This window comes from Podarcis liolepis (genome assembly GCF_965112155.1).
Source record: "Podarcis liolepis genome assembly, chromosome: 15".
NCBI classification, from domain to species: domain Eukaryota; kingdom Metazoa; phylum Chordata; class Lepidosauria; order Squamata; family Lacertidae; genus Podarcis; species Podarcis liolepis.
Window position 1 is genome coordinate 26,083,576 of NC_139566.1, and position 71,929 is coordinate 26,155,504.

The window sequence follows — 71,929 nt, forward strand, 5'->3', positions numbered from 1 at the left end:
TGTTTTATTATGCTTTTACAGTGGTACCTCGGGTTAAGTACTTAATTCATTCCGGAGGTCCATTCTTAACCTGAAACTATTCTTAACCTGAAGCACCATTTTAGCTAATGGGGCCTCCTGCTGCCACTGTGCCGCCAGAGCCTGATTTCTGTTCTTATCCTGAAGCAAAGTTCTTAACCTGAAGCACTATTTCTGGGTTAGTGGTGTCTGTAACCTGAAGCGTATGCAACCTGAAGCGTATGTAACCCGAGGTACCACTGTATATTTGTTGGAAACTGCCCAGAGTGGCTTGGGCAACCCAGTCAGATGGGCGGGGTACAAATAATAAAATTATTACCATTATTTATTAAGAAGAGGCTGTTAACCGAACAGAGGGTGTTTCTTTGACTTGGACTCTGTAGGTTTGATTCATCCAAGAGTTGGTCCATCTGCAGTGTGGGGTCCCATTACCTTTTCACACACAGAGAAAAAAATGGGGGGGGGATATATTGAGCAGGGAAAGTGCTGCAAAAGAAAGACACTTGGATCCTTTCCTACCATTGGCCCCTGTTCCTGATTTAATCTTCCCACAACTGCCTGAATCGCAGAACCACCCATTGTGAGTCATGTGGCCTCAGTCAAGGTTTGGAGAGAGCATTCTGAAATAGTGCATGAAAAGATCAAGAGCTGTCCTGGGTACTCTCGCCTCATTTTTTCATTTGTAATGCTGGTGTCATGCCTTTGCCTCCTCCCTTTTCCAGCTGTGTCCCTGGCATCCTATGGAGATCAAATGGCTCTTGGTCCTTGTGGTGTTTGCCCTCCCATGTGACATCATGCTGGGTCATAAGGAAAGGGTTAAATGAGTGTGAAGTGATTGGCCAGTGGGAACCCAAGGGGAGGAGTTAGAGTTGGAGTTGTTAAGGAATCAGTTGGCAGTTGGAGAAGGAAGAGGGAGGATAAGTCTGTGGGTTGGTCTAGTTTTAATGTGAGAGAGTGAGAGGAACTGTTAGGTGGAGTCAGATAGATAGTAATAATAATAATAATAATAATTTTTTCTTTATGCCCCACCCTCCCCAGCCAAGGCCGGGCTCAGGGCGGCTAACAAACAATAATAAAAACAAGTTGAATGATTACAACTTAAAACAAAATTAAAATACAACATTAAAATATTGAAACATTAAAATATTAAAATGCCTCATTAAAATGCCTCGTCGTAGGAGGAGAAGGAAAAGAAAAAAGAAAGAGAGGGATACAGTGGTGCCTCGCAAGACGAAAAGAATCCGTTCTGTGATTCTCTTCGTCTAGCGGTTTTTTTGTCTTGCGAAGCAAGCCCATTGCCGGATTAGAGGATTAGCGCTATTAGCACTATTAGCGGCTTTTAGCGGCTTTTAGCGGCTTTTAGCGGCTTTTAGCGGCTTTTAGCGGCTTTTAGCGGCTTTTAGCGGCTTATCAGCTTATCGGATCAGCTGATAAGCGGCTTAGCGGCTTAGAAAAGGGGGGGGGGAGGGAAAAAAACCCACAGGAACTCGCAAGACATTTTCGTCTTGCGAAGCAAGCCCATAGGAGATTCGTTTTGCGAAGCACCTCCAAAACGGAAAACTCTTTCGTCTAGCGAGTTTTCCGTCTTGTGAGGCATTCGTCTTGCGGGGCACCACTGTAATCAGTTTGAAGTTGTTAGGAGCGTATAGGTCAGTAAAGAAACTAAGATTAAGAAACTGCCAAGGAAAATTAACTGAAACCATAAACTTGTTCATGCTTATAAAAGAAACTTGATTATTTGTTAATGTTAGCAACTGTCTGGACTCCGTGTGTACCCGAGAGAAACGGGTTGGGGGCAGCGAGGAGGCAATCACAGTGGTGGCACAGGGATCAATAGACCGTCAAACATCCGGGGACCCTGTGTGATTGCCACAGTCCTGACCTCTAGAATGTGGGGCCGTTAGCCAGCCAACCAGCTGCTTAAGGGACTACTGTGGCTTCTTCTGAAATGACAGGGGCCAGCTCCTTCTCCAAGGGACTTACGTCGCTGTGTGTTTTTGGCACACTAGATCAGCCTCCTCTCAAGCTGGCACCCTCCAGAGGTTTGAAACTGTGATTCCCCCATCAGCCCCACTTGGCAAGATCAGCAGGGGCAGCAAGGGACAGCTGGATGAAAATGCCGACCTGGTGTGTGGCAGCTGTGGAAAAGGCAAACGGGATCATCAGGAAAGGAACTGAAACTGCCGATCGTAACTCCAGTGAATCTGAATGTTGGAAGGCGCGGGGCAGAGCAAAGGAAGGACATCTTCACAAAGTGCATAGTTAACCTGTGGAACTCACTCCCACAAGAAGGCAGTGCTGGGTGGATTTCAAAGAGGATTGGACAAATTCAGGGAGGAGAGGGCTATCAAAAGCTGCTAGCCACAATGGCTACGCTCTGCCTCCATGGTCAGAGGCAGTAATGCATTTAAATACCGGTTGCTGGAAGCTACAGGAGGGGAGAATGCTCTTACGATCACGTCCTGCTTGTGGCATCTGTTTGGCCACTGTGAGAACACGATTCTGGAGATGGAGCCGTATAGGAGGTGGCAGAATGCTTTTCATGTGCAAACTCTTGACGCCAGAGAACCAGGGATTGCTCCTGTCTCCAGATTGCCTCTAGAGGGCAGGCTAATCCACTCTCAAAGTTAACAGAATTCAATTCTGGCTTTGAGCTTGCCCCAGACACCTGATTATTACAAGAATCAGAAAGGCTTCTTCCTGGGCCAGGTTATTTTGTTCCCTCCACTCTTGGGTTGCCCTCTTGAAACCCGGACAAATTCTTTTGATTCCCCTGATGTCACACGAAGAGAGGAAGCTTCCACCTAGCTAGTCAGAGCATCACCCTATATTGTTCAGCTATATCTCCTTTGATGGGCAGTCAAGTCTCCAGGGTCTCAAGAGAGAAAGAGAGAGGTGCTTTTCTAGCCCTGTTTGCAAATGGCAACTTACCGTATTGGCCTGAATATAAGCCTCACTTTCCCCCAAATTCTGACCGTGAAAAGTTAAAGTGCGACTGCTGTTTTGCTCCAAAATTGCTTGGCTGGAATTTCCTTCTTTTACAGACCGCATGGACCCACGGGGGACTTGCACCCCAACGAGATAGGCTGTTGAGTAGTCTCTCAACCCAGGATTTTCCTTAACAGATGGCACCCAATGTGGGCCTAGCGGTTCTGTCACCCATGCGATGCCACACGCACCTGACGAGTCGCCCCCCCCCCCCAGTGTCGGGTAGAACTCGGCGCCTCTGGTATGGTGGAATTCTGGGAATGGCTAGGAACATCCATAGGCAATGCTTTCCTAAAGAACACACAAAAAGGGCAGGCTTCTTCCCCCGAGGAAGCCATCAATCTCTTCTCCACACCGGCAGTTCCCTGTGAGGTCAGCTTGCAAGCTTTTTATTTTTAGATGTCCATTAAGGTTTTTTTATTAAAGATTTTCTTGATTTACAGAAGTATGTGCAATGTCTCTCTCTCTCGTATTCCCCCCCCATGTAATATTTTTTACAAATCGGTTTCATTTGTTGAGACATTAGGAAGAAAAGGAGGAGAGAGGTGGAGGCGGGGAGAGATGGGTGGGGGTGGGGTCGGGGGCCAAGGTTTCTATTTTACTTAATATATGTAGGGTTTGGTGTCAGCGTTGCTTGTGCAGGTTCTCTGCTGTTCGCTTGTGTTCCTTTGGTGGTGAGAGAGGTTGGGGTTGGCCTAGGGTGGGGTTGTTCATTTGTGGTTGGCTGTGGTGGTCTTTGTTTTCATGTGTGAGTGGGGTGGGTGGGTGATTGATTTGTATGCCAGATTGATTTGTATGCTGTTGGTGGTGGATTATTGCCATTGTCTTGTTGGGATGTGTATGTGATAAAGGGGAGCCATACTGGGGTAAAGGCGTCTTCTTTTGTTTGTCCCTGTGTCAGTTTCAGTTTATTGGTTAATTTTTCTAGTAAGGCTGTTTCCCATACTCTTTGGTACCATTGGTTCATGCTTACTCCTGACAGGTCTCTCCAGTGTCTGGTTATGATGTTTCTGGCTGCTGAGAGTAGGTGGGTTATGAGTTCTTTGTGGTGTAAGTGGGCATTCTTGTCTTGGAAGATGTTTAGTAGGGCCAATTCTGGGGTGATTTCTAATACTTGCTTGGTTATTTTACATATTTCTCGTATGCCTGTTGTCCAGATGCAAGCTTTTTGTTAACATTCCTCTATCTTATTCCTGAACGAACCACCTGTTGTTGCAACAGCTCTGATCCTAATAGAAGAGAGCTAGAGAGCTGCAAAAAATTAAAATTTCAGCATTATAGGCAAGGAAGAGGGTTTTTTTTTTTTTGCATGGTCAGCACTAAAACATCTCTCTCTCTCTCTGATTTCATTGTCCTATTAGCCATCGGCACATCCAGCTGATTGCAGCTCTCAGTGACTCAGAAAAAAGAGTGGAAAGAATAAAGAAGGCAGCCCTGGTAATGCCGGTCCCCTGATATTCTTTCATGTGAAGATCTTACAGTCTGTTTCATGTCGTAGGGCATGATTCCTACAATGCTCCGAGGCGCCATCATTAAAATGGTGTGTGGGGGTGGGACTCCACAATGGGTTTTGCCTGACAAAAGGCAATTCCATCTCTCTTCTCCACCTGATATTTCAGACCCCTGTCAGAGAGCGATTGACATTTGGAGGAGGAAGAGAAAGCGACCTGCTCTCCTCAGCCGGCATGGTGTTGGTGTGGGTCAGGGAACAGCCTGCTGTTCTGCAGAGCCACCACAGCTGATAGCACAGCTCTTTAAAAGGGAGGGTCATGGCTCAGGGGCAAAGCATATGCTTGGCATGCAGAAGGTCCCATTGTCAATCCCTGCCACCTCCTCATAAAGGTAAAGGGACCCCTGACCATTAGGTCCAGTCATGGCCGACTCTGGGGTTGCAGCACTCATCTCGCTTTATTGGCCGAGGGAGCCGGCGTATAGTTTCCGGGTCATGTGGCCAGCATGACTAAGCTGCTTCTGGCGAACCAGAGCAGCGCACGGAAACGCCGTTTACCTTCCCGCTGGAGCGGTACCTATTTATGTACTTGCACTTTGACGTGCTTTCGAACTGCTAGGTAGGCAGGAGCAGGGACCGAGCAACGGGAGCTCACCCCGTCGTGGGGATTCGAACTGCGGACCTTCTGATCAGCAAGTCCTAGGCTCTGTGGTTTAACCCACAGCGCCACCCATGTCTGTAATAGGTACCTTTAAAAGGGCCGTAGCAATGTGGGAGAGGATCTGCTTGACATGCAGAAGGTTCCATCACCAATCTATGCCACCTCCTCATAGGACTGGGAAAACCCCCCTGCCTGAAACCATAGATAGCTGCTGCTGGTCAGTGAAGACAGCACTGAGCTAGATGGACTAATTGTTCTGACTCTTTATAAGGCAGTTTCCTACATTCCTGGGGATGGGATTAAAATATGGGAGAGCAGGGACCCAAATGTGGTGGTCCTTCAAGCCTGGATAGCTCAGCTGGTTAGAGCATGGTGCTGATAACACCAAGGCTGCAGGTTCGATCCCCGTATGGGACAGCTGCATATTCCTGCCTTGCAATGGGTTGGACTAGATGATCCTCAGGGTCCCATCTATGATTGACACTTCTCCAAAGGCAGGGGAAAGGAAAGCACCGAAGGCCAGAAATAAGAATGAGGAGGGATGGGAATCTCAACGTTTCACTGGAATCGAGCTTTACTGGCTCAACAGATTTCTATAGATTATTCTACAGCAGCACTACAAAAAGGGATGAATATTTTATACGCTGCGCGAATGAACCACCGACTTATGCCAAATATATAAATGTCCAATTATATGTCGTTCCAAATCAAAATGATTTCTTCCAGCCCTGGTGTTTCTGCTGTCCCTGGTTCTAACCAGAAGTGAGTCCTGCGCTGGTCAGGAATTCCAGAGAGCAGCCAAGTTGGAATTAAATAGACTGACTGTGTCTCACCTGCCTCCCAGATCGACGAGGCTTTGGGATCTCAGCTGAGTCATCCCAAGTATGTTTCAGATGCTTTGATAGATTGATTTCCTGACCTTTTGTGGTTCCCTCCTCTAACCTTTTGATGTAGCACGAGCAGGAACATCACCACGGCAGACTTTTATGGATGCTGAATATCCAATTGTTCCCCTTCCTATTTTTCTGGGTTGGCTGTAAGATTTTGCTGGCAATCTTAAACTCTGCAATGAATGTGGGTTAATTCCAGTTGCTGGAGGCCACTGGAGGGGAGAGAGGCTGTTGCTTTCAGGTCTCTAGCAAACTATTGCCTGCTCTGCAGTTCTCCAATTTTCAGACAGGTGTCTCTCTCTTTCCCAGCCATACCTGGAGATGCTAGGAATGGGATCTGGGACCTTCTGTACGCAAAGCAGATGCTCTGCCACTGACCTATGACCCTTCCCTTGTCTCTCTAGCGCCACCTGCAGTTGGGCTCCCTGCCTTCTGCCTCACCAGTGCCATTGGGCACCAACCACCACTGGCCAGAGGAGGAAACCCATAACGCCATCCCATTTCTCAGGCCCACCCTGTTCTTGTCTCTCCCTCCTCGCCTCTTCGATTTCCTCACCCAGATTTCTTTTTTTCAGCACCCTTCTTCTCCCCCTCCCTGAAACCAATCAATCTGCAGAGCCTCTTCATTTCTCTGCGATCTTTATCTCTTGTCAAGTGGAAAGAGGGAGAATGGTTTGAGATTTGCACATCAAAAGGAAGCCACGTTTGCTATTGGGGGAAATTAATAAGCATTAAGGGCCCTTTCACAAAGTGTCCAGGCCCAGCGTCAAAAGAGATCCAATTAGAAATGTTCTTGACTAGGAATTGCCCCTCTTCGCTTTGGGGCCTGGATTGAATGGGCTTTCTTGCAAGAAAGCTCTCCTCCTCCTCCTTGTCCTTTCTATGCAGAACAGCAGAGAAAAAGAGACCATCAAAATGCAGAGCGCAGAAGCACAGAAAACTTCCACCTCCCAAGTGGTGCAAAAGTATCTGGTGAGAAGAACAAAAAAACAGCTGGAGATTGTCAGCATGGGAATGTGGCTGGCAAATTAGGAAAACCATGGACATAATTACCATAGAAGCAGGAAAGGCACGTAAAGAAATACAGTGGTACCTCGGGTTAAGTACTTAATTCGTTCCGGGGGTCTGTTCTTAACCTGAAACTGTTCTTAACCTGAAGCACCACTTTAGCTAATGGGGCCTCCTGCTGCTGCTGCGCCGCCAGAGCCCGATTTCTGTTCTCATCCTGAAGCAAAGTTCTTAACCTGAAGCACTATTTCTGGGTTAGTGGAGTCTATAACCTGAAGCGTATGTATCCTGAAGCGTATGTAACCTGAGGTACCACTGTATTTAAAAATAAAAACCAATGGCTACTAGCCACGATGGCTAGGCTCTGCCTTGCTGGCCAGAGGCAGTAATACTTCTGAATACCAGTTTCTAGAAACTGCAGGAAAGGAGAGTTACTCTTATATTCAATTCTTGCTTGCAGGCTTTGCATTGGGGCATCTTTTTATGTTCATATCATCTTAACCTGCATCAGGAAAATATGTCAATTTATCCCCCACACCCAGAAAGAAAACAGGGCTTTGTTTAAATAAAACGAAAATGTGTTTGTGTCTGTTTGACAACCCTGTGGAGGAAATCTAGTGCTTATATATATTTTTTCACCCCTTCCCTCTCCCATTAGTGGATTATTCTCTCACGCTCTCTCTCCTTCCCCCCATTCCTTGCAGCAAGGAAGCGGAGCTGGTTATTAAAGTTGTATTTCGTGGGCTCTCTCTGCTCTGAGCATCTGGGGGAAACCTTTGACAACAGGCAGCTCTGCCAACCATCACAGGGTGAAAAGGGATGGAAGATAAAGTAATTAGAAGCCAGAAGAGTCTTGCAGCAGCTGGGATGTCGACTGAGTTCCATGCCCATTGTGCTGCAGGATCTTAAACCTGTCATGTTGGAGGGGAGGCAGGTGTCCTGTGTGTGCAGAGGACAGTCCTCTGCTTAGAGGCCTTCCTTGGTGTACCTGCAGAGTCCCATCCCCCAGCTGAAATCAGACTTGAAAGAGGCATTCTGTTGGGTCCTGATATATATCGTGCTCTAGGAGGCTTAGTTAGAGGGACGCGGGTGGCACTGTGGGTTAAACCCATAGCTGCCAAGTGTCCCTTATTTGAAGGGACAGTCCCTTATTCCAGCGCCATGTCCCGCTGCTGTCCCTTATTGATGGATGTCCCTTAAATGTCCCTTAAATGATGTCCCTTAAATTTCAAAGGAAGCAGCTCCTCTCCCTCCCTCCCTCCCTGCCGGCCAGGGAGGAGGGAGGCTCCAACTGTGTTGCTCACCCAATAAGAAGTCTAAGAATGACTGGGGGGGTGGAGCTTGCATGCCTTGTGTGTGGCTAGTTAATGCAAGCTGAGGAGGTTTTTGAATGCTGGACGCCATTTTGTTGCACGTGCTGCTGCAAACTTTGCAGTGCAAAGCCAGGCCGGGAGCCATCTTAGGTTGAGGCTGCATAGGCCTTGTGGTGCATGTGATTCAGATTCTATTCACTTGAACCTCTGGTTACAAAGTTGGTTGGACAGTGTTCTCGAAGCTACCAGCATGAGTTTGACCAGACTGCAGGGGGACAGGAAGACTGGAGTGCCTGGAACAGGTGAGGCTGCAGGTCCCTTATTTTGGCTGCTGGTCCCTTATTTTCAAGGCTGCTGGTCCCTTATTTTCAAATCTGTAAGTTGACAGCTATGGTTACACCACAAAGCCTAGGACTTGCCGATCAGAAGGTTGGCGGTTCAAATTCCCGAAATGGGGTGAGCTCCCATTGTCCGGTCCCTGCTCCTGTCAACCTAGCAGTTTGAAAGCACGTCAGAGTGCAAGTAGATAAATAGGTACCACTCCAGCAGGATGGTAAACGGCGTTTCCGTGTGCTGCTCTGGTTCGCCACATGACCCGGAAGCTGTACACCGGCTCCCACGACCAATAAAGCGAGATGAGCGCCGCAACCCCAGAGCTGGCCATGACTGGACCTAATGGTCAGGGGGCCCTTTACCTTTACCTTTAGGAGGCTTAGTTTGGTCAGAATCGAGTACAGTGGTACCTCGGGTTACATACGCTTCAGGTTACAGACTCCGCTAACCCAGAAATAGTGCTTCAGGTTAAGAACTTTGCTTCAGGATGAGAACAGAAACCATGCTCTGGCAGTGCGGCAGCAGCAGGAGGCCCCATTAGCTAAAGTGGTGCTTCAGGTTAAGAACAGTTTCAGGTTAAGTACGGACCTCCGGAACGAATTAAGTACTTAACCCAAGGTAACATGAAATTCATTACTTCTAGCAAATGAGCCACCATAGCCTCCTCTAAACTGAACTTGGTTCTCTGAGGAGGGAAGAGATTCCTCATAACTCTAGTATGCAAAAGGCAGGAACATTAATAGTGCACTCCTATGTCTGTTTTCTCAGGCCCAGTATGTTCAATGGAGCTTACTCGAGGGTAAGTGTAATGCTATATTTCTATGCATTGTTTATTCAGAAGCTAACCCGGGTAGGTTCAATTTAACCAAGGCTTCCCAGGCTCAGCTCTCTAGTTGTTTTTGGACTGCAGTTCCCATCATCCCGGACCACTGGTCCTGCTAGCTAGGGATGATGGGAGTTGTGGTTTAGGGGCAGCTGGAGACCTGTTTGGGAAACCCTGAATTGGTCTTACCCCAGGTTAGGTTTATACTGTATAGAAGGGGTGTTCAACTTCCAAGAGACTGCGATCTACTCTCACTATAAATAAACTGGCAGTGATCCCAGTGGATTGACCAGAGTTGTTGAACTTCTTTTGGGAAGGTTTAGGGTTGTTGTTTTTTTTTGGGGGGGGTGTCGATGAATCATACAGTACAGTAGGCCATATACCTACTGTATACACCATTGACAACGTTCATAGAACTGTTGTAAACTTCTGGAGAAGTCCTCTTTTCATACTCATCACAGCAGCTTAGACATGTGAAATGTTGGAAAATCTGTACCCTTTCAGTGCAGATTTCAGTTTTGAAAAAGAAACAAAATCCAGTGGGGCTAGATCGGGAGAATATGGAGGGTGGGACTACTCAGTAACCTCAGTAATGATTTCATGTGGAATATGCAATTCTTCCGCCATCATTCGGACGGACAAACGTCGATCCTGCATCAATAACTCACGAACTCGGTCGACATTTGCCGCTGTTCTGCTCGTTGACTGTCTGCCAGACGGAGGGTCATCTTCGATGGTTTGCCACCCTTCATGGAAACGCTTAAAGCACTCATACACTGTCTTACCTTGGGCCAGTCACACTTCTTTGAAGTCTCTCAGCCCCACTCACCTCACAGAGTGTTTGTTGTGGGGAAGGAAGGGAAAGGAGAATGTTAGCCGCTTTGAGACTCCTTCGGGTAGTGATAAAGCCGGATATCAAATCCAAACTCTTCTTCTTCTCTTCTTCTTTCGAGTTATAGCTTCATCTCCATACACAATTGTGAGCATTTTGTGGTTTCCAATGCCGATTGTATGTTCAAATATTTCTCGCTGTCCGATTTCTGTGACTGTTCACCCTACTTTCCGGTCACACCTTGTATAAAGGATTCCTCATAAGGCTTGGTTTTCAGGCTCCTTAATCATCTTGGTCAGCTTCCTCTGCATCCGTTCCAGCTTGGCAAGATCTTCCTTAAACTGTGGTTCAGCGGAGAAGGCCAGGTGCAGGCTGCATACAGTCTGCTTTCACCGGCTGCCCTGCCATGAGCCACAAAGGGGTCATAACTCAGGGGCAAGAGCACATGCTTTGCATGAAGAAGGCCCAAGATTTCATCCCAGGCATCTGCTGTTAAAAGGTTTGCACAACTGGGAGAGACCCAGGAGGGTTGGCGCCAAGGAGATTGATCGCGCTTGGCTCCGAGAGCCAGTTGTCCTGGGACTGCGGAGCTCGTCGGTGCAGCACATGATCTGCAACAGAAGATGGGGTAGCGAGTGATGTCAAAGACCTCTGCCAGAAACCCAGGAGAGTGTGATGGCCTGGGAATCTGATTCAGAGGCTGAACCGGAGGAATCCCAGCCTGCACAGGAGTCCCCGCCTCCAGGGCCGGTTGAGCCGGGGCTGGGGCTTGAACCTGAAGGGCCCTCACCTGTGCTGGATCCTCAGGAGCAGACACCAGCTGAATCCGCTCTGGCTCCGGAGGTGATCGAGGACCCATTGCCTGCAGGTGCGCCTCTCTCAGCCCTGTCAGGGGAGGCTGAGGTTGCCTCTGGGTCCGGTAACCCTCCAGCATCTCCTGAGCTGCAGAGGCTCAGGGCAGAGAGGCGGAGGGAACTAGGTTCCCACAGGAGGAGTGCTCGCCTTCAGGCCAGGAGAGGCGAGTCACCTGTGGACCGGGGCCGCCCGATGCCCCAGAGGAGATAAAGGCCAGCCAGCCCAGTCCCAGGTTGCGGGAGCAACATTGTTGGTAACCTGTTCCTGCTGGTACCCTGACCTGCTCTCCTGCCAGAGTTCCTGACCATGCCCAACTCCTCACTTTGGACCTCACTTCGCCCCTGACGGACAGCCTCCATACCCTCGACCTAGGACTGGACTTAGACCATGCCGCACGGTAACTCCCCCCCCCCGGGACAAGCACAGAGAGACACGTCTAGGCAGCAGAGCCGTCTTTCCCATAGGGCTTAGTGATCCGTTGTGCCAGGGCGCCGGCCTCTCAGGGGCGCCCCAGCGAGTGGGGGAGCTGCACAGCTTTGCTGCCGGCTTCCGCTTTCCCTGCACGCCCACCAGCTGTGCCCTATTAACATATGGCTGGCGGACATGCAGTTTGCCTCCCAAGCCTCCGCGGGAGGAGAGCGATCCCCGCAGTGGAATGGGGGAGAGTTGCACGTCCCACCCCATGGCTGGAAGTGTGCAGCTTTGCCCCCGCTATCCATAGTAATTTGGGGGCGCTGGGTGGATATTTGCACCCCGGTGCTGCATCTTTCCGCAGGGCCTGCAAGACAGAGCTGTTCTGCCCGGCCTTTGGTTTGGACTCAGCCTGACCCTTATGTTTCCCTCCCCTTATGGTTTTGATCTATGGGCTACTTTTAAAATGAGGCTGCATTTTAAGCTGTATTTTAAATTGTCCCCCCCCATTATGTTTTTATTGTAATTTTACTAGTGTTAGCTGCCCTGAGCCCGGCTCTGGCCAGGGAGGGCAGGGTATAAATAATAATAATAATTAATAATAATAATAATAATAATAATAATAATAATAATAATAATAATAATAAATTCTTATTATTATTATCTGCTAAAGACGGCCCTGCTAGGCCGAATAGGCAATAGTGGAGGAAGTGCCAGGTCACCCCTCAACCACAATGATCAAGGGAATGGAGCAACTCCCCTGCCAAGGAAAGTTTTGGCATATGGGGCTTTTTTTCCTTAGAGAAAAGGCGAGTAAGAGGTGACATAGTGGAAGTTTGTAAAATTACACATGGCCTGGAGAAAGCGGATAGAGGAAAGCTGCTCTCCCTCTCGCGTAACACCAGGCAACCAATGAAGCTGAATGTTGGATGATTCAGGACAGATAAAAGAAATGACTTTTTCCATGCAGTGCAAAGTTACCCTATTTTCCCGTGTATAACACGCCCCCATGTATAAGACACCCCCTGTTTTGGGGGACTCCAATATAGGAAAATGGGGGGGAGATTGCTCAGAGTTGTAACAGCAAATCAACACCAGCCCTTGCCGCAGCCACAAGTAACACGCAAAATACCGTATTTTTTGCACCATAACACTCACTTTTTTCCTCCTAAAAAGTAAGGGGAAATGTCTGTGCGTGTTATGGAGAGAATGCCTACGGGTGGCATGCCTACGGCTTTTCCTCCTCTAAAAACTATGTGCGTGTTATGGTCGGGTGCGTGTTATAGAGCGAAAAATACGGTAGTTGCTGACAATATTTGGATCACGGCAGCAACCAATCCCATGTTCCCTCCCCGATGCACTAACTGTGTATAAGATGAACCCCCCCCCTTTTGTCATAATTTTCGAAGAATAAAACCTTGTCTTATACACGGTAAAGTAGAGTAAATTACAGAACTCATTGCCACAGGAGTCAATGATGTCCACCAACTTGGATGGCTTTAATAATAATAATAATAATAATAATAATAATAATAATAATAATAATAATTTATTTTTTATACCCTGCCCATCTGGCTGGGTTTCCCCAACCACTCTGGGTAGTTTCCAACACAATATTAAGCACACAATAAAACATCAAACATTAGAAGCTTCCCTAAACAGGGCTGCCTTCAGATGTCTTCTAAAAACCAGATAGTTGTTTATTTCCTTGACATCTGATGGGAGGGCGTTCCACAGGGCGGGCGCCACCACTTAGAAGGCTCTTTGCCTGGTTCCCTGTAATCTCACTTCTTGCAGGAAGGGAACCCCCAGAAGGTCCTCGGCGCTGGACCTCAGTGTCCAGGCATAATGATGGGGGTGGAGACGCTCCTTCAGGTATACTGGGCCGAGGCCGTTTAGGGCTTTACAGGTCAGCACCAGCACACAGGGAAAATTCGTGGAGGATAAAGATATCAATGGCTACTAGCCACAATGGATATGCTCTGCCTCCACGGTTGGAGGCAGTAATGCTTCTGAACACCAGTTTCTGGAAATGCCAGCAGGGAGCGTTTTCTTGTGCTTGCGGGTTTCTCATTGGGGCATCCTGGTTGGCCCCTGTGAGACCAGGATGCTGGACTAGATGGACCACTGGCCTGATCCAGGAATGGCTCCTCTTATAAGGACCAACATTCTGATTCAAATACCAGCTTGGTCCCTATTAGTAAATTTGGGTGGTGTAAAAGTTTTGGAAATAAATACAGTGGTACCTCGTGTTAAGAACTTAATTCATTCCGGAGATCCGTTCTTAACCTGAAACTGTTCTTAACCTGAGGTACCATTTTAGCTAATGGGGCCTCCTGCTGCCGCCCTGCCTCCAGAGCACGATTTCTGTTCTCATCCTGAACCCGAGGTACTATTTCTGGTTGTAGATAGGTAGCCGTGTTGGTCTGCCATAGTCCAAATAAAAAAATTCCTTCCAGTAGCACCTTAAAGACCAACTAAGTTAGTTCTTGGTATGAGCTTTCGTGTGCATGCACACTTCTTCAGATATGTATCTGAAGATATGTATCTGAAGAAGTGTGCATGCACACGAAAGCTCATACCAAGAACTAACTTAGTTGGTCTTTAAGGTGCTACTGGAAGGTACTATTTCTGGGTTAGTGGAGTCTGTAACCTGAAGCGTATGTAACCCGAGGCGTATGTAACCCGAGGTACCACTGTACATAGAATAAATTGTTCTACGCTTGCCGTAGGAGGGCAGATGAGTGCCAGGAGCTCTCCAGCTCTCTTGGACGATTCCCAGGTGGACTCCTGTAGATAATGCTTCCTTCGGTGTAGCAATAGCTCCCTTCATTCATTAATATTTGTTGAAGTGTGTGCAGATCCACCCACAGAGGCATCAAAGCCGCTCAATTATTATTTTATTATCAGCAGCCTGTGAAGCACATTGGGAGGCTTTTGAGATGAAAGGCACCCTATAAACGCAGGCTATTTCCCATAATGGAGAGGAATGCGCCGGGAATGAATGAGTGATGGCTTTAACACGCTATTGACAGCCAGCCTTTTAAAATGGAATATTCCCACAGGGGGGCAGTGGCGGGGAACCATTTTGCTCTGCAATTGAGATGCTATAGCGTTTCTTAAATTTTACAGAGCATACCTGGTGGGGAGAAACTCACACCCGGAGAGGAACAAAGCCATTTGCTCCATGTCTGGCGAGAGGTGTGTGTATAAATGGAAATCCAGCTAAGCCGTTTGCTGCCACGGTGGAGAAGCTGGGAGAGACATGGGAGGGCTCCACTGGAAAAATCCTGCCTGGTTGGTATTCTAATCACATAGCCCTGCTCATAAATGTCAAGTCCCCCAGTCAAGGGAAGCTCCTCAGCTCCAAGCCAAAAGTGTGCCTAAGTTTTGAAGTGTCTGGGAGATGGTCTCAGGAAATATACAGAAGAACAGAAGTACATGAGAAGACCAGTGGCCCATCTAGTCCAGTGTCCTGTTCTCACAGTGGCCAACCAGAGAGCCAGTGTGGTGTAGTGGTTAAGAGCGGTAGTCTCGTAATCTGGTGAACCGGGTTCGCGTCTCTGCTCTTCCACATGCAGCTGCTGGGTGACCTTGGGCTAGTCACACTTATCTGAAGTCTCTCAGCCCCACTCACCTCACAGAGTGTTTGTTGTGGGGGAGGAAGGGAAAGGAGAATGTTAGCCACTTTGAGACTCCTTAGGGTAGTGATAAAGCGGGATATCAAATCCAAACTCTTCTTCTTCTTGTAGGAAACATACAAAAGTCATGAGCACAGGAGTCCTCTTCCTTCCTGCGGTTTCTAGCAACTGGCATTTCTGCCCCCCCAAGCCCACACTGGGTGCCCCGCTCCCAGGACGCGCGCCAGCCCCACCCCACCTGCTCACCCCCCCCCGGTGCCGGAGCATGAAGCTCAGCCACTGCCTCAGATGATAAGCTCAGGGTCCAGGTCAGTTCATATGGAGAGAGGCGATCCTTAAAGTACAGTGGTACCTCGGGTTAAGTACTTAATTCGTTCCGGAGGTCCGTACTTAACCTGAACCTGTTCTTAACCTGAAGCACCACTTTAGCTAATGGGGCCTCCCGCTGCCGCTACGCCACCGGAGCACAATTTCTGTTCTCATCCTGAAGCAAAGTTCTTAACCTGAAGCACTATTTCTGGGTTAGCGGAGTCTGTAACCTGAAGCGTGTGTAACCTGAGCCGTATGTAACCTGAGGTACCACTGCATTGAGATCCTGAGCGGTGTAAGGTTTTACAGGTCAACACCAGCACTTTCAGTTCAAGAACTACAACTACAACTTCAGTCTCCAGGAAAGAAAATGGACTTCTCTGCTTTCAGGCTTAACTGTTGACCATCTCCAGATGAGAGTTTGTGTGTCTTTGCTGTCGCACATTGATCAGACGACTTGGTGTGAAATCCCCTCCAAAAGTACAAACCTTGAAGCGTCAAGGGCTTTCAACACTCTCCCTGGGCAGATACCTCTGGGGGCTAATAACAGGCACTGCCAGCCAAGGTACGGGGGGGGGGGGAATGCTTTGTGGCTTTCTTCTAAGCATGAAGTTTTCTCTAATGACCCACTCCAAGGAAACATCTCTCTGTCTCTCCAGAAGCCAGCATTTGGAGGAATTTTGAAAGAAAATTGGTTGGTTGCCCAATTAGGTTTGATTGGATCCTTATCGTGTAATCGGAGCTCTCTCCACCTGCCGTTGAGTGAACAAGAGCGTCTCTCCTTCGATGGGGGGCAAATTCTTTCAACTTTGCGGCACTCCAGGGTTGCTTGCTGCTTTGAGATAAAGATTTCCTTCGCTTGCCGAGGAAAAGGATGACGCACCTCCATTCATGAATATAATGGAAGCGAGTTCAGTCAGTTTTCGGGCTGGGAGGCGAAAGAGACGCAGTCCTCAAATCCCCCTCCCCCCCGGCCCTGTTCCTCTGAAGTGCTCTGGAAATCTGCTGAGATGAGGCAACATTCGTTGATTTATTTGTGCTTTCTTTATCCACACCCTGCAATCTTCTAAAGCGGGGGCGAAAAAAGTTGCTTTAATCACTGCAGGTCTTCATTCCACCCAGTATATGTTTACACAGGATAAATGCTGGCTTGAAGCATGGCAGGAAAGACCTCGGAACATGAGCAGAGCCAGTCTGAAGGATCAGGCCAAAGACCGTCCCAGTCCATCATCCCGTTCTCACGACATCCAGGTCAGGAGAGCAGGGCAGCTCCTGATACACCGACCCAACTCCTCCTAGAGGTCCTGGTTTGCTGCTGCAGGCAGCTCTCTGGAGGGATAATCATAAGGATATAAGAAGTGTCTGGGAGCTGGTCTCAGGAACTACAGTGGTACCTCAGGTTACATACGCTTTAGGTTACATACGCTTCAGGTTACAGACTCTGCTAACCCAGAAATAGTGCTTCAGGTTAAGAACTTTGCTTCAGGATGAGAACAGAAATCATGCTCCGGCGGCACGGCAGCAGCAGGAGGCCCCATTAGCTAAAGTGGTGCTTCAGGTTAAGTACAGTTTCAGGTTAAGAACGGACCTCCGGAACGAATTAAGTACTTAACCCGAGGTACCACTGTATATGTAAGAACAGAAGTGCTTGAGAAGACCAGTGGCCCATCTAGTCCAGCTTCCTGTTCTCACAGTGGCCAACCAGATGCCTGTAGGAAACCCACAAAGAAGTCCTGAGCACAAGAGCCCTCTCCTCTCCTGTGGTTTCCAGCAGCTGGTATTTCTGCCTCCAACCATGGAGGCAGAGCGTAGTCATCATGGCTAGTAGCCATGGATGGTCTTCTCCTCCATGAATTGGTCCAGCCCTCTTTTACAGCCATTTAGCAGCCCACCAGGTGTCCCAATGAGAAGCCCACAAGCAGGACCTGAATCCTGCAGCACTCTCTCCTCCTGCCATTTTCAGCAACTGGTATTCAGAAGCATTACTGCTTCTGACTGTGGACTGTGGAGGTAAGAGTACAGCCATTCGGGCTAGTAGCCACGGCCAGCCCTTTCTTCCATCCATTTTTCCTGACTCTCTTTTAAAGCTATCCATGTCGGTGGCCATCACTGCCTCCTGTGGCAGTGAGTTCTGTAGAGTAACCATGTGCTGTGTGGAGAAGGACTTTAAAAAAATCAATCTATTCTGACTCTTCCAACGTTGAATGTCTATGAGTTCTGACTAAAGAACTGTGGCAAGAAAAATTGATGGACTATGCGGAATTGGCAAAACTGGCACACAAACTACGAGACAAGGATAACTGTGACTTTAAAGATGAATGGGAACCTTTTACGAAGTGCTTGAAGAAACAACAAAATGAACTGGACTCCTTTGCAGGTTTTGAATAAACATTCACAAATTCTTTATTGGTAATATACAGATAGATAAACCGAGGATCTTTACAATTTTATAACATGCAGACAAAATTATGTACTGAAAATCCAGAGAGAGGAGCTGAGGGAAGTCTGGGGTGGGGGTGGGGGTGGGAGGGAGGGTTTTTTCTTTTCCTTTTTGGGGGGAATGGGGGGAAATAATGTGGTTGATGTATTTTTATTAAAATTGTTATGCTGGAATCCCCAATAAAAACATTTACAAAATTAATAATAATAATAATAATAAATAATAATAATAATAATAAAATATTATTTATACCCCACCCATCTGGCTGGGCTTCCCCAGCCACTCTGGGCGGCTTCCAAAAGAATATTAAAATACTATAACACATCAAACATTAAAAGCTTCCCAAAACAGGGCTGCCTTCAGATGTCTTCTAAAAGTCTGGTAGTTGTTGTTCTCTTTGACATCTGGTGGGAGGGTGTTCCACAGGGAAGGCGCCACTACCGAGAAGGCCCTCTGCCTGGTTCCCTGTAACTTGGCTTCTCGCAGTGAGGGAACCTCCAGAAGGCCCTCGGAGCTGGACCTCAGTGTCCGGGCAGAACGATGGGAGTGGAGACGCTCCTTCAGATATACTGGACCAAGAATGTCTATGAGTTCTAGGGTTATGGGAGAAGGAGGAAAAACTTGTTCCTATCCCCTGTTTCCAGGCAACTCCCTAGCATCGAATCATAGAGTTCAAAGGTACCCTAAGGGTCATCTAGTCCAACCTAGTGCATCCCAGGGACATGGTCTGAGGTGGCATGCCTTGGGATACTAGATGCTGGGAATTGCAAGTGCTTCTGTTGCAGACAGACAACTGGATAGCTCAGCTGGTTAGAGCGTGGTGCTGATAATGCCAAGGTTGCAGGTTTGATCCCCATATGGGACAGCTGCATATTCTTGCATTGCAGGGGGTTGGAGTAGATGATCCTCGATACCCCTTCCAACTCTACAATTCTTTGATTCTTTGGCTTCCCACAGGGGCAGCCGGTTGACCACTGTGAGAACAGAGTGCTGAACTAGATTGGTCTCCTTTGGCCTGAGCTAGCTGAAGAGCTTTTCATCTCTCCTCTTTCAGATTGTGCCTGTAGGCAAAGGGAAGGCAGGGGGTGGTGGTTGGGAGAAGAGGAACTGACCTTTCCTAGGAAGGGAGCGCTCGGTCTCGCAGATTATCTCAAAGATGTGGGGGGAGAGAGAATGAGAGCGTTCCAGGGATGTTTCAGACAACGTGTTTCTATATCAGTACACTGGATTGTAAACCACCCTAACAATTGCCGCAGGCGATCTGGCGCTCACGACTGAAATTTTAATTGCTGCAGCTCAGCAAAGTTGCAATATTCTAAGCAAAGAAGGTTCTTTCTTTCCTGCAGGGTAAAACCATCAACAGAAAAGAATGTTAGCTGGGGCCTGTTCTCTCCTGCTAAATATTTGTTCTGAAACATCGAAGGAGTAAAGTGGGTGCAAAGTGGGTGCAAAGTCCACCCCATGGAGAAAATGCTCATTTGCATGGTACACCAGACTAGCTTTGCTTGGCACTACTAAAACTCAGGGCTGTCCAATGAAGCTGAATGTTGGGTGATTTGGGCAAGAATGTTGAATGTAGGGGAAGAGGAGATTCTGTTGGAGGCCGCAAATGCCTCTGAATACCAGTTGGTGGGGCTCTCAAGTTGGGAGAGTGCTGTTGCACCCAGCTTCTGCTTGCAGGTTCTCCACTGGTGCCTCTGGTAGGCATGGAATGTAATCCTTGGAGCAGTCAAATACAACATTCCTTGTTTCCAGTGCTGGATTTATGTATAGGCTAAGTAGGCTGAAGCCTAGGACCTCTAAATTGGTTGGTCCCTTACCTTTCCTGCCCCGACCTGGCCACAGTGATCCATGCGACGGTCACCTCCAGGCTTGACTACTGTAATTCGCTCAATGTGGGGCTGCCCTTGAAGCTGTCCCAGAAACTCCCGGAAGCTGTATGCTGGCTCCCTTGGCCAGTAAAGCGAGATGAGCACCCCAATCCCAGAGTCGTCCGCGACTGGACCTAATGGTCAGGGGTCCCTTTACCTTTACCTAAGCTGGACATCACTGCCTCCTGTGGGAGGGAGTTCCACAGTTCAAACTATGTGCTGCATGAACAACTCCTTTCTTTTCTCTGTCCCAAATCTTCCAAGAGCCAGCATCGTTGGATGTCCTCTTATTTTGCCCCAAATCCTAGCTGGGAAACAAAAAGTCTGCTTTCTTTTCAATTCAGTCTCTCCAGCATTCATAGGCTCGTTTACCAGGATGTGATTCTTATTAGACAAAATTAAATGTAACCACATATTTGCCAGTTTCTTCATTGGAAATAATCTGTTGATGATTCACGACTCTTTGTATTGGAGATCCAGCCAGATGCTGAAATGTGGGCTTTTTTAATCTGCTGATTTCATTTTAATTTGCATACCAAAACATTAGCAGGTTTTTAGAAAGATATTAACCTTTCTGTTCTACGATGTGTGCATATATCACGTGGCGGCTGGCACAAAGTTGGGATGTGCTGAAATGAGAAGAGGACGGGGGGCTCATAAGCATATTGGACTCTTTGCCAAAAGGCACACACACCATGATTGAATTTCCTTTTCTCCCATGTACTAGTTAGTTATGAGGACACTTCAGGTCTGAGGGTTACATACTCGCCGTCCTGCTTGAAATGGGAGCTTTGCTCAATTAGCCTGACAGATAAAGAGCACTGTCCCCTATTATGGGGACTGTTGGAGGCAGTATGCCTTTGAATGAAAGTTCCCAGGAGTCACAAATAGGGAGAACGGTGCCATTGTATTCTGGTCCTGCTTGCAACTTCTCGATCTCTTCAGAGCCAGCCAACATTTCAGGTGGAATACAAGCAGGCTTGGGCCAAACAGCGTGTGATTTTTAATAGTGTGATAAGCAACCACACCTGAGTTTTTGAGAAGTTAAATGCTGTGTGTGTGTCCCGTAAAGACCACCAACATGTTCTGGATTGTTGTTGGATCATATAGGACAAGGCAGCTCAGGAGTTTCAGAACCATGGATAGCTCCACATTTCAGCACAATGGACAGCTCTGGGTTTCAGCACTATGGATAGCTCAGATTGAGGGACTTGCTTCAAGGAAGGTAGACAGCAAATTCTGTGTATTTAAGCCTCTGCCCCTCAGACGACTCCTCCTAGATTCTGCCCTCCGGTGGATACCTTTAGAGTCTTTAAAGGCCAACACCTTGGCTGGAAGATGGGCATTCCTGAAGGAGCGTCTCCACCCCCATAGTTTTGCCCAGACACTGAGGTCCAACCCAGAGGGCCTTCTGGTGGTTCCCTCACTGCTGCAAGATGTGAGGTTACAGGGAACCATACAGAGGGCCTTCTTGGTGGTGGCACCCACCCGGTGGAATGCCCTCCCATCAGATGTCAAGGAAATAAACAACTATCTGAATTTTAGAAGACATCTGAAAGTAGCCCTGTTTAGGGAAGTTTTTAATGTTTGATGTTTTATTTTGTTTTTAATCTGTTGGGAGCCGCCCAGAGTGGCTGGGGAAACCCCGCCGGATGGGCAGGGTATGTATGTATGTATGTATGTATGTATGTATGTATGTACGGTATGTATGTATGCATAAATAAATAAATAAATAAATAAATAAATAAATAAATAAATAATTTAGTATTATTATTATTATCATTCCTCTACTCCTTAGCCTACCCCCTGTTCCCTGCATAGGTGAACTGGTTCTGTGGGTGGCATTTGGTTCTTCAGGGGAAGGTGTTCGTGGGCATCCATTCTCTAATCCTGCAGACACTGGAAGTTCATCTGCAGGCTCATGTTCCTCTGCCTCAGTGGGCTCCTGAGTTCCCTTAGCAGACTCAAACCCCTACACCTGGTCAGGCTCCTTAGTTTTCTGATGGTCCCTGAGGTCATGACAATCACTGCATGTGGGGAGGGAGAGGAGCACCAGAAGAAAATGAGGGACAGCTAACTGCATTTGCTGCTGCTTGCGCCAGCCTTCATGCCCTCCCCTCTCACCAGCATCCCTGTGAAGACTGCCTGCTCTGGGAGGGCAGGGTTGTGCAATATGGGCTCCCCATTATTAAACGGTTGTTGTTTGTTGTTCTCCTGCCCTTCACCCTAAAGTTCCAGGGCAGGTTACAACAATAAAGCACAATACAATGGTGCCTTGGTTCCCAAACACCTTGGTTCCCCAATGCCGAAAATCCGGAAGTAAGTGTTCTGGTTTTTGAACATTTTTTGGCAGCTTGACGTCCAATGTGGTTGTTGGCTATAGTTTCCGGGGCACCTGCACCAATCAGAAGCCGCACCTTGGTTTTAGAAAATTTTGGAAGTCAAATGATTTTCTGGAATGTATTAAGTTTGGTGCTTTTGTTTTTGCTATTTGTTTTGCGTTTTTTGTTTTTGAGGCTTTTTCGGTTAATTTGTTTTTGTGACACTGTGGAACCCAGTTCAGCTACTGCTTGATTGTGCGACTGAGGAAATGGATAAAAGTCTCCCATCCAAATAATGACTATCATCAGTGCAGGTAAGATTTTTTAAAAAAATAAAATCAAAAAAATCTACAATACTGTCTTCTTTATTTTATAGTCCGCGGGTGATGTACGCCGGATCCCTTGGCCAATAAAGTGAGATGAGCGCTGCAACCCCAGAGTCGGTCACGACTGAACCTAATGATCAGGGGTCCCTTTACCTTTACATTGATTATTTCTTTCATTTTGTGGATGAGTGGTCTCATTGGATAGTAAAATTCATGTTACATAGCTGTTTGAAGGGTTTTTTTAAAAAGTCTGGAACGGATTAATCTGTTTTGCATTGCTTTCTATGGGAAAGCGCACCTTGGTTTTGGAACGCTTTGGTTTTGGAACGGACTTCTGGAACGGATTACGTTTGAGAACCAAGGCACCACTTACTGAAAACTGTTCAAAACAACTCAAAATCACAGAAATAAGGCGGGCCCCAAAAATGCACACCCCCAGCATCAAAAGCCAGGGTAAAGAGGTCTTGAGCATTTGTTGAAGCCATATAATGAAGGTGCTGGAAGCACTTCTGTGGGGAGGAAGTGCCACAACTTTGGGGTAATCACACAGAACAGCCTCTCTCAGGTCAGAAGCGCTCTAAGCTTCTGAGGGCACCAGATCCTCTTTGCCGATCGCAACACTTGATGGGGTCTCTAGGAAAGGAGGTGGCCTTTCAGGTACAGTCATACCTTGGTTTTCAAACAGCTTAGTTCTCAAACGTTTTGGGTCCTGAACGCCGCAAATCCGGAAATGACTGTTCCGGTCTGTGAACTATTTTTGGAAGCCGAACATCTGACAGGGCTTCCACAGCTTCTGATTGGCTGCAGGAGCTTCCTGCAGCCAATCAGAAGCTGCACTTTGGTTTCCGAACGTTCTGGAAGACAAAGAGGCTTCTGGAATGGTTGCCGCTTGACTTCCAAGGTACGACTGTATTTGGGGCCTGAGATGTTTAGGGCTTTAAGCACTGATGTGACCATCTCAACTTGGGCCTGGAAACAAACAAGCAAACAGAGTAGCTGTTTTAAAACGGTTTAAGTAAAGGTAAAGGGACCCCTGACCATTAGGTCCAGTTGTGGCCGACTCTGGGGTTGCGGTGCTCATCTCACTTTATTGGCCGAGGGAGCCGGCATACAGCTTCCGGGTCATGTGGCCAGCATGACTAAGCCGCTTCTGGCGAACCAGAGCAGCGCACGGAAACGCCGTTTACCTTCCCGCTGGAGTGGTACCTATTTATCTACTTGCACTTCGATGTGCTTTCGAACTGCTAGGTTGGCAGGAGCTGGGACTGAACAATGGGAGCTTATCCAGTCACGGGGATTCAAACCGCCGACCTTCTGATCGGCAAGCCCTAGGCTCTGTGGTTTAACCCACAGCGCCACCTGCGTCCCAAAACAGGGTTTATATGAGATCTAAACAGAACCCCAGCCAGTCCCCAGGCTGCTGCATTTTGTACCAACTGAAGTTTCTGAGTCATCTTCAAGGGCAGCTCCATGTAGAGTGTACTACAACAATCCAATTTGGAATTGTAGCAATCTTACCTCTCTCTTTTGCACTGTGGAGTTGCCAGTGCTCCTTTTGAGCCCTTTCTGTTCTGTTTTGTTCCTTCTGATTCCTTAAGAATATGTTTTGGCAACCTTCCTGGTTTCTAAGGCGTGCAAATCCACAGCTCCTGCGCTGAGAAGGCCTCTCTCTCCAATCCCACAGCCACTTCCTAACGGTCTGGCTGGGTCCTGTGCTTTCATGTAATACATATTTGAGCTTGACTCCAAGGGCTGGGGGGTGGGGGGGTGGGGGTCAGGAATCGGGGAAGAGGAAATGGCTGAACAAGGTTGGAATTGATTGATGCCTCAGAAAGGCTCCTGCGGGAGAAGGATAAAAAGGGCGGGGGGATAGGGAAATTTGTCTGCTAGAGAATGGAAAGAAGGGCTAAGAGAGCCAATGTGGTGTAGTGGTTAAGAGCGGTAGTCTCGTAATCTGGTGAACCGGGTTCACATCTCTGCTCCTCCACATGCAGCTGCTGGGTGACCTTGGGCCAGTCACACTTCTCTGAAGTCTCTCAGCCCCACTCACCTCACAGAGTTTTTGTTGTGGGGGAGGAAGGGAAATGAGATTGCTAGCCGCTTTGAGACTCCTTCAGGTAGTGATAAAGTGGGATATCAAATCCAAACTCTAAAACAAGCCCCAGGTTTGTTCAAAAAGCCATGTTTTATTGATAACTGTTTTATGCTCATTAATGTAGTTTTTTTGCTGTTTTTATTATATATACCACTTAGGGCAGTGGTTCACGAACCTTTTCAGGTCGCTACCAACTTGGCTCCATGAACTCATCCCCAGTGGCCCCTACCTTACTGTATAAAAAGCATTACAGTGGTACCTTGGATGCTGAACAGCTTGGCTCCCAAACACTGCAAACCTGGAAGTAAGTGTTCCGGTTTGCGAACATTTTTTGGAAGCCGAACTTCTGATGCGGCTTCCGTGGCTTCCGATAGAGTGCAGGAAGCTCCTGCAGCCAATTGGAAGCCATGCCTTGGTTTTCGAACGGTTCTGGGAGTCGAACGGACTAATGGATTAAGTTCGACAAGCAAGGTACCACTGTATTTAGAATAGCAGTTTGCCTGACCCACTAAGGAAGATAACAACACAGTAGAATTCAAAATGGTAAGATTAATTGCACATTTATTCAAAATCCAATTAAAGCTATTTAATTAATTAAAGAAAGTTACCTTGATCCAATGGCCTTTTCAAAGTCTTATACTCATTTACACCTCCAGTCTCCCTCTGCTTCCTCTTTGCCTCTTAGCACACCCCTAGGCAATATCACCACTGCCCCTCCTCCAGGGGGGCACCACTACATACTTAGGGAACCATTGACTTAGAAAGCTTTGTGATTCGGTGGCCTATAAATCTTTCTAAATAAATAAAATAAGAGGGGCGTAGTGTGTGCATGGAGACAAATGGAGACTTATCTCCCAGTCCACAAATGAGGAAAACTGCTAGCAAGACATTTAAGGTACTATTGTCTCAGTTGGGACTGCATGGAATACCCCCCCCCCCCAGGTTACAGTTCTCAAGCGGAAAATAGCAATTTCAGAGGGTAAAACCTATCTCCCGAGAAACGCTGTGCACAAAGATTCATTGCTTTCTGGTGCTGTCCCCAGCCGCCCAGTCTGGGTGTCACTGTCTCTTTTTAAATTAATTTTTATTTCTCACTGCTTGGAAAGTGGAAGACTTCCCTTTGTTGGAGATTTTTAGATGGTGGTTGGATGGTCATCTGTCAGGGATTTTTAAAGCTGTGATATCTGTATTGCAGGGGGTTCTGCTACCCTTCTGCTACCCTTCCAATCCTACAGTTCTTAGATTCTATTATTCTAAGAGTAGGAAACTGAGAGGAGTAGTTTTTGGATTTGATATCCCGCTTTATCACTACCCGAAGGAGTCTCAAAGCGGCCAACAACCTCCTTTCCCTTCCTCCCCCACAACAAACACTCTGTGAGGTGAGTGGGGCTGAGAGACTTCAGAGAAGTGTGACTGGCCCAAGGTCACCCAGCAGCTGCATGTGGAGGAGCGGAGACACGAACCTGGTTCCCCAGAATATGAGTCCACCGCTCTTAACCACTACACCACACTGGCTCTCAGGATTCTCTCTTTTGATTCTCAGGAATCAAAATGGACAGGTTTGCTCACCCCTAGGACCAAAGACCAGACAGGTTTTTCTCACCCCAAGGTCCATCACCCTCTGTTATATCAGTACTATAATTAATCTGAGTTTGGTTGCTGGGATAGCTCAGTTGGCAGAGCATGACACTCTGAATCTCAGGGTTGTGGGTTCAAGCCCCACTCTGGGCAAAAGAGCCGTGCATTGCAGGTGGTTAAACTAGATGACCCTCATGGTCCCTCCCCAATCTACAATTCTGTGATTCTTGCTTAGGCATTATGGAGTTGGGGAAAACAGGAAGCCAGCCACCAGTTCAGCTGCAGATCACAGTTATTTGAAAAGGTTTGCTTGTAGGTGGTGATAACAGGCAAAATGGCTGCCAGAGCGGGGGGGGGGGAGGCGAGGGGCTACAGGGACTCCCTTATCACTGGTTGACCCCAAAACATAAGTTATTCCATCAGGTGGGCCGGAAGGGGTGGGGTCTACCCAATGCCTATGCCCAATCGCTTACTGTAGTAGTAAATAAAGGTCTGGCCTGATTTCACCCAAATATTTGTTGTCATGACTCTTATGCTTAGTATTGGGGAGGACCGAAGTGAAAGCGGGGCTGCCTTGGCACATAACGGAAAACTGGGGAAGTAAAAACATCCCTGTTAGTTTCTGGAGAAAGTGAGAGGTGAAAGCTGTGTTGATTTGCCATCATACCAAACGTCATCTTCTGCTTCTTCCCCAGCTGAAACTCCTAAGCATGAAAGCCCTTTTGAAACTCATAATTCCCGGGCAACTTTGCTCTCTGCTGGAAAGAAAAGGGAACCTTGATTGTCATGGCACCAGCTGTTTCTTTCTCTAAGGCAGGAAAAACAAAACAAAAGCACAGAGCAGGGATACTCATCAGCCATTCATTGCTCTTGCAAACATCTTTGCACCAGGAGGGGAGAAATGGTCTCTCTCTCTCTCTCTCTCTCTCTCTCTCTCTCTCTCTCTCTCTCTGTGTGTGTGTGTGTGTGTGTGCTATCAGATTTGCAAGCATCAGACTTTGTTAATCAATGAGTTGCTGCTAAGCAGAAACAGCCTGTTTGTGTCACAAGCCAAAGACACTCTCTCTCTCTCTCTCTCTCTCTCTCTCTCTCTCTCTCTCTCTCTCTCTCTCTCTCCTTAGTTGCATTCAAGGGGCATTCTTTTCCAGACAGGTGGTGGTGGTTCCCACCAGGGCCTAAAATGCTCCAAATACTGCCACTTTCCCTCTTAGGAGACTTGCTGCAGCTCCTTTATCATTTTGGCTGCTCCTTCCTGAAACTTTCCCACCCCTATAATATTGTTACACACCACCCCAATCTTCAACCAGCGAGAGACTCCAGGGCTTCCTTGCGCTTATCCAGGTTTTCTTGGAAGGAAAGTCCACAAAGACTACCATGTCTTTAGGATATATGGTTTTATTGACACATATATACAACCTGGGCACAAGACGGATGGGCTCACAGCACTAGCACCCCAACAGATCTCACTTCTCTATTAGTCAAAGATTTGAATCCAGTGCTGAGCAAGCAGGTCTCTGTGTCTCCAGCTTCCAACCTCCTTCCAGCTCAGCTCACACCACTCTGCCCATTGTTAGGCAGGTAGGGAGGTGGCTCACTTATTTCTTCTATGGTACAAAGGCAATTTCTTTGATTATACTAATCATGGCGCTTAACTAGGCAGCCAAAACCTGTAGCAACATCCTTTCTGAGCTGCCTGTGGAGAAGAGCTCTGGTTTTTTTGTTTAAAGCAGAGCAACATAGGATAGACAAACAAAAAACAAAAAAAACCCTTTAGGCTTTTAACTTTTTTATAAAAAACCCCTCACCTGGCTCCAGTCTGGGGTGAACATGATTTGGCTTCCTAGCTGCAATTTAGCTACTCTACCAACACACCAGTAGAGCCTAGATTGGATGTATATTTCTTCCGGCATATGGCACACTCCCTCTGAACAAGGAGTTTCCATTCGTTCTGCAAAAAAGCGACCCGGCGGCCAAGGGAAATCTTTGGCATTTTCTGAGACTTCTTGCATGCATTCCTCCAGCGGAGGAGAACAAAATGCGGCCTCCGGGGACCGGTTGATTTTTTTATGGCTGAAAAGTGACAAACGGTCCCTGGCTTTCCAGGCCCTGAGGCTCTGCCTGCATCATGCCTGGCTTGGGGAGTGATACATGGCTATCAAGGAGCGGTCGGTCTTCATGGTTTCGTGGAAGTGCTGTTGAGAGGCAGGTTAGATGTCAAAAAAATAATTCATGGGCCAGGAGGGAAACGGTTTCACATCTCTGGGAATTGACCTGTCATCCAAGACACCTGCTGTTAAGAAGAAAAAAGAATAAAGAGTTCCCCCCCCCCCTTGAAGGTGCCCTATGCATGGAAATGTGTGATCTTTCCTGGGACTGAAGAACAATTGTGTGCTGTTGTGAACCACAGGGGAGCTAAACAATGAATGAATGAATGGGTGCTTCAGTCCATTTAACTGGTAGATTAGTCCACTGCAAGCAGAGTTGATTAACCAGTGAAGATCATTTTAAACTGGTGAGTCTGTGAGCTTAGGGGCTATGGCTCTATGGCAGGGGCTATTGATGGCCGCTTGCCATGATGGCTCTGCTCTGCTTCCTTGGTCAGAGGCAGTAACACGTCTGAATACCAGTTGCTGAAAATGGCAGGAAGGCAGAGGGCTCTTGTGCTCAGGTCCTGCTTGAGGGTTTTAATTTCCTGAAATGGGAGTGTTTGCTTATGTTGAATTGCTGTGTATTTTTAGTGTGGGGTTTTTCCTTTGGCCGTAGTAGCTCTCTCATGCGATTGGCTGACTGTGAGTCACATGAGGCGTTCCATTCTGTTGTGACTGTTATTCAAGTAACTGTCATTTTTAACCATTTTCTGTTCTTCTCTCTCTCTCTCTCTCTGTAAGGGAGAATGGCTGCTGAAAGAGGTTTCAGTGTGGACAGTGTGTTTCAGTGTGGTCTGCCTGGGGTGAAGCAGAGGAAGATCCCTAAATGTTAATGGGGAGAAACCTGTGCTCTCTATAAGGAATGAAGTGAATAAGCATGAGATATGTTCTTCTCAATTATATGTTTATGACAGTAAAGTTCTTTTGAATATTAAGAGTCTGGACATTGCATATCATCTATATACAGTGGACCCTCGGTTGTTGAATGTAATCCATTCCAGAAGACCGTTCGACTTCCGAAAGGTTTGTCAACTGAGGCGCAATTGCCGGTCGGCAAAATCCATTGACAAAATGGAGAAAAGTGCCTCGGGAGCCATTCAACTTCCGAGGTGTGTTTGAAAACGGAGGCATTCACTTCCAGGTTGTCGGCGTTTGAAAACCAAAACATTTGACTTTCGAAGCATTCGACAACTGAGGTGCCACTGTATATAGATATAGATATAGATATATATACCCTAGTGTAGATTCTAACTAACCTGTTGGTCATCCGTAATATAGAAATGATTATAGGAGATATGGCTATGCCTATATCCCCCAGGCAATCATGTATAAAGTTTGGTTTCAGTATGAAGCTCTCAGGAGAGACTTTGGGGGCATGATTAACTTTAGGAAGTGTATGAGGGTGAGAGCGAGCCAGCCATGGTGAATGATTTGATATCGATTCCCTACAGGCAGGTTCCATTCATTCCGAGTTCCAGAAGGACATTTAATCTTTGTTAAAAATAAATAAGTTCAATTATTGGAAAGGGGCAAAAAATACAGTAGCGTATTTATTGCAAGTAAATCAAAAGTAATTACTCTGGGAAAAGTTCTATTTTGGAGGCTTTCAGCCACACGTTGCATGCTGTGTCTCTGATTGTCATTGGGGGGGGGGAAAGGAATTTGGAAGTGATGGAGCAGAGATGTGCCTGTGCTCGTGCTGTGTGCAAGTGTTGAGCGAAGAGAGGAAGAGCACTGAGTTTCAGGCAAGGCCAGTGGACAGACCTGGATACCTTGCAGTTGAGGGTGGGATGAGGTGGAGCTCATTTGTGGCCAGGGAAAGCAGATAATAATAATAATAATAATAACAATAACAATAATAACAACAACAACAACAACAACAACAACAACAACAACAACAACAACAATTTATTATTTATACCCCGCCCATCTGGCTGAGCCTCCCCAGCCACTCTGGGCGGCTTCCATAGAAAACAGAAATACAGTAAAATATCACACGTTAAAAACTTCCCTGAACAGGGCTGCCTTAAGATGTCTTCTGAATGTCAGGTAGTTGTTTATCGCTTTGACATCTGCTGGAAGGGCGTTCCACAGGGCGGGCGCCACTACCGAGAAGGCCCTCTGCCTGGTTCCCTGTAGCTTTGCTTCTCGCAATGAGGGAACCGCCAGAAGGCCCTCGGCGCTGGACCTCAGCGTCCGGGCAGAATGATGGGGGTGGAGACGCTCCTTCAGGTATACTGGACCGAGGCCGTTTAGGGCTTTAAAGGTCAGCACCAACACTTTGAATTGTGCTTGGAAACGTACTGGGGGCCAATGTAGGTCTTTCAAGACCGGTGTTATATGGTCTCAGCGGCCGCCCCCAGTCACCAGTCTAGCTGCCGCATTCTGGATTAGTTGTAGTTTCCGAGTCACCGGTAGCCCCACGTAGAGCGCATTGCAGTAGTCCAAGCGGGAGATAACCAGAGCATGCACCACTCTGGCGAGACAGTCCGCAGGCAGATAGGGTCTCAGCCTACGTACCAGATGGAGCTGGTAAACAGCTGCCCTGGACACAGATTTGACCTGTGCCTCCATGGACAGTTGTGAGTCCAAAATGACTCCCAGGCTGCGCACCTGGTCCTTCAGGGGCACAGTTACCCCATTCAGGACCAGGGAATCCTCCACACCTGCCCGCCTCCTGTCCCCCAAAAACACTACTTCTGTCTTGTCAGGATTCAACCTCAATCTGTTAGCCGCCATCCATCCTCCAACAGCCTCCAGACACTCACGCAGGACCTTCACCGCCTTCACTGGTTCTGATTTAAAAGAGAGGTAGAGGTAGATACCTGAGCAAGTCTGCATAAAGAGTGTCAGTGGACCCATTCTAGCCTCTTGGCTTGGTGTAGCTGATCGTGGAACGCTGCCTGATACCAAGTCAGACCATTGGCCCATTTACCTCAGTACTGTCTACACTGACTGGCAGCGGCTCTCCAGGTTTTCAAGCAGGGGACATTTGCCAATTTGCATTTTCCTAGTGCAGAAAGTATTGATCTGATGTGTAGAGATCGTTCCTATTCTAATTAATTCAAGAGGGTTCTGGAGGCTTCTCTGTGTGAAAGAAAGAAGCAGAAGGTTCATGATGTTTGGATTATTCCTTCAGAGAAGTGGAGTTGTTGTTGTTTAGTCGTTTAGTCGTGTTGACTCTTCGTGACCCCATGGACCAGAGCACACCAGGCACTCCTGTCTTCCACTGCCTCCCGCAGTTTGGTCAGACTCATGTTTGTAGCTTCGAGAACACTGTCTGACCATCTAGTCCTCTGTCGTCCCCTTCTCCTTGTGCCCTCCATCTTTCCCAGCATCAGGGTCTTTTCCAGGGAGTCTTCTCATGAGGTGGCCAAAGTATTGGAGCCTCAGCTTCACGATCTGTCCTTCCAGTGAGCACTCAGGGCTGATTTCCTTAAGAATGGATAGGTTTGATCTTCTTGCAGTCCTTGGGGCTCTCAAGAGTCTCCTCCAGCACCATAATTCGAAAGCATCAATTCTTCGGCGATCAGCCTTCTTTATGGTCCAGCTCTCACTTCCATACATCACTACTGGGAAAATCATAGCTTTTACTACACTGACCTTTGTTGGCAAGGTGATGTCTCTACTTTTTAAGATGCTGTCTAGGTTTGCCATCGCCTTTCTGCCAAGGAGCAGGCGTCTTTTAATTTCGTGACTGCTGTCACCATCTGCAGTGATCATGGAGCCCAAGAAAGTAAAGTCTCTCACTGCCTCCATTTCTTCCCCTTCTATTTGCCAGGAGGTGATGGGCCCAGTGGCCATGAAGTGGAGTACAGGGGGCTTAAACTGGTTCTGTTATCTCTTTCTGTCAAGGTCATGCTGACTATAAAAGTAAGGCCAGGAGGAGCCTGGGATTCACTCTTTTCTCTTTTTCCTTCTGCTGTGGTGTTCTGTACATAATATGCTTAGTGTTAAGGTTTAGACTTATTATAAGTTATTGTAAGTTTATGATAAGTCTGCAGCAACTGAATTTCTTATGAACTGTGCCAATCCTGAATGTATTGGATTTGTGACCATTATGCTCATTTGCCGTTAGTAGCAGTAAAGCTCTGCTGGATGAAATATTAATTGTCTCTGGTCTATTTTGGGGGGAATTCTGCAATGTGTTAAGTTTTTACTCTGCTAACTATACATTGGATATCTGGATCAATACTGAATAGAATTCAATGACAACATTCTCAGCCCGAACCTGTAGATTCTGCCAGGAACTGAACCCGGGACCTACTGTATGAAAAGCAGATGTTCTGCTACTTGGCCCTTCCCAAACAGGAACATGGGAAGATGCCTTTAACTGAGCCAGACTATTGGTCCATTCATCTCAGTGCTGTTGACACTGACTGGCAACCACCCCCCAGGGTTTCAGGTAGGAGACATTCCCAGCCATAGCTGGAGATGCCCTTGGCAATTGAAACTGGGACCTTCTGCATGCAAAAAGCTGCTCTTCCACTTGGCCACACACTTCCACTTTATAATAGACCTTCCAACTGCTCCACTTTGAATGGGACATCCTGGATCTACGAAAGGCTTCTGTTTTAATTCCCAGATGTCCCACTTCCTATGCCACTGCCACGGCGAGGCCAAGGCTGCCTCCACAGCCACTGTGGCAAAGCCTCCTCTATCTCTAGGTCTCAGCCACGGCTGCTGACTCACTTCTGGAAGTAGCTTAGGAGAAGAGAGAGACCAGCTGGTGAAGGTAAGGTTGTGGGGTGGTGGGGTGACAGCAGGAGCCATGGTGGGCCGAAGCGGACTGAGCTGGCAGGGAGGAGAGCGGTGGGGTGGCAGTGGCAGGCTGATGTGGCCTATGCGGGTGGCAGTGTGAGTGGCTAGGTCACACAGGGATAGTGACAGTGGCGGGCTGAAGCGGCCTGAGCAGGGGTGAGGCAGCATGGTTAGGGGGCAGGGGTGAACAAAAGCTAACCGACAGCCGGGGTGGGGGAAACTGCTGGCTGCACATGCGTTGTGCCGCTACGTCATAGCTGTCAACGTTTCCCTTTTTTTAAAGGGAAATTCCCTTATTCTAAATAGGATCCTCACAAGAAAAGGGAAAAGTTGACAGCTATGCGCTACGTACGATGCATGTGTGGCGTTGCTATGTAGGGAGCATGTGCATCACTGCTATGTACATTGCATGTGCGTGACACTGTGCATGTGTTGTATGTAGTGGTTTGCCACTGGTGCCGCCCAAGCGCTGTATGGACGGTGGTGGGATCCTCCACTTGCGGCTGTAGCGGTGACGGAGGAATCCCACCGCGGTCCATATGGCGCTTGGGCACCCCTGCCGGCAAACTGTTATGTACAGCGCATGTGCGGCATTGCTACATACAGTGCATGCGTGCGACACCGCACATGCATTGTAAGTAGCGGTTTGCTGTCTGCGCTACTTGATTGCCATACGGACGGTGGCGGGATCCTCTGCTCGCGTCTGTAGCCGTGAACGGAGGATCCTTTCACACGCGGCTGAAGCGGTGCGATGGCTGATTGCGCCGCCGCGCCCGGGCACCTTCTTGTCACCCCCCCCAGACATGGCACCCGGGGCATATCGCCCCCCCCCCCGCGACGCCACTAGTTAGGGGGGTGTTCCGGATTTATCTTGGAAAAAGTTGGAGCGCATGTTATAAGCGAAGCCATCTCAACCAGCAGATCTACTGCAGGCCTTAGTTAGGGGCAGATCCGACGTTTCCCACAAGCAGCAAAGCTGAGCTCTCAGCAGCAACTCCACCCAAGACACAGATTCAGAGGCATTTCTTGTATGCCTCCAGGAATAAAGCTAGAGCGAGCTCCTATTCAGCAGAAGTTTAAAACGAACAATGCTGCATAAAGGGATTCCCCCTGCCCCCAGCTTGAAAACCGTGGCCTTTCGCACAATGGGATAAAATGGGAGCGCGGGAGAGAGAGAGAGACAGAAATTGAATCTCAGCACTTGTTCCTGAGAAAGAGAGAGAGAGGAAGCCCTTTATCCACTTTTAGAGGAAAATGGTACCTGGCTGTCATTAGAGAAAGGGATCATTTTTCTTGGCCGCGCAATATTTCAAGGCAATCAGCGGCCACTTAATTACCCCGTGGGATTCTCTCAATAAACGGGTATCGCTAAAGGGGGCTGCGCGAGAGCCCCGCAAAAAGGTTACCCAGAGAACCGTTTTTGTCAGTCACAGTTATTTCAGATAATAGTCCAAAGTTCAACAGCATTCATATTGGTCCTCTGGATTCAATTGATTTTGTTAAAGTTCACTCCGGCAGTCGGAGCCCGTGACTGCAGCGATTGCAGTCCAGGGACCCTTCCCGGAAAGTTATTGGCATTCCAGGCATGTGCCGGTTGAGATGGCAGTTCATGATGGCTGCGAAGACGGCTGGACCGGTGGCAGGGAAGAAAAAGAGGGAGTTTGTTTCCCGATTACCAAGTAAATACTTTGCAGTAATTACAACTTTAAATTCTAAAAGCAGTGATCTATAGGAGTAATATCGCATGTATAGGCAAGAGGGGAGTTTCTGCGGCCATCAGGGAACGGAGCGTTGGCAGAAGGATTAGATTAGTGGTGAAATGAAGGCAAGGCGGTGAAAATGAAAAATGAACGGTGCCCGAGATGGTGCTGCTCGTGGCTGACTCAACCTGCCGACAACGTTAAACAGGGATCTATCGTCATGGCCCCTTCCGACTCCCGTTTGCTAAGTGAAAGATGGAGTTTGCCTCCAGTTGCAGAGAACCGCCATTACACCCAAATGGACCTCATCATGCTAAAGAATGATAACATTGCATTCCACCGAGTGGAAGAGGGGTACAGTGGTACCTCGGGTTAAGAACTTAATTCATTCTGGAGGTCCTGAAACTGTACTTAACCTGAGGTACAACTTTAGCTAATGGGGCCTCCTGCTGCCGCCGCCACACGATTTCTGTTCTCATCCTGAAGCAAAGTTCTTAACCCAAGGTACTATTTCTGGGTTAGCGGAGTCTGTAACCTGAAGCGTCTGTAACCCGAGGTACCACTGTATTGCAAAAGACACCGGGTAGCCTTAGGGGAACTCTGACTGCAGATGGCACGATTCACTGCGACTGAATGTAGCACCCACCTTGGCACCCACCAAAATGGACCTCATTCTGACAAGAATCCTAGACATTCCACACAATAATACGGGGGTGCTAACTTGCTCCTCAATGCTGACAGCTCCTTTCTCAGGTGATTCCCATTCTGCAGCTGCTTTGGCTGCCAAATCTGTCCTTCAATTTCCTTTTGATTTCAACTTGTCCTTTCTGATGTGCTTGGCAGAGGACTACTGCCACCTCCTAGGGGGCCCACACTGCTTCCAGGACAGCAATGATTTCTGAGCCATAATTTACTGCCTTTCCTGTAGACTTGGGATGGCCCCTTTCTTTCGGGCCCCATGAGGATGCAATGTTGCGAGAGCATGCTTTGAAGGAGCGTCTCCACCCACATCGTTCAGCCCGGACACTGAGGTCCAGCTCCAAGGGCCTTCTGGCGGTTCCCTCCCTGCAAGAAGCAAGGTGACAGGGAACCAGGCAGAGGGCCTTCTCGGTGGTGGCGCCCAGCCTGTGGAACGCCCTCCCATCAGATGTCGAAGAAATAAACAACTCTCTGACTTTTAGAAGACATCTGAAGGCAGCCCTGTTTAGGCTGCATGCCCAAGCAGCCTATCTCTGTTAATATTGAATAAAAAAGCTGATGGGAAGGACTTTTCCTTTTCTTAATTAATTAATTAATTAATTAATTAATTAACTGATATACTGCCCTATACCTGGAGGTCTCAGGGCAGTTCACAGAATAAAATCACAATCTATAAAATCAAAATAAGAACAATAACCCCCCCCCAAAAAAAGAGCCACATTTTAAAAGGGTATAGGATGTCCATCAGGTCAACCAAAGGCCTGGTTAAAAAGGAACGTTTTTGCCTGGCGCCTAAAGGTGAATAATGAAGGCGCCGGGCGAACTTCCCTGGGGAGAGAATTCCACAGATGGGGAGCCACTGCAGAGAAGGCCCATTCTCATGCTGCCATCCTCCAGACCTCTTGAGAAGGAGGCACATGAAGGAGGACCTCAGAAGATGATCTCAGGGTCCGGGTAGGTTCATATGGAAAGAGGCTGTCCTTGAGGTATTGCGGTCCTGAGCCATTGTCTTATCCATTCCTGGAAACCTGCCATGGGGATTGGTTCCTCTGCTACCTGACAGCCCTGCTGCTCTGGTTCCTGTGCATTGACCCCAACTGACCCCCTTGTCACCCTTCATCACCCTGTGAGTACTTCCTACACAAACTTCTCTTTCCCATCCCAGCTTGCCCAAGTGTGTTCTAGTCTCAGCTACACCCCTTGCCAGGATCTTCCTCCTCCTCCCTGTTGTCGTGCCAGTTCATGTCCTTCCACTTCCATCACGAGTGGTAGAAGGAGCTCAAAGACTTGGAAGCTTTGGATCCTGAGGAGGGATTCAGTGGGCTATCACCAAATCAGTCCACATTGGCCCAGCACGCAAGTTATCTAAGTGTCAGATGTTTTCAGGTTTGGATCAGGAGCCCTGGGAGCGAGGCACTGACTAGCAAAAGCTAGCAAGATTTTTTTTGGAGAGGGGACATTTGGCACGTTTGGAAGGTTGAGAAAGTGCCATGGGTGTCTATCACAAAATGGCTGCTGGGTGGGTATGACGAGGCACAAAATGGCTGCCGCATCTAAAAGAAGCAGAAAAAGAGAGTGTCAAGTGATCTGTGGTGTAGTGCGTGTATGTGTGTGTGTGGGGGGGCACAGGGACAGTTTCCTCGGGCGTAAAATTGTTAGGGGTTGCAAAATTTCAACACTCAGTGCTGCCTCAATACAGCTCCGCTGAAAATGGCTTCTTCATACAAACCAAGAAATGATTTCCCTGGACAACGGAACAACTCTTCTTTTCTTATCTCTGACTGCGATCTCCTGGGTGACGTGGACGCCAAAAGGCAGTTGAATGCACATGTGTGCTTCATCCTTTCCCCTCCTATCCACCCACCCACCTGCTCTGAGCCGTCTCGGGTGCTGGCAACCCATGCTACGTCACTGCAACTGATAAATCCCTGGTGGGGACTCGGGCTTGTGCACTACCACCCACCTCCAGCAAAAACAGAAAATTACTAAGATAACTGAGGGATAACTGAGGGCCCGTGGCTTAGTGCATAGCATCTGCTTTCATGCAGAAGGCCTTAGTTCAATACCCTGTGGTATCTCTCCTGTGGATATCCCCTGCCTGAACCCTTGTCCCCTGTCAGTGGCAGCTTCTCTTATGTGGAATCACCTCCCTTGTAAGGTGCACCTGACCCCGTCTATCTGTACTTTTAAATGGCTAGTTAGGATGAATCTTTTTCAGCGAGTGTTTGGAGCAGGAGAGATCCGATTGCTGCTACTCTGATCGGTCATTTCTCTTTTGCTATTTGTTGCGTGTTTTTCGAACGATTGTGCTGTTGGATGGGTTTTATTGATTTCTCTCTGTTTGCCTTGTTATAAACCACCTTGTGGTTTGTGTGAAGGCAGGCATATAAATTATCTTAAGCATATGAATAAAAATAACGACTATGCTGCATTCATGATTTCTATGTGTTCCTCTCTAGTTTCATGGGAAAAACAAATACAGTGGTGCCTCGCAAGACGAAAAGAATCCGTTCTGTGATTCTCTTCGTCTAGCGGTTTTTTCGTCTTGCGAAGCAAGCCCATTGACGGATTAGCGGATTAGCGCTATTAGTGCCTTTTAGCGCCTTATCAGCTTATCGGATCAGCTGATAAGTGGCTTAGCGGCTTAGAAAAAGGGGGGGGGGGAGGAAAAAACCCCCGCAGGAACTCGCAAGACATTTTCGTCTTGCGAAGCAAGCCCATAGGAGATTCGTTTTGCGAAGCACCTCCAAAACGGAAAACTCTTTCGTCTAGCGAGTTTTCCGTCTTGCGAGGCATTCGTCTTGCGGGGCACCACTGTACTGCGAATGGTGGTCTGGCTGCCTTGGTGGGAGAGACGAGAAGCAGGACTAATTCCATCAGCCTTTCTGAAAGACTAGCTCCAACTGGCTGTTTCTATGCTAGCTGGCATGAACTTCTATTTAAGAACCATTGTCTGAGTTTGCTTTTTTCCTCTTCCCTCCCTGTCCCTTTCCCCTTGTGTGTCGTGCCTTTTAGATGGTAAGCCTGTGGGCAGGACTGTCTTGTGTTAATCTATTGTATGGAAGCCCCTCTAGCAGCTTTTTCCCAGCGAGCCCCAATTTCTCCCCTTCATGTGGAAAAGCGGCCCTTATCACTAGACCCAATGCATCCTACATCACCGCACACAGGTTTTGTGGAGGAAGCTAGAACAAAAGGAATGCAATAATCTTTTTAATATTCCCAGCAGAGAAAACATAATCAAATATGAATGTGATGCAACATATGAATCTATAAAGCTGAGCCATATTGCTGTGCCGTCCCCTTAAAACCCAGAAGCGGCTCCCCGTTGCCTAATAAGCAGCTCTGAATGTTAATCAGAGCATTATTGGCCCAGGATGACAAGGCGGGGATGAGCATAAAGCTAGAGGAACTCAGGAGATAGCAGCAGGATTTCCAGTCCTGAAAACCGCCCTGAGACCTCTGGGTGTGGGGCGGTATATAAAGTCAATCAATCAATCAATCAATCAATCAATAAAAATACAGTGGTACCTTGGTTCTCGAACTTAATCTGTTCCGGAAGTCCGTTCGAAAACCAAAGCGTTCCAAAACCAAGACACACTTTCCCATAGAAAGTGATGCAAAACAGATCAATCCGTTCCAGACTTTTAAAAACAACGCCTCAAACAGCAATATCACATGAATTTTACTATCTAAGGAGACCATTGATCCATAAAATGAAAGCAATAATCAATGTACTGCACTATAAAATAAATAAGACAGTATTGTAGATGTTAAAAAATGAAATTATTTTTTTTCTTACCTGCACTGATGATAGTCATTGTTTGGATGGGGGGCTTTTATCCATTTCTGCAGTCACACAATCAGTCAATCAGTAGCTGAACTGGGTTCCACACAGTTACAAAAACAAATGATTGGGGGGCGGGGGGCTGGTTTGTGTCGTCCTAATTGTGTGCCCAGGGCAATAATCACAATCACAATCATCATCATCATCACAATAATTTATTATTTATACCCCGCCCATCCAGTGGCGTAGCATGGGGGGTGCAGGGGGAGCCGGCCGCACCGGCCGCAACATCTTGGGGGGGGGGGGCGTGCTCGCACTCGCAGCTCTCTGCCCCTACCTGGCTCGCTCACTCTCTCTCAGCGCTGTCACAGATTTCGCAAAAAATTTGCTATTGTCACACGGATCCTCCTCCTAGCCAATCAGGAAGTGGGATCCACTTCCTCATTGGCCGAAAGGTGAATGCATGCAATTGGCTGAGCTGCTGAGTAGGAGGATGGAGGACTCGAGGAACTGAGTAGAAGCTGCCGCTGCAGGTAAGTCTCTCTGCGTTGAAAGGGGGCACGCTAAAATCCACGGGTCAGGGGGCGCAAATTACTTGCCTTGCCCCGTGTGCTGACAACCCACGCTACGCCACTGCGCCCATCTGGCCGGGCCTCCCCAGCCACTCTGGGCGGCCCCCAAAAGAATATTAAAAACACGATAAAACACCAAACACTAAAAACCTCCCTAAACAGGGCTGCCTTCAGATGTCTTCTAAAAGTCAGAAAGTTGCTTATTTCCTTGACATCTGGTGGGAGGGCTTTCCACAGGGCGGGCACTGCTACTTGTAACCTCACTTCTCACAGTGAGGGAACCGCCAGAAGGCCCTTGGAGCTAGACCTCAGTGTCCAGGGCTGAACGATGGGGATGGAGAAGCTCCTTCAGGTAGATTGGGCTGAGGCCCCTGCCCCCGCATGATCCCCCTGCCCCCCCATGCTACACCACTCGTACCTCCTGTCCCCCAAAGGAGGTCACTGTAGGGGGAAGGTCAGCCTGGCCCCATCCATAGGCCAGGGAAGGAGCAGCTGCAAGGAGCTTGTTTCTTTGCCCTCTGCCGGAAAGTACATCCAGTTCCAATTTGCCAGTTGACCTGGGACTACCTTCTGGTTCCATCCATTAGGCAGGCCATTAAGGGCTACTGGGTGATGCTCTACTGAGGTTTGCATTATGACATGTTCATGTCTATTATTACAACCCATTGCAAGCTGCCTTGAGGGTCATTGGCTCAAAAGGTGGTATCCAAATCAATGAATGCAGCTATAAATAACAAGAAGGGTTCAAGTATCTTAATGGCATTAGAGGCTGTTGGCTGCTATATCAAGAGGGAGGCCTGATATTTTGCAATAGCTGGCACACCCATTGCAGGTTTTCTGTTCCCTCCCCCAACCCCTGCCTTTGCCTCCTCTTACCTCCTGCAAGATAACTGGGAATCAATCAAGCCTTTTCATTTCACTCCCACTTAGCAAGCATCCTCATTATTAATAATTGGATAGCTTAATTTTAATTCCATTTATTCAAATCATTATTCCGCCCATTGATCAATACAGTGGTAATTAGATTAACAAATACAGAGTGATTAACGGCCACAGGAAATGCAGTTTAATTAATTTAAATGAAGCACTTTTGCTTTTTTTTTTTTTTTAGAGGAGGAGGTGAAAACCACCCCAGACCTTTTTAGTTATTTATTTATTCCTCAGGTGGGAGGGGGCTATATAGAATCTCCCAAATTGATGCGAGGCTTCCCCATCCCTATTATTTTTAAATATAAAAAACTGAAAATTGAGTTGGGATCTAAGGTAAAAGTGCATCCTTCACGAAAAAGCAGAAGTTTAGGAAACACAAAATGCACAGTATTGCGAGCTACTGCAGAGGTAGGCAATCAGTAGCCCTAGGCCACAACGAGTAGTAGCCATTGATGCCCTTACCTACCCTACATGAATTTACTTAATACCATCTGAGCTGCCAAATACAGCAGTTCTTTCCAAAGATATCAGGACAAAAGGAATGAGGAGGTGGAAGGGGAACCAAAACAGTTTGTTTGATTAACAAATAAACAGCAGGCATACAAAACATACCCAACAGGGGCTACCCAATCTCCCCTTCAGCTACCCAGCTACCAGGTAGAGCAGCAGGAGAAAGAGCCTGACCATTGGTCTCTGAGCATCAGGTCCTTTGATCTGGGCAGAAGCTCATCGGGCCCCTCCCACCTATGGCTTTTATAGCCTGCCTTGATGTAATCAAGTGCACCTGGCATGAAAGCAAAGGTAAAGGGACCCCTGACCATTAGGTCCAGTCGTGACCGACTCTGGGGTTGCTGCGCTCATCTCGCTTTATTGGCCGAGGGAGCCGGCGTACAGCTTCCGGGTCATGTGGCCAGCATGACTAAGCTGCTTCTGGCGAACCAGAGCAGCGCACGGAAACACCGTTTACCTTCCCGCCAGAGCGGTACCTATTTATCTACTTGCACTTTGACATGCTTTCAAACTGCTAGGTTGGCAGGAGCTCATCCCATCGCGGGGATTTGAACTGCCGACCTTCTGATCGGCAAGTCCTAGGCTCTGTGGTTTAACCCACAGCGCCACCTGCATCCCTGCACCTGGCATTACTCATGATTAATACAGAGCAGCTGAGAGTCTCCCACTACCTGCAGCCGGCAACTAGCCAGCACTTGCAACACGGAAGAACCCAATAAACTCCCGACAGGTGTGTGAAACACAAGAATCCACCAGCCCTCAAACTGGGGATGTTAAAGGGAAAGGGACATGCCACCTAACTCCTCGAAATACAATTGTCTTCCGCATTTCCACTACACCATCCATGTTGGTAGCCATTACTGTCTCCTGCAGAAGCAAGTTCTGTAGTTTAACTATTTGCTGCGTGACTAAATCCTTTCTTTTTACCTGTCCCGAATCTCCCAACATTCAGCTTCATTGGAAGCTCATGTGTTCTAGTGCCAGTTCTATAATCTCACCTCTTACTCAGCTTTCCTCATAGGGGACTCGCTCCAATGTGCTCTAAACCCCCCTTTAAATCCATATCAACAAAAAGAAAAGAACTCACTCTGAAACTCACCTACAGATGGTACCTAACACCAAGAAAACTAGCGCCAATACACCCAGGAACCTCACCAAAATGCTGGAGAGGGTGCACCTCCACAGGCACATACCTCCACATGTGGTGGGAGTGCCCCAAAATCCAACCATTGTGGACAACAACCATACGAGAAATAAGTAAAATAACCAAGCAAGTATTAGAAATCACCCCAGAATTGGCCTTACTAAACATCTTCCAAGACAATAATGCCCACTTACACCACAAAGAACTCATAACCCACCTACTTTCAGCAGCCAGAGGTATCATAGCCAGACATTGGAGAGACCTGTCAGGAGTAAGCATGGACCAATGGTACCAAAGAGTATGGGAAAGAGCCCTACTAGAAAAATTAACCAATAAACTGAAAATGACACGGGGACAAATAGAAGACGACACCTTCACCCCGGTATGGCTCCCCATTATCACATACACAGCCCAACAAGACAATGACAATAATCCACCAACAGCATACAAATCAATCTGGCTAACCTGATCCAAAACACCCACCCACCCCATTCACGCATGAAAACAAAGACCATCACAGCCCACCACATATGAACAACCACACCCTAGGCCAACCCCAACCTCTCTCATCAGCAAAGGAACACAAGTGAATAGCAGAGAACCTGCACAAACAACGCTGACACCAAAGCAAAGGAACACAAGTGAATAGCAGAGAACCTGCACAAACAACGCTGACACCAAACCCTACATATATTAAGTAAAATAGAAAAATTGCCACCCGACCCCCACCCATCTTCCCCCCCTCCACCTCTTTCCCCCTTTTCTTCCTAATGTCTCAATAAATGAAACTGATTTGTAAAAATGTTACATGGGGGGGGGGGAGGAACACGAGAGAGACATTGCACACTTTTGTAAATCAACAAAATCTCTAACAACAACAACAACAACAACAATAATAATAGGGGACTCGCTCCACCCCCTTGATCTTCCACAAAGCCCCAGGCCTTTTGCAGGCAGTGTGTGTGGAAATGGCCTCAGAATTGCTGGAAAACATTCATGGGAGATTCTATAAAGTGGCTTTCTTGTTTCACAGGGGCGGGATGAGAAGATGAAATCTCAGGTGTTTCCTCGGGAAAACGTAAGAGAAATTTCAGCTTGGCTGTTTGCAATGTGTTAAGAAATCTCAAGGAGGTTGTCTTATGCTGAATCAGACCATTGGTCCATCTAAGTCAGTGCAGTCTACACTGGCTGGCAGCATCTCTCCAGTCAAGAGACACACCCAGGCCTACCTGGGGATGCCAGGAATTGAACCTGGGGCCTTCTGAATGGAAAGCCGATACTCTGCCACTGAGTTACGGACCTTATCGTAAGACACAGGAACATAGGAAGCTGCCATTGGCTCACCTAGTTCAGTATTGTCTACACTGGCTGGCAGCAGCTCTCCAGGGTTTCAGGCAAAGGATAATCCCAGCCCTGCCTAGAGATGCTGGGGATTGAACCTGGGACCTTCTGCATGCAAAGTAGATAATAATAATAATAATAATAATAATAATAATAATAATAATAATAATATAATTGCACTAATAATAGTAATTGCACTAATAATAATAATTGCACTAATAATTTGTTTCTTGCACTAATTTCATTTTTTTACCTCCCTCCCCCAGGATTTTGTGTTGTAGCCCTGTTCCTCTTTCCAGCTTCAATGAGACATTTCCTTTTGCACTCTCATCCCACCTTGTGAATCATCTCAAGGAAATGTTAACACATCTCATGGGGTCCTTGATGTCTGGCGTGCCCAAAATGAGTTAAAAACCCTCCGTCAGTTTTGCGAGATGCAAAGCATTGAGCTCACCGGGATTGGTCTGTGTGTGTTTTGGGAAAGAGCAGTTGACCCGCTTTCCGGCAATCTGTAGAAGGCCAGGGCTCCCCCTGGGAAGATTTTGTGATTCATCTTTCTGGGCATTGATTCCTGGCCTTGTTTTTCAGACGTTGTTGTTCTCCAAAATACAGACAAAGACCTTTCGCTACCGCGAACGGAAGACCCATAAAATGTCTGCATTTCAAAATCGCGTTGTAATGAGCGTGCCTGGAAATCACGCATTTTAATCTGGGAGGAGCCAAAGCAAAGCTAACTGAAAATAATGAGTTTGCTGTGGACTTTTAGGGTGCAACTGAGTATCTATAAAGAAGAAATATCGATGGAAGTGGTTCTCCTTATTCCAGATTATTGCAAAGTCTGCTACCTGGCAGGGCCATTATGTTCCCTCTTCCAAATAGTGGGATGCAGTGATGGGAAATACTTTTCTCCTGCTGATTCCTTTACATTGTTTCTTTACATCGCTCTGTCCCGATACTGAGGTCCAGCGCTGAGGGCCTTCTGGTGGTTCCCTCGCTGCGAGAAGCCAAGTTACAGGGAACTAGACAGAGGGCCTTCTCGGTAGTGGCACCTGCCCAGATGGGTGGGGTATAAATAATAAATTATTATTATTATTATTATTATTATTATTATTATTATTATTATTATTACATGCATTCAGCTGATAAAGTCACAGGAGGCCCCCCTCCCACAAAGAATCCTCCGTTTTCCCTCAGCCAGCCCTCAGCTGTCTGCCTTTTTCCTCACAACCAGCTTTTTCCTCCTCCGCATTCTGAAGTATTGTCCTTGTAGAACTCAGAATAGAAGAGGATGGGAACTAGAATGGTTTGGGTTTGCCTCTCTTGGGCTCTGGCGCCACCTACTGTTGGGCTCCTTGCCTTCCATCCTACCAGGGTTGGTGGCTGCATGAAAATGGGGAGGGGGGGAGAACTTGGGGAGGGACAAAGCCCAGCATTTGTTTCTCGAAAGTTCCCTGAAACTTTCTGCTTTGCCTAAGTCATCCCCCCCCCTGCTTTTTCTCTAAAAATGCATTTATTACCATCTAATGAGCTAGTGCCACGCTTCCATACCAGTAGCGGAGCTGACGATAATATATGGCTTTAATTAGCAATCTGGATTTGAGGTATGGCTTATTATGTGGATAGTTTCAAAGCATCCCCCCCCCCATAAAACAACGCCTTTGGAGAGGTTTCCTAATGACACGGAGATCTCCATTTTGTAATATAATCATGTAATTCTCTAGGCAATAATTACACACTGGCCTGCTGGTTAGTCATGACATTCTAGATTTCTTGGATGCGAATCCCCAGTCGTCTCAAGGTAGGGCTAAGGTAAGGGTAGAATGACCTCTAAGGACGATTCGAAATGACGCTGCACCCACGATTGAGTGGGGTGTGTGTGTGAACTTGCCACACCCTGATTCCCCCAGGAAAGGAGACTCAGGTAGTCTCTCCCTGGCTGGGGTTGGGGTTGGGATGGCTCATGTGCAAGTGTGAGCCAGTCATCGTGTTATGGAAAAAAACCTGCTCCTTTCCCTTATGAGGTATCCAAGAGCCCGTTATAGAGTCCTTAAGTGGGTTCCCTATCGGTAGGAGAAAATAACAGAGGCCAACCAGAGTATATTGAGAAGCAAAGCGGCTAGTAAGCCTGATCTTTATTAAACTGTAGCAACAGGGTCCCCACTCATCACATGCAGGAGGGAGGGGAGAACCCTGAACAACGGTGTGCAAGCCCTTAAAAGACTTTTGAAACTGCCCACCCTGTAGCTCAAGACTGTGGGAACGTTTATATAATTTAGCAGAGTTTAAACGATCCCCTGTTTGAGTATATGCAGCAATAAGCGGGTTGCTAACTCGTTTGAGTCCTATCAATAATTATACCTTCTTGGTTGATAATCCCTTTCTGTCCCTCTTAAAGAAAACACACATGAATCTGAATCATATTAAACTACTTTACTGTCGTGGGACGCGGGTGCCGCTGTGGTCTAAACCACAGAGCCTAGGACTTGCCGATCAGAAGGTCGGCGGTTCGAATCCTGCGACGGGGTGAGCTCCTGTTGCTCGGTCCCTGCTCCTGCCCACCTAGCAGTTCGAAAGCACATCAAAGTGCAAGTAGATAAATAGGTACCGGTCTGGCGGGAAGGTTAACGACGTTTCCGTGCACTGCTCTGGTTTCTCCAGAAGCAGCTTAGTCATGCTGGCCACATGACTCAGAAGCTGTACGCCGGCTCCCTCGGCCAATAAAGCGAGATGAGTGCTGCAACCCCAGAGTCGTCCGTGACTGAACCTAACGGTCAGGAATCTCTTTACCTTTACCTTTACTTTACTATCAGATTCATTCAGGTTTACATAGTTGTTCCTGAAGGCAGGCTTAGACTTAGGTTACATAACAGATAAACTATATACTAGAGAGTAGTGAAAAATGAGAAGACTGCATCCGAGCAGTTACCAGTTAACACTCCTAGCAGCAACCGACCAACTGACAAAACTGCCTGTCACATAGAGGCAGTTAGTCCTCTCGGAATGTTGGACTTGACTGACAGCTTTATAGAAATCCCACAAAGACCACCCCCCAAAACATCGTACATACATCACAGTAGGGGGAGGTCTACAGCAGAAATACATCACAGGAGGCGGTCTACAGCAGAAATCCTGTCTCCCAGGATACCTGACAATAGTCACTTATTGCTTCACCTGGACAGCCTGGCCATTCTTTAGCAGCCTGACCCAATTTAAACAGAGTCACAACAAAAAGACCATCTGCAGTTTTCAGATCTGAGGGAGAAAGAAGTGCTTTTCCAAGCTGTCATATGTCAAACGCTCTACGGTGTGGCCATTAATTGCTTGGAGTTGCCCAGATGACAAGCCCAGGATACAGCAGGAGTAGTGAATAGAAAACAAAAATTGATTTCGGTGAACATTCATTCCACAGGTCATAAGAGCGTAAGATGAGCCTGCTGGCAAAACTAACTGCGGTAATAAGATATCAAACACACCAGAAATTAAGGGCACAATGGTTATGGTTTGAGAAATATATGAACAAACACTACTTTAAAGATAACATGCTGATTTGTTTTGACTAAGTTTGTAAGGTGAATTGATGTTATACCATAATAGTACTATAAAAGAAGTAATTACAGTGATAAATGATATGCAATGTAAATAAGAACTTAAATGACTCAAAGATGATGCGTGCTGGTGGAGGGGAGTCAAATGGATGTGGTACTTCATCCTTTTTTCTTTCTTACCCTTTCCCTTTACTCTCTTTGGTATTTGGGGTTAAGTGTGTGTACCTTATTCTTTGTTTGTTTGTTGTTGCTGTTTAGTCGTTTAGTCGTGTCTGACTCTTCGTGACCCCATGGACCAGAGCACGCCAGGCACTCCTTTCTTCCACTGCCTCCTGCAGTTTGGTCAAACTCATTTTGGTAGCTTCGAGAACACTGTTCAATCATCTCATCCTCTGTCATCCCCTTCTCCTTGTGCCCTCCATCTTTCCCAACATCAGGGTCTTTTCCAGGGAGTCTTCTCTTCTCATGAGGTGGCCAAAGTATTGGAGCCTCAGCTTCAGGATCTGTCCTTCCAGTGAGCACTTAGGGCTGATTTCCTTCAGAATGGATCGGTTTGATCTTCTTGCAGTCCATGGGACTCTCAAGAGTCTCCTCCAGCACCGTAATTCAAAAGCATCCATTCTTTGGCGATCAGCCTTCTTTATGGTCCAGCTCTCACTTCCTGTTTGTTTGTAAATATATTTAAATAAAACATTAAACCATAAAAAGATGACCCTGCTGGATCAGGTCAGTATCCTGTCTAGTCCAGCATCTTGTTCTCACGGTGGCCAACCAGACACTCCAATGGGAAGCTCAGAAGGGCACTATCCTCTCCTGCAGCTTCCAACAACTGCAATTCGGAAGCATCAAGAAGATCAGAAGAGCCTGATGGATCAGGCCAATGGTCCACCTAGTCCAGGATCCTGTTCTCACTGTGGTCAACTAGATGCCTGTGGGAAACCTGCAAGCAGGATTCAAGCACAAGAGCTCTCTCCCCTTCCTCCGGTTTTCAGAATCCAGAATTCAGAAGCATTGCTGCCTCTGGCCATGGAGCCAGAGCATAGCCATCATAGCTAGTAGCCATCAATAGCCATCTTCTCCATGAATTTGTCTAATCCTCTTTTAAAGACATTCAGGTTGGTGGCCATTGCTGCCTCTTGTGAAAGGAAATTCTATGTAAATCTGCCTACTTTTTCCTCTTCCCTCCCCAACACCCTTTCCTTTTGAGTCAAGACTTTTACATATTGAAAACCATTGGAAGGGGCTGTTTTATTTCAATTGGGGTAGAGTACGGGGAAGGGAAACCCTTTTCAGATCAGGGTACAAGTGCTCTAAATCAGGGACTTCCAACTCCCAATAGACTGCAATCTATTCACAGTATTAAAAAACTGGCAGTGATCTACCCAAAGTTGTTGAGTATTTTTAGGAAGCCAAAGTTGTTGGGTTTGGCGTCATCTCTTTCCAGCCTGAAAATGGTGCCTGATTTCTCTCATCCTCTTAGATGGTTACTGCGGCCTAAGTTAATTCATTCATCCTCCCCATGTTGCATTATCCAATGTGCCGACGACGCAGTTGCTGTTTCTGAGGCTGGGTCAGTGCGGTGGTGGAGGGTGAGCTGAATTACAGGATGGAATTTTGCGCCTGTGTATTCCCAGAGACATTTAAATACATTGGTAATCAATCAGCTTAATTAACGCCTAAGAGGAAAAGCTGCAAATTATATTCATGGAACGGCCAGTTTCATCCTGTTGGGGCTGGCTCAGTGGGGTCGTGGGAAATGGGGATGGAGTTGCCAAGCAACCAGAAGGCCCTGGTTGTGCTGGGGTTTGTAACCCTTCTGATTCAGCTTCAGTTTGTTTCAAGGGAGAGCCTGCAAAATAATTAACAAGGCACTCCAACATATGGTTTGAAAGTGTTGCCAGTTTTATTTTATTGTACACCATCCCATTGGAAAATAAAAAAATTCCTTCCAGTAGCACCTTAAAGACCAACTAAGTTAGTTCTTGGTATGAGCTTTCGTGTGCATGCACACTTCTTCAGATACAAGTGTGCATGCACACGAAAGAAGTGTGCATGCACAGGAAAGCTCATACCAAGAACTAACTTAGTTGGTCTTTAAGGTGCTACTGGAAGGAATTTTTTTATTTTGACTATGGCAGACCAACACGGCTACCTATCTGCAACAACATCCCATTGGAGAATGTGTGTGTGTGTGTGTGTGTGTGTGTGTTCATTAATTTGCAAGAACTCTTGACAATATAGTCTGAAGTACAGTCGTACCTTGGAAGTCGAATGGAATCTGTTCCGGAAGTCCGTTCAAACCAAGGCGCAGCTTCCGATTGGCTGCAGGAAGCTCCTGCAGCCAATCAGAAGCTGTGGAAGCCACATCGGACATTCAGCTTCTGAAAAGCATTCGAAAACCGGAACACTCACTTCTGGGATTTGATCGTTTGGGAGCCGATTTGTTCAGGAGCCAAGGTGTTGGAGATCCAAGGTACAACTGTCGTGGTTAGATTTCTGGCCTATGAGGGGCAGTTGGATGAGTTGGAAGAGTTAGGGTATATTTAATCTGGAAAAGAGAAGGTCAAGTCAGCAGACCCTCCCAGTGTCCCTATTTTCCAGGGACAGTCCCAAATTTACACAAGCCATCCTGTTCTCTGATTTGATCCTGGAATATCTCGCTTTTCTGTAGGACGTCCCTATTTTCATTGGAGAAATCCTGGAAGCTATGGAGTTATAGGACCCCCAACCAATGAGGTAAGCATGCACCCTTTAGAAGACATCTGAAGGTAGCCCTGTATAGGGAAGTTTTAAAAAAAGGTTAAAGGTTTTATATATGTTGGAAGCCACCCAGAGTGGCTGGGGCAACCCAGTCACATGGAAGGGGAATAATAATAATAATAATAATAATAATAATAATAATAATAATAATAATAGAATAGGACATCCCTATTTTTATCGGAGAAATGTTGGAGGGTATGAGTCAGTAGGGACAGGCATATTAGCTTTTAAATACCTGAAAGGAATCTATATATCTGCTATAAAATTTTAAAAATTATATACTACTATTCATAACAAGAGTGATTTGCAGGAATTATACGTAAAACCATAAAATAAAACTACAGTGGTTCCCAAACACCTTGGTTCCCAAACCCCAGAAACCCAGAAGTAACTGTTCCAGTTTTTGAACGCTTTTCGGAAGCCGAACGTCTGATGCAGTTGTCGCCTATTGTTCCTGGGGCGCCTGCACCAATCAGAAGCTGCGCCTTGGTTTCTGAACATTTCAGAAGTCAAACGGACTTCCAGAATGGATTAAGTTTGGTGATTTTGTTTTTGCTATTGATTTTGCGTTTTTCTTTTTGAGGCTTTTTTGGTTTATTTGTTTTTGTGACTGTGTGGAACCCAGTTTCAGCTACTGATTGATTGATTGTGTGACTGCGGAAATGGATAAATGCCCCCCATCCGAACAATGACTATCATCAGTGCAAGTAAGAAAAATTGTTAATTTTAATTTTATCATCTGCAATAAAAGGTAAAGGTAAAGGGACCCCTAACCATTAGGTCCAGTTGTGACTGACTCTGGGGTTGCAGTGCTCATCTTGCTTTATTGGCCAAGGGAGCCAGCATACAGCTTCCAGGTCATGTGGCCGGCATGACTAAGCCGCTTCTGGCAAACCAGAGCAGCGCACGGAAATGCTGTTTACCTTCCCACCGGAGCGGTACCTATTTATCTCCTTGCACTTTGAGGTGCTTTCGAACTGCTAGGTTGGCAGGAGCAGGGACAGAGCAATGGGAGCTCACCCCATCATGGGGATTCGAACTGCTGACCTTCTGATCAGCAAGTCCTAGGCTCTGTGGTTTAACCCACAGCACCACCCACGTCCCAATCATTTACAATACTGTCTTATTTATTTTATGGTATAGTACATTGATTATTGCTTTCATTTTATGGCTCAATGGTCTTGTTAGATAGTAAAATTCATGTTAAATTGCTGTTTTAGGGGTTGTTTTTAAAAGTCTGGAATGGATTAATCCATTTTGCATTACTTTCTATGGGAAAGCGCACCTTGGTTTTGGAACGCTTTGGTTTTGGAATGGACTTCCGGAACGGATTGAGTTTGAGAACTAAGGTACCACTGTATATTAAAAATGTTAAAATCAGAAATCAACTAACTATTGTGGAAATGTGTATTCTTAACTGCCTGCGTAAGCCTGATGGAATAGAAAATGGGATTCCTTTGAACAGAAATTGGCACAGAAACACAATAAATCGAATCAAATAAATCAAGTCAATCATTTTCAGCAGGATTTAAAAGGTTGAAGCAGAATTCACCTGCTGAATCTGGCAGAGCAGGGCTGGGGTACTTTGGTTTGCACAAATGTGTAAGCAAAACTGCCCAGAAATAGGTGCCTGGTTTGAAGAAATTGACCTGAGATCCTGATGAAATCTCCCGTCGGCTTCTTTTGAAAGATGCAGACTGGTGTGGAAATGTTTTTGCAGGAAACCCCCTCCCCCCAATCATTCAATTTGTACAAACTCAACACACACACACAATCACACACGACATACACTATGCTTCTGTTATAAATTCATAGAAAATCAACCATACATCGGATCTGCACCGTTTCACTTTTATTTTACTCCATGAAGGAAGGACTACAAAATGGGGAAGGTTTGATACAGGGCAGCCATAATCTCTTGAGCATACCAGCACCTACACAGGAGCCCTGCCCAGTTGGCATGCCAACCCTGATGGTCCTAGACAGAAGACCATCAAGGTCACAAAGGACTTGCATATGGGAGTGGATTCAACACGGACTGGAACAAAGGACAATGATCAGAACTTCCCTCTGGGGGCAGGAAACTGCCAACTCCCCTTTGTCCTCTGGAAATGACTCATGGGGAGGGGGAAAGGAGGAACCAGCCAGGTGACAAGATACTCAGGTTACCTCCACAACTCCTCCCTCAACCCCTCCTTTTTGTGACGTGTCAATGATGTAGTCATGATGTAGTTGCGATGTAGTTCTAGGGGTGTAGTTTGGGGGATTAGTAACTAACAAAAGTTGGGGTCTTCTTTTGTTCTGGGCTTCCATTTTGTTTCACCTGGTGGCAGCTGGGACTCCTGTCGCAACAGTCTTCAATAAAGACCAAGCCTACTGGCTGCTGTCTTGCTCTGGCATTCCTGGCTGGTGTCCTTGTTTTTTTGTCCAAGGGAGCTCTGGGATTTCTCCGTCAACAATGTGGAGAGCAGAACTTAAGACTGGGAAAACGATAAGTTGAAAATGACAGAGCCTCCCTAGGGCTGCCATACGTCCAGATCTTCCCGGACAGTACCAGGATTTTGAAGGCAGAATTGACGTCGGGGGGGGGGGGGATTTATGAAAGGTGGTGCTTTGTCCTGGATCTTAGGCAATCAATCGAAAAAGCTCAAAAATTTCGGGGTGCCCTGGTTTTTTACTTTTTGAAATGTGTCAGCCCTACTTATCCCTGAACATACCACCACCCTGGGCATTTCCTTACAGAAAAAGGAGGCTGAGGGATTTTCACAAAGAAAGAAAACATGGAGGAAGTCCTGCTCATTTCAATCAGACTTGTGCGGAAACATTCGGCGAGGATCGGGCCCCTCCCCTCTTTCTCTCCCCTCTGCAAATATAATGAAAGGAGACCCCAGTGACAAAAAGTAATGCGATCCTAAATTAATGGCAACATTCTAATAAATAATGGTGATGATTAATACTGCCCAATCCCCAAAGTAATAATCATCTAATAAATTGCAGAGGACTCCGGTAACTCTCTGTGTATCTTTTAATTATATTGAACGGAGAGAGCAATTAGCGTAAAAGTTATTACTAATGGGGGCTAATGTAACTAAGCAGGACAACGCAAGTGGGATTAAATTATCCCATGCCTATTTTCCCCCCTTCCCCAAACACTCACATACTAATGGAGCTACAAAATGGAGAATCGCTACCACTATATTGATGTGGAAAGAAGTTTTCCATCCTTCTGTCTGAGAAGAGGAAACAAATTCTCTCTCTCTCTCTCTAATAATAATCTTTATTAGGAAAAGGTAAAGGGACCCCTGACCATTAGGTCCAGTCGCGAACGACTCTGGGGTTGCGGTGCTCATCTCGCTTTACTGGCCGAGGGAGCCAGCATACATATACATATTATTTTGTCTATATTTGTTATTTATGCATATATGTCTATGTGTGAAATTAATAAAGATTATTAGCAGGGACCCAGGTGGTGCTGTGGGTTACACCACAGAGCCTAGGACTTGCCGATCAGAAGGTCGGCGGTTCGAATCCCCTTGACGGGGTGAGCTCCCGTTGCTCGGTCCCTGCTTCTGCCAACCTAGCAGTTCGAAAGCACATCAAAGTGCAAGTAGATAAATAGGTACCACTCCTGCGGGAAGGTAAACAGCGTTTCCGTGCGCTGCTCTGGTTCGCCAGAAGTGGCTTAGTCATGCTAGCCACATGACCCGGAAGCTGTCTGCGGACAAACGCCGGCTCCCTCAGCCTATAGAGTGAGATGAGCGCGCAACCCCAGAGTCGTCCACGACTGGACTTAACAGTCAGGGGTCCCTTTACCTTTACTTTACATATCCACTAGCCATGCACGGTAATTAAAAACGAAAATCTCCTCGCTGCCACTGCCTGTTGGGAACCTTTAACTAAAGATGAGCCTCAGAGCTCATCTCCATTTTCAACAAGGACACTTAAGGACAGCTCAATGGAGTCAGTTTACTCCTCCCATAGAGAATAGGCAACCCCCCCATGCTGTAATCCCGAATGACAGGCAAGCAATGAGGTCAAGATCACTAAGAGAGCCTTCTCCTACTTATGACTTTTTTAAAAAAAAAAAAATACATTTGCATTGATATGTACACATCAATAGATGCCTGTATAGGAAACCCCATTGCATTTAATTATTTGCAGGAGCAACAGTTCCTGAATGTGTCAATACACATTTATTAGGAGACAACTATTTGCTCTGCGCTCCATCCTTCCTTGACATCAGGGCCCAACGCTCTCCAAGGCAGGTCTTTAAAAGCACCGGAAGAGGCTCCTGCCAGGCTCCCAGTTAACAATCCCCGGGAACACCTATTCTCACAAACACACTCATCCACAATTGGACAACTCTTTAGCCTTGCAGGAGGGTCCTTGAGAGGCACGTTGCCATGGCAACCACCTCTTCTTTTGCTTAGAGAGAGAGGACCGTTGTGCTGAGGCTCAATCATTTGAGCCTTGGAATGATATTTTTGGCATGGTTTTTTTTCAGAGATGACCCCCCCCCCTCCTAGCCTCCCAAGCAAGGCTTGCCAAATGCTTAAAACTGCTGGAAAACTATATATATATATGAATGACATGTGGGACTGGCTCACTAACTGATTCATGCAGGGTGGGAGGTTAAAAATATTATGGTGTTTTGCAAGCCACTAATAGGAATGTTGGAGAATTCTGGCAAAAGCAGGCAGAGGAGTGGAAACTGCAGATGTTTGATTATTCGTCCTATGTCTGGAGTGGAAGCAAAACCAACAAATACTATCTATGCTTGCTGTTCTTGCTCTCGGTCATTATAGGTAAAGGTAAAGGGACCCCTGACCATTAGATCCAGTCGTGGCCGACTCTGGGGTTGCGGCGCTCATCTTGCTTTACTGGCCAAGGGAGCTGGCTTACAGCTTCCGGGTCATGTGGCCAGCATGACTAAGCTGCTTCTGGCAAACCAGAGCAGCACACGGAAACGCCGTTTACCTTCCTGCCAGAGCGGTACCTATTTATCTACTTGCACTTTGATGTGCTTTCGAACTGCTAGGTTGGCAGGAGCAGGGACCGAGCAATGGGAGCTCACTCTGTCGCGGGGATTCGAACCGCCAAACTTCTGATCGGCAAGTCCTAGGCTCTGTGGTTTAACCCACAGCACCACCCGCTTCCCGGTCATTATAACCCCCCACAAATTTGCATTGTGTTTCCTTTGCATTGAACTGATAACAGCATCAATGAGAACGTAATTTATGTAATTAATCATGTCAGCTACATAAATGCGCCCTGGATCACAATGGGAGGGCTCAGCTCTCAGGATCATGGTGTCCATTTGAAAACCCACAGGCTGCTTCTGAAAACGTTTATAAAATTACAGATGGCATGGGGAAAGTGGACAGAGAAAATTTTTCCTTCCTCTCTCCTAACACTAGAACTCAGGGACATCAAATGAAGCTGAATGTTGGAAGGTGAAGGCAAGACAAGAGAAAGGACTTTTTCATGCAGTACACAGTTAAACTGTGGAACTCACTCCCACAGGACAATCCCGGGGCTGAACCCAATGAACGAGGCTTTCAGAGGCTATCTGAAGGAAGAGTCTGGTGGCATCATGTACAGTGGTACGTTGGTTCTCAAACTTAACAGCAATTTAACATGAATTTTACTATTTAACGAGACCATTGATCCATAAAATGAAAGCAATAAACAATGTACTGTAGTCACACAATCAACCAGTATTTAAACTGGGTTCCACACAGTCACAAAAACGAAACAAAAAAGCCACAAAAACACAAAAATAAATAGCAAAAACAGACAGACCTCAGTGTAACACTCAAAATGGAAGTGTGGCACTCAAAATGGAGCATGTTCAGCTTCTGGAAAAAAGTTCACAAACCAGAACACATACTTCCGGGTTTGCAGCGTTTGGGTTCCAATTTGTTTGAGTACCAAGGCATCTGAGAACCAAGGTACCACTGTAAATATTCCGGAAGAGGATATAACTCAGGAATAGAGGACTTGCTTTGCATGCAGAAGGTCCCAAGTTCAATCCCTAGCATCTCCAGGTAGGGTCTGGGAATGTCCTGGGGTCTGAAACCCCAGAGAGCTGCTGCCGACCAGTGTAGGCATCACTGACCTACATGGAGCAACCGCCTGACTCTGCCTAAGGCAGCTTCCTCCATTCGCTGTGGCAGCTCAGTGGCAGAGCACCTGCTTGGCATGTGGAAGGGTTTGATCCCTGGCATCTCCAGGCAGGGCTGGGGGAGATCTCTGAAGAGTCAGTGCTGCCAGTCAGTGTACGTAACACTGAGCTCGACGAAGCCCTTTTATTTTATTTCTGGAGCCGGGAAGCCCTGAGCTCAGTGCTGCCTTTGCACAGTTGCCTAATGCCATTTGCATTCTGGTTCCATCTCAATTTCCTTTGGTCCCAGCTCCTGTCGCAATGGCCTCCCCTCCCTCTTGTTTACAGCCTTCACAAATATTTGCTGATGCCTTTGCCCCTCATTAGTCCTCATTTATCAGAGCTGTGCACAGTTAGCTCCCCTAATGTTGTCTCATCCATCACTCCCTCCAGCCCCCTAATGATCTCTATGGACACCCCATTTCCCCATTTATCTTCCCTTCCACTTCGCTCTAATCGGGTGAGTTTGGATTTTCTCCAGTTAAAGCCTTACGCGCCCCACACTAGCTCAGGGTGGTTTGTGGGGCTTTGATGGAGCAGTATAGACTCTTGTCTAATAATAATAATAAAAATAAATTTATACCCTGCCCATCCGGCTGGGTTTCTCCAGCCACACTGGGTGGCTCCCAACTGAATATTATTATTATTATTATTATTATTATTATTATTATTATTATTATTATTAATAATAAAGTGACAAAACATCAAACATTAAAAACTTCCCTAAACAGGGCTGCCTTCAGATGTCTTCTAAAAGTCAGATAGTTGTTTATTTCCTTGACATCTGATGGGAGGGCGTTCCACAGGGCAGGCACCACTACCAAGAAGACTGGTTTCTTGCAACCTCACTTCTCACAGGGAGGGAACCACCAGAAGGCCCTCAGAGCTGGCCCTCAGTGTTTGGGCTGAATGATGGGGGTGGAGACGCTCCTTCAGGTATAATAATAATAACAAAAGGATATGACAAGTATAAGAGCTCAGATTCAAAAAATGGGTCTTCCTTCCCTGTAAATGAGGAGGAGAGCAACATATAAATCAACTTTTAAATGGACTCATTTCTTACATTGTGGAGCAGTGGTTAGAGGGTCAGACTAGGACCTGGAAGGCCAGGGTTCAAATTCCCACCTGGCCACGAAAATCACTGGGTGACTTTGGGCCAGGCACTCACTGCCTCTCAACAGAACCTACATCTCAGGTTTGTTGAGGGGATCAAAGGAGGGGTGAAGAACCATGCATGCCATTTTGAGCTCCTTGAAGAAGTTGGACTATAAATGCAACAAAAGAAATAAACTGGGTTTATAGACCAATTTTCCTTCCCAGAGCTTGCTTCACTTCCTCCCCATTTTGTACCCATAACCACCCTGCAAGGTAGGTTCGAGGTAGCACCATAGCAATGGGAAAGGCCATATCTCCGTGGTAGAGTATCTCTTTTGCATGCAGAATGTCCCAGGTTGTGTCCATGGCATCTCCAGGTAGGACTGGGAATGTCCCCTGCCTGAAATCTCGTTGAGCTGCCACCAATCAGTGTAGACAATGCTGAGCTGGATGGTCCAATGGTCTGGCTCCGTATAAGGCAGCTTCCTGTGTTAGGCTGAGAGACAGTGATTGGCCAAAAGCCACCCAATGGTGAGTGGAGATTTCAACCCTGGTTTCCTAGGCCCTGGTCAAATGCACTAATCACTGCCTGTTTCAAAACAGAGAGGAACCATAAAGCTGGACCTGAACTGAGTCTGGAGGAGAAGGAATGTTTTCACAGACGAAACTCACTGGTGGCTTTCTGCAACAATGAGAAGAATTTCATTTCACCGAGTGTACAGAGATTAACACACACACACACACACACACACACACACACACACACACACACTATCCTGAGCTTATTGTGGTGTTCTTATGAAATTCTGTGGCTGCCATGATTTTCATTATGAAAATGCTGCTTTCTTCCTCTTCTTTTCATATGTGGCTTTATTGATGCCATAAATTGTGTGCTTTATTGGTTCTTGTGTGGAAAGCCATCTTGAGGGCTTTTGAAAAAGCCATGTGACGGCCAGGAATCGAGCTTTTGTTCCCGTAACTAGCAAGGAAAGCTTCCCTCTCTGATCAAATGTCTAAAGAGGCTGCCTGCTTTCTCGCTGTCGCAGTATTTGCATTCATACAATAGCCTCACTCTCACATAATTCTAAACCATGGTTAATATTAACCATAGTTCATAAACAGTGGTTAAAGTCTAGGTGTATCTAGGTGGGGAATTTTTAATTTTTTTTACTCAGTTTACATTTGTAAGTAGTTTTAAACTGTTGTCACCTGCCCTGAAACCTTAGGGTGAAGGGCCAGTCATTAACAACTTCATAGGTTCCCCAGGTCCTAGTATGACACTCTGCAACCACTACACCACCCTGGCTTTTTTAACCATCCAAGAAGTGGCATAGCGTGGGTTGCCAGCATCCGGGGCTGCACAGAGCAGGTGGGTGAGAAGGAGGGAAACAGATGGAGTACAGTATGCAGGCACATTCAACTGCCTGAGTCACCCAGGAGATCACAGCCACAGAGATAAGAAAAGAAGAGTCATTCCGTTGTCTGGAGAGGTCACTTCCTGGTTCACATGGAGAAGCCATTTTCAATGGAGCCCAGCAACGGAAGTGTGCAGTTGTTTTAAGGCAGCACCAGATGTTGAAATTTGGTGCCTCTAACACAGAGCCTAGGACTTGCCAATCAGAAGGTCGGCGGTTCAAATCCCCGTGACGGGGTGAGCTCCCGTTGCTCGGTCCCTGCTCCTGCCAACCTAGCAGTTCGAAAGCCCCTCAAAGTGCAAGTAGATAAATAGGTACCGCTCTGGCGGGAAGGTAAACTGCGTTTCCGTGCGCTGCTCTGGTTCGCCAGAAGCGGCTTAGTCATGCTGGCCACATGACCCGGAAGCTGTACGTTGGCTCCCTTGGCCAGTAAAGTGAGATGAGCGCCACAACCCCAGAGTCGGCCACGACTGGACGTAATGGTCAGGGGTCCCTTTACCTTTTTAACAATTTTGCGCCCTGGGCCACTGCCCCTGTGGTCCCCCCATGCTACGCCGCTGCATCTGAGTTGGCTGTTTCCTACCTCTCGTGTGAGCCAATTCCAGAGCCATGCAATTTTTAACTTCTTGCTCCTCCTCCTCATCACCCAAGAGGTTATTATCCACAGCAGTATCTCTTGAAGACTTTCACATTTGATCCCTTCCACCCCCATAACCCTGCCCATTTTACGTCCCAGCGCTGAAGTGCATCTTCAACTGACTTCTCCTCTGTGTCAAGGACCCATCGCTTCTCCAAGCCCCGGTGCAAATTGGAGCGTCTCCTCCTCACCACTGTTGCCTCGATTGCTCTGTTTTGTTTCCACATCATTTGTTAATTCAGGAGGCAATTAATTAGCTGTGCAAGCATGGTCCTCTCCCCCTCCCTCCCCCAGCAGATGTTGGCGGCTGTGCGCAGCCGGTGCGCGCGCCTTCGCCTTGCTCTGCAGCTGTCTGCCTGCGTTCGCAGCCGAGACAATGGCAGCTTTAATCATGTCATTACAAGGGATTTGGATGCTGCCGAGCTCTCCCTGTCTTCTCTCTGTCGGCTTGGAACAAGGATGCTCTCGCCCCGGGGCCCAGTTCCTGCTGCCACCAGCCAGATGTCCCCCGAGATTGTTCAGCTCTGGAAGTGCCGCTGAGCCTTCTGTGGACTGGAACTTCCACTTGTCAGGCACTCAAAGACTTGTACGGCCCCGGGTTACGCAGAGATTAGACTAATCTCTTCATTAATTGAAATCTCTGCTTTTGCCTGTGCTAGGCACACAGCTGTTTGTTCATGCAGCACAGAGGAGTCAGAAATAGTGTCTTAGGTGATCGTCTAAGTTGAGTTTCCTGATTTGTGGAGATGAATAACACCGGAAAGACCACCGGTGAATGGCCACAGAAATCGGAAAGCAAGAAAAATTCTAACATAGATGCCTTACAGGCCTTCAGAGTAGGCCCCCTCTGATACAATGCACCATTGATAACATTCGTAGAACTGTTGGAGGCGTCTGGAGAAGTCCTCTTTTCGTACTGCTTTCAGTTCCCTCGTCACAGCAGCTTGGACGTGTGAAATGTTGGAAAATCTGTACCCTTTTAGTGCAGATTTCAGGGTTTTTTTGCGGAAAAAGAAATCCAGTGGGGTCAGATCAGGAGAATATGGAGGGTGGAACAACTCCGTAACCTCAGTAATGATTTCACATGGAATATGCAATTCTTCCGCCATCATTCGGACGGACAAACGCTGATCCCGCATCAATAACTCATGAACTCTATTGACATTTGCCACTGTTGCACCTGTCAACGGGCTGCCAGACCGAAGGTCATCTTCGATGGTTTGCTGCCCTTCACGGAAATGCTTAAACCACTCACACACTGTCTTTCGAGTTACAGCTTCATCTCAGTACACAATTGTGAGCATTTCGTGGGTTTCTGATGCCGATTGTAAGTTCGAATATTTCTCGCCATCCGATTTCTGTGACTATTCACCGAACTTCCTGGTCACACCTTGTAAAGTCATAGAACTGTAGAGCTGGAAGGTAGAACCTTACATTTGTCCTGATTACAATTCATTTTGTTAGTTTTGGCCCAGTTCTTTAATCTCAAGGTCATCTTGAATCCTGTTTCTGTCTTCAGAGGCATTGGCTACCCCTCCCAGTTTGGTGACCGTTAATTGAAGAAGCTCGAGGTGGTGTACATAATTCTTCTTCTCCCCATTATATCCTCAATTTGTGGGCATCCAATGAAGCATAATTCAGAACAGATAAAAGAAAGTCCTTCATTCAGTGCAGAGTTAAACTGTAGAATCTGTTCCCGCAGGAGGCAGTGATGGCCCCCAACTGTCAGGCTTGGGGGATTCTTTCCTCCCCCAGTAATAGTAATAGTAATTTATTATTTGTACCCCGCCAATCTGGCTTCGTTTCCCCAGCCACTCAGCATCTGAACCTCAGCATCCAGGCAGAACAATGGGGATGGAGATACTCCTTCAGGTATACTGGGCCGAGGCCGTAGCATCGAGGATCAAGGAAGAAACAAGAAAGTTCATATTTACGGTTTTATTCAGTCATCGTGGTGCAAGACAAAGAACCCAGTCCTTAACTCCATAGTGACGTTGCTCGCACTGACCTCCTCCCCTTCTTTCCCCAGCAACAGCCCTTGGCTCTATGGGGGGCCTCAGGAGTCAATTGTTGCTGAGCCTTTTGCTCTTGAATTCCAGTTGAGCGGTGAGTACATGGGGATGGTAGCTCTTCAATGCTTTCCAAGGACATCTCTGTTGGCAGTTCTCCCCTTCCTTCTCCTAACACCTCATAACTTGGCAGCTCTGAGTTCTGCTGTAATTCAATCCTGTCTCCCTCTTCTCTTGAAACTACTGGAAAAGGGGGGGCGGGCGATGCCCCAACTCCTCCTCTGAGGGAAGCAGAGGAGAGGGAGGGGGTGACCTCCAGCCCTCCTCTTCAGTCCAGTCCCTGACATCAACTTTGATGGCTTTAAAAGAGAAATTCAGGAGGAAAGGGCCACCAATGGCTCCTAGCTATGATGGTTGTGCTCTGCCTCTATGGAAACCGCAGGGTGGTGGGGGAGTGCTGTTGTGTTCGAATCCTGCCTACGAGTTTCCCACAAGCATTTGGGTGGCCACTGTAAGAACAGGATGCTGGCACAGATAGGCCATTGGCCTGTTCCAACAGCCTCTTCTTAGGTTCTTAGTGAGCATAACACACACATAACTCAGCCTCCACTGAGGTCAATGCAAAAATCCCCACTTGAGGCTTGTTTAACAAATGTTGACTTCATCAGCTTTGATTTCCAATTTGAAGAGTCCCAGCCAAGCCGAGTCTTTGATTAGCCAAACTAACTGAACTAGTCGCGCTAATCAGAGTCAAAGGTAGGGTTCATTACCCAAGCAAATCCTAGCAAAATTCAATCAAGTCAGATATTCCCATTGATATTCTTCGAGGCATACACTTCAACGGGAGTTTTAGCTAATGAAAATAAAGACTTGATTAGTGGATTGGGAGAGTCTTGCTCCTTGGCTAGAAAAATCCCGAAGAAAGATAAAGATATATTTAAAAGCAAAGTTTAGAAATGTACTGGCTGTGTTTCACCAGAGCCCAAGGAGTGGAAGGTGGATCCGGGTCAAAGACTCAACCAGAAAAAGCTGAGATGAGATGGCAAACTATTGGTTACAGATACCTCTTGTCACTGTTTTCATAGCCTCCCAAAGGTTGGTAGAAGTGGTTTTGAAATGGTGGACTCTTGCAGTGGTAGAATAGGCTTTACTTAGTTTGGAGATGGTATTTAACACCAGTCGCTAGGATTCTAGTGGCTCAAAAATGGAAAACCCAGGAAATCCCAACTTTAATGGAGTGGCAGACGAAAATGTTTGAATACGTAGAATTGGCGAAAATGACCTATAAGATTCGGAAGTAAAAAGTAACAAAGTTTGAAGAGGAGTGGAGTGAATTTGTTGAGTACATACGGAATAAATGTAGAAGCTTAAAGACTATAGCAGGGTTAATATAAATCTTGTGATGTGGATAGAGTGTAAATAAGAATCTGTAAGAGAGGATGTTAATTGTGAAAGCCGATGTAGGGAAGGAAGGAAGTCCGGGCGCGATAATGCGCATGGTAAATAAGTAGACACAAAAATGTTGAATGTAAGAATATATCCTTTATCTATTTTTGTTTTGGAAAATCAATAAAAAGCATTTTTAAAAAACCACCACCAGTCAGATTAAATCAAATAAACAAGAAATGTTCGGTGTTATGTTGGAGGGGTTGCCAGGAAACCAGGAATTATGTTCACATGTGGTGGGGGTGTAAATAGGTGCAATTTTTCTGGCAAAGGGTGTTTAAGGAGATAACAGAAATCACTCGGTTAAAGTGACCAAAAGTCCAGAGGCAGCATTATTATCAAGGTTCGCAGGCTATGAAGGACTTGCTCACAAATTTATTGACAGCTGCACAAATTATGATAGCTAGGAAGTGGAAGGGGCAATATTTGTTTACTTTTTGGTGTGTTTTTTGTATTTTTTAAAATTAATTTTTCATTAATAACACTCCAGTTGATAGAATATCAAATCTTGCCAATATAAAATGGAAGAATGGTATAAAGAGGTGTGGAATACAGCTATTAATGGTAAATTAACATGTGCCATTAAGGCAAGACTGGGGATATGCAGGAGAAATGGTTTTGAGCAGATATGGAGGGTGTTTGTAAGAATTTGTACTGTTAAAATGGGAAGGGGTCAAACCATCGCAAGAGGTGTTGAAATTTTGGGAGGTCGGATAGTTACAATGGCGGTGCACATTATTATTCTTATTTATTTATGATTGTTACTTTGTCAAAGTAATAATAAAAAATAGAAAAAAGGATAGGCTTCACTGCATCCTGAAACCATGACCTAAGCTGTATGAGAAGGGGACATAAGAAGCTACCTTATCCGGAGTCAGACTATTGGTCCATCTATCTCAGTATCAGCCACACTGGGGATGAGGGGCAGACCGGTGGCTGCACAAAGCTTTATAGGTCAAAACCAGCACTTTGAATTGGGCCTGGAACATACTTGGTAGCTAGTGCAGTCAAACCAGGATTGGTGTGAGGTGCTCAGACCATCTTCCCCCAGTGAGCAACCTGGCCACTGAATTCTGCACCAGCTGCAGTTTCCGAACTGTCTTCAACGGCAGCACCACATATAATGCATTGCAGTAATGTAACCTAGAGTAGTAGAGTAGTAGTAAAGCAGAGACATCACCTTGCCAACAAAGGTCCGTATAGTAAAAGCTATGGTTTTCCCAGTAGTGATGTATGGAAGTGAAAGCTGGACCATAAAGAAGGCTGATCGCTGAAGAATTGATGCTTTTGAATTATGGTGCTGGAGGAGACTCTTGAGAGTCCCATGGACTGCAAGAAGATCAAACCTCTCCATTCTGAAGGAAATCAGCCCTGAGTGCTCACTGGAAGGACAGATCCTGAAGCTGAGGCTCCAATACTTTGGCCACCTCATGAGAAGAGAAGACTCCCTGGAAAAGACCCTGATGTTGGGAAAGACTGAGGGCACAAGGAGAAGGGGACGACGGAGGACAAGATGGTTGGATAGTGTTCTCGAACCTACCAGCATGAGTTTGACCAAATTGCGGGAGGCAGTGGAAGACAGAAGTGCCTGGCGTGCTCTGGTCCATGGGGTCCCGAAGAGTCGGACACGACTAAACGACTAAACAGCAACAGCCTAGAGGTTTACCAGAGCATAAGCAACAGAAGTTAGGCTGTCTCAATGTGTGTGCGTGTTAGGAGAGTTGACATTTTTCAGATATTAATAGAGCTCTTATAAATAAAAGGCAGGATCTTTACTCATCAGTTCCGCCCAAAATGGGTTTAAATGAGCAGAAGGTAAGATTTGCATTACAGTTGTCTGTGTACAGACATTATGTCTTTGGGGGAGCAAGCGTCTCCCAATCTGCCCATCCAGTTCTGTGCTATTTGCAGCTCTCGGAACTGATGCACCATGAATAACATGAGAACGTTGTCTGATCGCCGCCGTTATTAATGGCTCCCTGAAGCATCTCAAGAGCCACCGGGAAAAAAATATAAACACATGCTAATGCAATTAAATACAAAAGCGTTAGTTAATGTGGCATTACCGAGCTGATGCCAAACTCCTATTCCCCGAGAGATGCAAACAAGAAACTGCTGAATGTCACTCCTAATGCAAAGGAAGGTGGGAGAGTTGAAAGACCTGTATTTGATCTCCAGCATTAATGGGGACACCAAAGAGTTCAGTTTGTATGTAAACCTCTGCCACTTCAGAGGTTGTTGGACTCCAACTCCCATCAGCCCTCATGAAAATTCATCAGCATTTTAATGCAAATTTCTCTGAACTTTGAGGCTGGATTACTGAAATGTGCTCTATGTGGAGCTGTCCTTGGGCCTGGTTCTGAAACACCAGCAGGGACAGAATGCTGTGGCCAGACTGCTGATGTGTCAGGGACTGGACTGAAGGGGACGAGATGGAGGAGGAATGGTGGAGATCGCCCCCCCTCACTTCTCCTGAAGCTTGGCCCTCCAGCTGTTTTGTGACTACAACTCCCATCATCCCTAGCTAACAGGACCAGTGGTCAGGGATGATGGGAACTGTAGTTTCAAAACAGCTGGAGAGCCAAGTTTGGCCATCACTGCAGTATTGAATTACAGCAGTGGTTTGAGGCAGATCGCAGCTCAGAGAAGAGTTGGGAGGTGTTGGGAGAAGAGATAGGGGAAACTGAGAGAGCGAGCAGCCAGTTGACACATTATCACTGGAGAGTATTTCTGAACCCCCTTCTCCCAGAACCCAGCGGTCGTTGAGAGTGCAAGAGCAAAGGACTCAGAGACAATTAACCCCTGTTAGTGCTTTTTTTCTTAAAAAATGTTTAGGGGTACTCTCATTTTGACTCAAGAAAATCACCATTTTTTATTTCAAGTTGGGGGAATTAAATTCAGTAAATGGACAAAAGTGCAAAGATGCACAAAATGTTTAGGGGCATGCGTACCCCTGCATCCCCCCAGAAAAAAAGCACTGGCTTCATGTATTTCTATTGTAAACCACTTTGGCATTTTTCATAAAACGCCAGTCTACAAATAATATAGACATTTTCTAATCCAATTTCCCCTAATACAATGCCTGTCTTTATCCTAGCATAGGCATTTTTAATGCATTCCTTGTGTGAAGAACTGCATTGCAAAAATTATATTGGTGTGAATTTCAAAGCTGCATTTAGGTTCGCAATTTTTTCAGAAAATGCGAATTAAGGCAGTGGCCTTCTAAATGTGAACTGAAGCGAATTTCTACCCCCCATTTTTGATTGGGCCTTCTGCAGACCATCTTCTTGGCCCTTCTGTAGAATATGGATTCCCTCCCTCCCAAGGAAGACAGACTGTTAATTAGTTGTGCTTAATTCCCTTCAGCTTGTTACTATAATTAATGCCTAACTTTCTGAAGTCTAATTAAAGTAGGATTGTTGGGTGCTCAACAGCTAAAATGTCCCATTAGATGAAGCTAATGCAACAGTCTCCAAATGCTAAGTGGCGTCTTTCTTTAAGGGACAGATAAATACGGCCTCGAAAGAAAATAACGCCCCATTGCAATGTGCCTGGAATAACGATGCGATCATTAGAAAGAGTTGTTGGCGGAGTGGCCGGGGGCTTAATGACTCATTTACAAAGGCAAGGATATTTGTAGACTCCATTGGCTGTCCGTCCAGAGTGCCTGGGTGGTGAGGAGTTATGGACTTCTCCCCCTGCCAAACATCCCCCTTTCTCTATTCCGCCAGCTGTGCTAGACAAACTAATAGATGGCGGGGAACATGTTGTGCTTGTCAAACCTTTAGGCGGTTATTATGAAAGATAGCTGGATTTGGATAAGAGAGAGGAGGAAGAGAGGTCTCTTAGAGAAGGGGCTAGAGGTGCAGGGAAAGACCAACTGCATAGGGAGCTGCCTCATACTGAGTCAGACCGTTGGCCCATCTAGCTCAGCATTGCCTCCTACACTGACTGGCAGCAACTGGTTTTAAGAGGGTGTCTCGAACCCCTGACCTACCAGTTGGCAAGTCAATATGTCTAGTCCCCAGTCCAGGGTCAACCCACGTGTCCAAAGTCCAAACCGGAGCACAGTCCCGCAGAGATCGTGGATTCTGTGAAGTGTAATTGAAGATACTCTACCATGGAGCTATGGTCATTCCTCAACATGGTCATTGTCTCTTCTCCCTCTGCCCCTTACTGAAAATTCTCCCTGCACAGCAATAGATATAGATATAGATATAGATATAGATATAGATATAGATATAGATATAGATATAGATATAGATATAGATATAGATATAGATATAGATATAGATATAGATATAGATATAGATATAGATATAGATATACGGGAATAGCTTGGAAGTCAAACGGAATCTGTTTGACTTCCAAAACATTTGGGAACCAAGGTGCAGCTTCTGATTGGCTGCTGGAAGCTCCTGCAGCCAATCGGAAGCCCCAGAAGCCCCGCCAGATGTTCGGCTTCCAAAAGAACGAAAACTTTCAGTTTTCGATCATTTGGGAGCCAAAATGTTTGGCAACTAAGCCATTTGAATTTCAAGGTAAGCCTGTAATTTGCGTCTGTCTGTCCAAGGAGACAATGGAAGAGTGTGCCATTGGGGTCTCGCCAAAGGCAAGGTGGTTCTTTTTAAATGAGATTCAGAAGCAATACAAAATACACAAATGGGTGAGGAGGTTAAAGATTTTCTTCCAAAACAGCAAGCGGCATATACATAACAAGCAAGCACTTCAATCTGCCACTTGGAAGCTCTCAAGAAATGATGAAGTGACTCCTCCAGGTAGCCTTGGTTTGCACGGCCCTGCGGCCAATCAGTCTGTGCATGAGCTTCAAAGAAACACTGCCCAAACTGTCCGAATTTATAGATAGCCACCCCCTCCCAATGCCTCACTTTCCCAAAACAATGTCCAACTTCAAAGAAGGTACCCAGCATTATCCTCCACAACTGATTAAGGCAGCTGTGTGTGGGCCTTCACCTCCTCCCAACATTCTCAGGACATTAAAGGCTGTTCTCACACCATCAAAAAACTTAACAAGAGACAGGGAGGGGGATAGAACAGAGGCAGGGAGAGCTCTGTGTTAGATCACTTCCTCCTTGATACAGCTTTTGGTCTTCCGGGTGCATTTCCCAAGCAATTGGAGAGTCACAGTGCCTGCTGTGGCTGTAGAGACCGATATAGAAAATACATGTGAAGAAAAGCTCCCCTTTGCATGAATTTTTCAGCACATTGGACAGCTCCAAGCAGCCAAGTTGCTTCAAAAATATCTGGCGCACAACTGAGGCAAGAAGGCTGTGTATGTGATAAAGGGGAGCCATACCAGAGTGAAAGCACCCTCTTCTATTTCTCCCCGTGTCAGTTTGTCTATTGGTTAGCTTTTCTAGTAAGGCTTTCCCCCCATACCGCCAGTTTTCCATGTTTATTCCTGACTGGTTCCTTCAGTGTCTGGCTATGATGTTTCTGGCTGCTGAGAGTAGATGGGTTATGAGCTCTTTATAGCATGAGTGGACATTATTATCTTGGAAGATGTTCAGTAGGGCCAGTTCTGGGGCGACTTCTAGCACCTGTTTAGTTATTTTGCTTATTTCTTGTATGACTGTTGTCCAGAAGAGTGACGCTGACACAAAAAACCCCACGCATACACTAAGTAAAAGATCATAAGCTTTGCCACCCTACCCCCTCTCTCCAGTCCCCCCCTCTTTTCCTCCCAACCCCATACTACATATAACACCAATGTCTCACAACAAATGTAAGTGATCTGTAGAAAACACAACCTGAAGAAAGAGACAATGCATGTGCTTTTGTAAATGAAGAATATTTTCCTTAAAAAAAACTGAGGCATGAAGGATGAATTCAATAGGGCAATGAGGTTGATGACAAGGTTGCAGCAATTAAGGCAACAAAGATGAAGACAAAGACAAGAAGAGGAGAAGGAGGAAAGACAAAGACGGAGGGAGCAGTTAAAGCCCCCAATAAATTGATCTGTTGTGCAGTATTGGCTACAATCATAGAACTGTAGTATTGGAAGGGTCCACGAGGCTCCGCTTATCCAACCCCTGCAATGCAGGGATCTTTTGCCCAACGTAGGACTCAAACCCAGGGACGCGGGTGGTGCTGTGGGTTAAACCACAGAGCCTAGGACTTGCTAGGACTAGGTGATCAGAAGGTTGGCGGTTCGAATCCCCGCGATGGGGTGAGCCCCCGTTGCTCGGTCCCTGCTCCTCTCCTGCCAACCTAGCAGTTCAAAAGCACGTCAAAATGCTGTTCGACAGTGGAATTTGCTGCCAAGGAGTGTGGTGGAGTCTCCTTCTTTGGAGGTCTTTAAGCAGAGGCTTGACAACCATATGTCAGGAGTGCTCTGATGGTGTTTCCTGCTTGGCAGGGGGTTGGACTCGATGGCCCTTGTGGTCTATTCCAACTCTATGATTCTATGATTCAAAGTGCAAGTAGATAAATATGTACCGCTCCGGCGGGAAGGTAAACAGCATTTCCTTGCACTGCTCTGGTTCACCAGAAGCAGCTTAGTCATGCTGGCCACATGAGCCGGAAGCTGTATGCCGGCTCCCTCAGCCAATAAAGTGAGATGAGCGCTGCAACCCCAGAGTCGGTCACGAATGGACCTAATGGTCAGGGGTCCCTTCACCTTTAGGGCTCGAACCCACAACCGTGAGATTAAGAGTCTCATGCTGTACGGATTGTTTAAAGCCGAGAAGAGCATGGGTGGTGCCCTGTTGAGAACTATGGGGAAGGGAAGAAGGAAATATAAGAGGGGATTGAAATGAGGCACATGGGGAAGGAAGGGAAGGAATTAAATGGGAAGTGAAGCGAAGTGGAGAGGAGATATGACTGGGCAAAGAAAGGATAAATGATCAAAGGAGTAGCTTCCCTGTGAGGAAAGGTGATGACCTTTGGGGCTTTTTAGGTCAGAGGATAGGCGAGCAATGGGAGTTTTTCTCCTCCTCTAAATATGTGCTTGAAGGTTTCACTGCCAAATCACACATATGCCATTGGGTGCAAAGTGGGGGCAGGATGCTATAAACAAACCAATATTGACATTCTCCAGATTATATGAGACACTTGCTAATTGCATATCATAAAGAGTATATGCAAGTTTTGAGGTGGCACCTTTAGCTCCTGGCCGGGGCACCAGTGTTCTCTCCTGGGGAGCAAAGCAGCACAAATTCCACCTTCAGAGGCGACCCGGCTGCAACGTTCCAAAAAGAGTGTTTGACCACCAGTAACATTCCGTCATGCATATTTTACACCCCTCGATTATTTTTGAACATTGTGTCCTTGTGGAAGGCGGTGGATTCATAAAAAGACATTTAAATCTTTTATGTGCAATTTATTTTATATCCCCTGTCTAGGGCTCTCTCAGTTTGACTTGGCAAAATATGAGAGCACCCAGCCTGGCTCAGAAGAGGCGACCTCCCGTCCTTTCTCCCCACTTTCTGCTCCTGTCCGCATGACTGGAAAGGTTAAATTGGATCTGAATCGATTGCATTGCAAATAAATGAAGTAAACACACGCATGTTTTTAATTAGGCATTCCTAGCAAGCTTTGATGTGCCCCTGGAAGGCAACGCTGCAAGTGACAATTAAATGGTGTGGTGTTTTTGTTTTTGTTTTGTTGTTTAACACACTGTGTACAGCAAACATTACATGCTGTTATATATTTCAGAAAGATAAATTGGCAGGAAGTCAGGGTGGGGGAGGAGGGCCCAGGTGGAAATGCCATAGACACCAAGTTTAAATAGCAAGAATAAGGCAACAGTTCCTATAAGTGCAACAGTGCTGTGATTGTCAGCCAATGCTGTACTGTATTTAGAGTCATGTTGTCTCTGGCAGCAGAGTTACTGAAGGTAATGGGGCTGTTTTTTGAGTTGAATATATGCTATATGGTAATTTATGGACCTAATAGGTATCTAAAGCCATTTGCACATGACAAAAGGCTAGCAGGTGGGGCCCATTATTTACATCATAGGAGCCTACACAACACAACACAAAACACTGTTGCTGTATCTAGGTTTTATTTTATTTGCTTTTTATCTTATACAGTGGTACCTTGGGTTACAGGCGCTTCAGGTTACAGACTCCGCTAACCCAGAAATATTACCTCGGGTTAAGAACTTTGCTTCAGGATGAGAACAGAAATCATGCAGCAGCGGGAGGCCCCATTAGCTAAAGTGGTGTCTCAGGTTAAGAACAGTTTCAGGTTAAGAACGGACCTCCGGAACGAATTAAGTTCTTAACCCGAGGTACCACTGTATTTTGGAAATGTACACCCAGTTTTTCCCCTTTAACTTTTTTGGGGGCCCCCAAGAGAGTGTGGCCCTAACCATAGCTTGTTTAGTTTATACGTAAATCTGGCACTGCCAGCAATTAACCATCTCTCTGGTTGTGCTGATTTAGGAAAGTGATCCTGAAAAAAATATTCCCTCCTTCCCTTCCTGCCTTCCCTTCCTCCTCCTTCCCCTTTCCATCCTTCTTTTCTTCTTCCTCCCTCCCTTCCTTCCTTTCTCCTCCTTCCCTTCCCCTTCCCATTTCCTCACCCCCCCCCTTCCCGTTACCAAACGGTACGGAAACGGTGCCACGGTGTGTTTATCATTAAGACAATTATGCCGGTCTGCCCTACTTTCCTCTCTGTGCCTCTGCAATAACAGGGGCCAGTTCATTAGATTGTCAGGACGGGCACCGGCGGAGAGGAGCTAATTGCCAGCAGGGCTCCTTAAGAAATGAAGCAGCCCTCATCATTTGTCACCTCACGTTTTTTCATTATAGCCGAGGAGCCGGAGAAGATGTTCCCTGATTAGTCTGTTGAATTATGAATTAGGCTTCGGGTCCCTTCGCTGCTGTTTCCTCCATGTCATTCCCGGCTCTTTATTTCCCTATCTGCTTATAAAACCAGGAACTTGATCCTGCAATAAACACTTCAAATGCCTTCTCTCTCACTCTCTCTCCCCCTCCCCATCTCTTCTAGAGGCTAATTAATTGTGTTGCATTTCTAGAGCACAACCTGCTACCGGGACTTGCATCAAATTAACAATGCTAATCTCTCTCTCTCTCTCTCTCCCACCACCTCCATGTTCATACTCTGTTTGGCACCCAGGCA

At 46.7% G+C, this 71,929-nt stretch overlaps 3 long non-coding RNA genes across 3 annotated transcripts; 1 reads left to right on the forward strand and 2 right to left on the reverse strand.

Moving 5' to 3' along the window:
* Nucleotides 1-21,760: 21,760 nt before the first annotated feature.
* Nucleotides 21,761-27,130, reverse strand: LOC310695035. The gene is made up of 3 exons (XR_014519880.1): nt 26,831-27,130; nt 24,009-24,329; nt 21,761-21,870 (listed from the first exon to the last, which is right to left on the reverse strand). It is a non-coding gene; the product is annotated as an uncharacterized lncRNA (long non-coding RNA).
* Nucleotides 27,131-34,258: 7,128 nt separating this feature from the next.
* LOC310695032 lies at nt 34,259-42,917 on the reverse strand. The gene is made up of 3 exons (XR_014519877.1): nt 41,890-42,917; nt 40,245-41,540; nt 34,259-34,699 (listed from the first exon to the last, which is right to left on the reverse strand). It is a non-coding gene; the product is annotated as an uncharacterized lncRNA (long non-coding RNA).
* Nucleotides 42,918-49,756: 6,839 nt separating this feature from the next.
* Nucleotides 49,757-53,066, forward strand: LOC310695038. Its single transcript, XR_014519883.1, has 2 exons — nt 49,757-50,032; nt 52,489-53,066. It is a non-coding gene; the product is annotated as an uncharacterized lncRNA (long non-coding RNA).
* The last annotated feature ends 18,863 nt before the right edge of the window (nt 53,067-71,929 follow it).